A 72,089-nucleotide genomic window follows, 5' to 3' on the forward strand; every position below is an offset into this window, starting at 1 on the left:
ATGATTAGAGACTTGGCATAGGGAGAGGAGAAGGAGTGATGTGTCAAGGCCACCCCTTGAGTCAGCTTTGGGCAAAGCGGACTCTCTTTGGTAGCATCCTACCCAAATATGTTTTCCTTCATATTGCCTGACTTCTTTTCCTTTCTTGTCTTTTCTTTGCTTTTCACCCTAGTTTGTTAATACTGCCAGAGTTCCATTTGGAGTAACAAATAACTTAAAAAAAAAAAAAAAAGCAGATGCATCTTGTACCTGCCTTTCTTCTTCTTTGCTCCACACCCGGATCTTACCTCTCCTTTAAGGCTTAGCTCAAACACCACCTTTTCCCTTCTTAGAAGTAATAGTTCTAGGCACACCTGGGTGGCTCAGTCGGTTAAGCATCTGCCTCCAGCTCAGGTCATGTTCCCAGGTCCTGGGCTCGAGTCCTGCATCGGGCTCCCTGCTCGGCGGAGAGCCTGCTTCTCCCTCTGCCGGCTGCTCCCCTTGCTTGTGCGCTCTCTCTCTCTCTAACAAGTAAATAAAATCTTAAAAAAAAAAAAGTAATAGTTCTAGTTGTGACTCCCCATCACATAGTCTGGCTCACAGCGTTGATCCCTTGTGATCCCTGCTGGCCTGTGAGCCCTTTGACCATACAGATCTTGGCCTATCCATCTTCAAACCCAAGCAAGAGCCCGCACAGTGCCTGGCCCAGAGCAGGCATAAATATGCGCAAACGAGGGAATCAATAATTGGCAGCAACTGCATCTAGGGGCATTGGTTTCAAATCTCAGGAGGAATCCATCAACTCTGCTTTCCTGCTGAAACCCAGACGAGGGCATGGGGGTTGATCTTGGGAACAAAAGGGGCGGTGGGTGATATTAAGAGGCTAAACCCTTTGTAAGAGGTGGAGGAAAAAGCATCCAGGAAGGAAGGTGAGGAGGACCACAGATGAATCAGGACTGTTTGTGTCTTCACCAAGGAAGGAGCAGAACATTTTCTTCCTCATTCATCGCTCTCCTGTGTTGTATGGCCTCTTACTCCCAGGATTCAGAACCCAGGCTGGTATGATTCGAGTTTAAAATTATGAGTTAAATAGGGCTGGGTGATCTAGCTGGACTGCATCCCTGCTAGGGCTTGCTTTGTGGTTCCACACTATTGGTTTAGGCATATTTGGGGAATAAACTCGCTTGGTTAGAAAAATGCCTGTGGATCACCTAGAACTGCCCAAGGAACTATTTGTGATGTTATCTAGAAACTGGTAAAATCTTCTAGGATCAAATGATAACCTGTCTTTTTTTTCCCTTTCAGGAAAATGGCAGACAGTTTTTCAGTAAGTGTTTTATATCTGTTTTCGTACCATAGTATACACTCCATGTGGGTTGGGGGCTTTCTTCTTTACCACCAGACATCCCCTTCTAATTCTCTCACCCTGCGGCTTCCTCTGGCCTTACCTGCCCACTAAGGGCTTATTAGCTGAAGTCCTGTTTCTCCAGCAGTAGGTTCAGGAAGAAAGCCAGGCAGATAGAGGCCTGGGACTCACTAACAGTAACTCCTCCACTGAGGAGCCTGGGACAGAAACAGGTAGATTCTGTGGGCAGGAGCTGAGAAATAATATGAGCAAAGGGAGTGTGGTGCAGTCCGAGTATCCTGATTTCTGCGGTTATTCTTCTCATGTCAGTTAGAGAGGATGTGCTTTTACATAGAGGAAGGCTAGCTCCTGACTTTGGCAGATTATGAAAGGCAGCCCTCCTGATCTGAGATGATGGGAAGCAAGAATAAAGGGAGGCAGGAGATACAGCAACTGTGCAGACACCCCATGAGGCAGAAAGAAGCAGGGAGCTACCCCGGCTTCTCCCTTCCTCCACTCTTTAGTCTCCTGCCAATGCTGCCCCTTAGTCAGACTCATCTGGAAGCCTGGAAACCCCCATCTGCAGGAGTTAGCTCCCCTGTATCAGCACCAGGCAAGGAGAGGGATGGATTTGACCAGTACATTGCCACATTGGCAATATGGCAGGACTGACTCTTTGCTGTCAAACGTGGAACTCATGGAACTATGAGAACTCAGCCCCATCACCCTGACCACCTGCTGTAGGGCGTCTTTTCATCTGAACCATATAGTTGCTTGACTGTGATAAGCCTTGGTCAAAAAAACAGAGGTAAGGCAAGTACAGGCCTATATCAGAAACCACTGTGCGTGGCCATGAACCTGTTGTGGCTGCCAGAGACAGACTTGTGGTTCTGTTAGAGGTCAGAAATGGGACTAGAAGCCCTTTGAGAGCCACTAAGAAGGGGACCACACCTTCCAGAAATCCTCTTCTGGAATGGTCTTGTGAAACCGGGATGGAGACTCTTATTAAGCCATCCTTGTTCTTTGCAAGGAAAAGTCTATGCCATTGGATAGTTGTATTAACTTTACCATGTAGTTAATATATTGACTTTATAGGGCCAAAAAAATATAGCAATCATTATTAGAATAATAATCCATCAATAAAATGCACTCTTTATGGAAAGACAAGTCATGTTGAGAACTGTAAATTGCTTTGCTTTCCATTTTCTATATGGCTCTCTTCCTCTCCATACAGACAGTAATCAATCTGGAATCCCACTTACTTAATGGTATGATCTGGCCTTTTAACACAAATAAACTTTGAAATTTTACAATAGTTTTAGATTTACAGAAAAATTGCAAAGATAATACAAAGAGTTCCCGTATACCCTACGCCCACTTTCTTCTATTATTAATGTCTTACATTAGTATGGTACACTTGTTACCATTAATAAACCAGTACTGATACATTACTACTAAAAAAAAAAAAGAATAAAGTGATGAAGTATATATAATCTCAAAGTCTAATTTTAGTTTTAGGAACTGCGAACTATTTAATAGGTGGAAAAAGTTTTATTGATACGAATTTCATACCCTTACCATAGCCCTCTACTTAGATCACATATTTCTGTTTTCCTGAAAATTCTGTTTTTGTGAGTGTTTTTCATCCCGTAATTGTCGATGTCTTTCTTTCCAGCTTAACGATGCTTTATCTGGGTCTGGAAACCCAAACCCTCAAGGATGGCCTGGTCAATGGGGAAACCAGCCTGCTGGAGCAGGGGGCTACCCAGGGGCATCTTATCCTGGTGCCTACCCTGGACAGGCCCCTCCTGGCGGCTATCCTGGTCAGGCCCCTCCTGGCGGCTATCCTGGTCAGGCACCTCCAGGAGTCTACCCTGGACAGGCCCCTCCTGGCGGCTATCCTGGTCAAGCCCCTCCTGGTGCCTACCCTGGAGCCTACCCTGGCCCGACAGCACCTGCTTATCCTGGACCACCTGCACCAGGAGCCTACCCTGGGCAACCGAGTGGGCCTGGGGCCTACCCGCCTCCTGGGCAGCCAAGTGCTCCTGGAGCCCACCCTGCTGCTGGCCCCTTTGGCATCCCTGCTGGACCACTGGTAAGACGGAATCAGGCGTGATTGTGATCAGGACAAAGCTAATGAGGAACCGACACAGAGATTGTCTGGCGTGTTGGTGCCATTACTCTGCTGTGCTCTGGCTGGGAGCTGGTTCTGAGCGCCAACCTGCAGAGGGCTGCAGAGAGACTGGAAGCTGTAAACTCGCTGCTTAGAGCCACTTTTCAAGGACCAGTCATGGTGTATGTCAGCCCAATAGAAAAAATCATTGTTTGTACTGAGTTTAGTATATGTTCTGTTAGTATAAAGAGAAGCTAGTGTATCTTTTGAAGACATTTGTAAAGCAGCTTTAATATAAATGAAGTTAAGATCACAGTAATGGGGGGACACTTTGGTTAGTATTATTGATAAACACTGACTCACGCCGACAGTGTGCTTTTACATGGATGATTTCATTTAACCCCATATCTGCCCCATAAGATACTGTTATTGTCCCTACTTTACGCACGAGGAAAGGGGACAAGAGAGAGTTATACAGTTTGTCTGGGGTCATGGGGGAACGTGTAGGGAAACCAAGGTAATGTGGTTTTGAAAAACCTTCTAAAGATAATTTTGTGATCTAAGGATTGAATTTTCATTTATATTAAAACCTATTTTAGTAAATAAATTCTAAGGGTAAAACCTAACTCCTGGGGCCTCTAGACACATCTCAGACACAGATCCCTCCCTTCCAGATGTATAGTCTAGTCGGGAGATAATATACAGATGTGGGGAAACTGTTCAGTAGCCGCCTGGAATCAGACCCTTCCAGGAGCGTGTGGACGTTGGCACAAGTAGCGTCTGACCTGCTTTTCGGTCAGCCTAGAGGAGAGTACAGAGAAGGCGCTGGGAGTGTGGGCAGCACTGGGCAGGCATTAGCTGACTACAGTTAGTCATTTGCAGGTAGATGGGGACGTGGAGGCTGTGGCAAGGAAGAGGCAGATGTGGGAGAGGTTGCAGAGGAGGAGCCCCAGGAACGAGTGATTAGGTCTTAGTCCGGGATGATGGAGTTTTCAAGGCTGGATAACTGGAGCACCAGCCACGGGTCAGCCCAGACCGGGAACTCAGGAAGGAGACGGGGCGGGGGTGGGGAGAAGAAGAGACAATTCCAGTTCACACCTGTTGGATTTAAGGCATCTGTAGGAAATTCAGATAGGAGGAGGCATGGGGCCGGAGAGAAAAGACTTGGGTGGTGGTTGAACCCGGGGTGAAGAAATTATTAAGGGAAGAGAGAAGAGGCCAAAGGGAGTTTGGGGAATATTTACAGCACCTTGAACCTAGATCGTTAATACATTTTTGTGGGAGAACTAGGGAATGTATTAAATGAACAGTGTTCATTCCACAAATATTTAGTATCTGCCATGTTCAGAGCCCCCTGTTGATGCCATGTAAGGAGAACTTATGAGAACTCACAAGCCCTCAGGGAGTAAATGACTGTGATGAAGAATGTTGTGTGACCAGGTTCTTAAGAGTGGCACGGGGCGCCTGGGTGGCTCAGTCGTTAGGCGTCTGCCTTCGGCTCAAGGCCTGATCCCAGGGTGCTGGGATCGAGCCCCATATTGGGCTCCCTGCTGGGAGCCTGCTTCTTCCTCTCCGACTCCCCCTGCTTGTGTTCCCCCTCTCACGGGCTATCTCTCTCTCTCTGTCAAATAAGTAAATAAAATCTTAAAAAAAAAAAGAGTGGCACAAAGTTGTATAGCTAAAACCGATACAATTATATCTCAATAAAAATAATTTTAAATAAAGAAGAGTGGCACAAAAATGTTAATGTTGATTGCAAGGTCTAGCTTAAACCTTTCTGAAAAATAGTCCAACTGAATGAATTATAGATTGGGACTGCCTGAGTAATGAGAGATACAGTGCTCCAAAAGGAAATATGTTCTGTCTTTGGCACCAATTAACTGATGATTTTCTTCTTCCTTTTTTTTTTAAGATTTATTTATTTATTTATTTGAGAGAGAGAGAGTGAGAGAGAGAGCACAAGCAGAGGGAGGGGGCAGAGGGAGAGGGAGAAGCAGACTTCTTGCTGAGCAGGGAGCCCAATGTGGGGCTCGATCCCAGGACCCCAAGATCATGACCTGAGCTGAAGGCAGATGCTTAACTGACTGAGCCACCCAGGCGCCCCTTGATGGCTTTATTCTTGATTATTACTTGTGCAGGTAGGAAGCCTTATCCCTTTAGGCCCTGGGCAGGGTGACCCGAGAGTCCGGAAAAATGGATTAAATTAGCGTTATGTGTTAGTCATATTAGCAACATATATTTTTTTCTTTCCCCAAGAAGACATGACTCCTTATTGATATGTGTTATGTTTTTTATTCCCAGACCGTGCCTTATGACCTACCTTTGCCTGGAGGAGTCATGCCTCGCATGCTGATAACAATTCTGGGCACAGTAAAGCCCAAAGCAAACAGGTAAATACAATATTAGCAAATCAAATATATCTGTCTATTTTGAATTTTAATAAAATATTTAAAACTATGCATTGAGAATTCTATACCATCGAATAGGATTATCACATAAATCAATGTGTGTTCCCACCAAGGGGACAAAATATCCCTCACTAAATCTTGTTTTTCTCCCAGAACCACCATGACACAGTTCTACTCTTTTTTTTTTTTTTAAGATTTTATTTATTTATTTGAGAGAGAGAGCATGAGCATGAGTGGGGGGAGAGGCAGAGGGAGAGGGAGAAACAGGCTCCCTACTCAACAGGGAGCCTGATGTGGGACTTGATACCCGGACCCTGGGATCATGACCTGAGCTGAAGGCAGACACTTAACCGACTGAGCCACCCAGGCGCCCTGAAACAGTTCTGCTTTGTGAGGACAAAGAGAAAGAGCAGACAATCCATACAGAAAAACCTAGGTTCTTCCTGGCAGTGAGAACCTAAGAATTTAAGGGAAGGACAGCCTTTGTCATGTAATGCTTGGCCATCCCTCCACCTCTGAGCCATATCTTGTCTAAAAAACCAAGCATGCACTTTATATCTAGGTGCCCATCAAAAATTAGGGTCAGAAACACAAAGATGGTGGTGGGCGTCATTTTGAGTTGATCTGAGAGCTTGCTCATCATACCACTGTCTCCTCATATTTGTACAGATGACCCTGCAGTCGTGCAGGTCACAGTGCCGTCTCAGATCTGGTGAGCTTGACCTCCATTTCCACTTTCCTACTGGGCACATCAGCAGAGTCACAGATTCCCATGGGGTCAGCCAGGTCTACAGATGTTAAGTGGCGGGATGGGGGAACCCCAGTCTTCTGAGTAGACGCTATTTACGTCAAGATTTAAAAAGATCCTACAAGTTAAAGACTTCCTCAAAAGAAGTCAACCTTTGCCATTGGAACTGGTCTGATGGAGGTGAGCTAGGATGGAGTGAGCCTCTGAGCTAATTTAGGGAAATCCATGCTGATCTATGGCTGCCTTGGGGTGGCTGGCCCTTGTTAGTACCACTGGTTATATTTACATGTAACACAAGCAGGTTAAGGATGTCCTGAAAACATCCAGTGTGCCTGTCCCTGAGGTTAGTGGTACCATTAAAGCTCCTGCAGCCATAAATTAATCTGTGTTTCTGGGTTTTATAGACAGTGCACAAAAGGGACAAGTCCAAGCTATGTGCACAGGTTTACAGGAATCCGTAAACAACCTCTGTGAATCTGTCCCCTTGCTCCTGGTGGATCAATGGGAACCCCCTTTTCTATTACAGGAAATGGATTCAGCCTCTGATACAATCCTTTTACATTCAGCTAGCCCATTCACACGTACCTCCAGCCGGCCTTCTCTGGTTCTGTGTGGTAGCCAGTACCCTAACCCCCCCCCTTCTTTCCACACAGCCTATAGAGCTTCTCTAAACGCAGTGCTTACTTGCACAATAAAGCTTGTCTCACAGGCAGTTACCAAATGTATATATCCCCTGCCCTTGTCCTTATCCATCTTTCCTCCCCCAATAACACAGAACCCAGCAGCACAGCTGAGCCTGAGCACCCAGCATTCACGATTTGGGAGTATCTGCTCTCCTCCCTCAGCCACATTCACACAGAACCACGGTGGTGCGTTGGCCTTATTGAGGGTTTTTGCACTAGAAACTTCAGCTCCAGTAACGCTAGAGGTGTAGTCAGAGACTGTGGCAGATTAAAACTCATTTAGGTGGAAATGGTGAAGATGGTAGTAAACTGAAAAAATGGTTGCTTGGTTCTGCAAAATCTATGTGAGGAATTACCTGAAAAAAAGAATGTTTAAGGTGATAGAGATGGCAAGATCTTCCTGTTCACTGCAGGGAAAATACAGCCATTGGATTTTTTGAGTCAAACACAAATGCTGTTGCCATCTGACTATTTTGGTCCTCTCCCTGGGAATTTAATCATTGGAAGATACATTTGTGGTTGTATGTGTCTGTTACTGGGTAAATGAAAATGCTCAAGGAATCATTGTTAATAGGTCTAGAGTGTAGACCTTGCTTTCAAATGAGAGCCCCGGCTGATTCTGATGTTAGTGTTCCAGGGAACACACTTGGAGAAGCTGAGCGATAGGGTTAAGACTTGAACAGTCCGAGGCCTCACGTTTGCATTAACATCCAAGGAGAAGGAACAAGGTCAGAAAGTTAAGCCAGCACTTCCATTAATTCCACGTGACGTCAGGGAATGTTTAACACATTTATTGCCATGACTTTACAACATAGCAACAGGACACTGAACATTATGTTTATCTCATGCCTGTTATTTTAGGACTCGGTTTTTGGTTAACTATAAGAAAGCAAGTTATTTGATAGCTTCCATTTATGTGACTGGCTTGCCTTTAATAGGTATTAAAAGTAACTGGCAGGGCAGGCCCGAGGTAAGCGTTATTATTTGCCATGTAAAGCATAAAGTGCCCTCAAGGCGGCCCTAAGCTTCTATTAGGAGACCTTGAAGAGTTTTCATAGTAGAGGCAGTAAAGAGGGAATGACAGCTGAATGGAATGATGTGACCAAAGACAATGAGGCCAAAAAAAAAAAAAAAAAAAAAAAAGGACCACATAGTGCCTCGCTTACTTTCACAACCTACAAGAACACATTAAATACCAGGCCTGGTATACGTTTCAGTTGAAGCCATGCTCTGGTTTGTCTGCTTCCGTTTCGAAAATGTTCCTGTATTTTATAAAATAATTGGATCTTTAGATAATTACATGTTCTTCACTTGATGCGGATGTACAACTTGAATCATGTTACTAACTCTGGTCTTTGGTTTAAAACAGACTTGCTTTAGATTTCAAGAGAGGGAATGATGTTGCTTTCCACTTTAACCCGCGCTTCAATGAGGACAACAAGAGAGTCATTGTTTGCAATACAAAGCTGGATAACATCTGGGGAAAGGAAGAAAGACAGATGGCTTTCCCGTTCGAAAGTGGTAAACCATTCAAAGTAAGTTATTGCTACTATTATATATTGATAACACATATCATCAATGGGGAATCACTCTACAACCACTAGGCACCTGAAATGAATTTATCAGCTATCCTGGGACACCTAACGGGTACATCCACTCTCCATCCCCGGGGGCCCAGGCGCAACAGGACTGGCACACTCCCCAGCTCCATTCCCGCCCTTCACCATTGTCCCTGTTACCACACCTTTGAGTTTAAGCTTTTCTGGAAATGAGAAAAGTAGCATCTTTAATAAAAAAGGCAGAAGGGGGTGCCTATGCGGCTCAGTCGGTTGTGTCCGACTCTTGATCTCAGGGTCCTGAGTTCAAGTACCATGTTGGGCTCCATGCTGGGCGTGGAGTGCACTTAAAAAAGAAAAAAAAGGGCAGAAGGTCTCAATAGTACAGTTGGGCTGAGACTTAGTGCCTTAATACAGCATAATTGGCATGGCAATCAAAGCTAATTTTTAAAAATTCTACAATTAAGACGTTTTATGAAAAAATTTTTATAGATTTTCAAATTAAAAAGACCTCCATCTTTTCCCCTTTCTCCCAACCTCACAAAGGTTGCAACTTAGTTAATATCTTTCCAGTATTTTCTATGACATACAGCACTATTTTTAAAACTTTTATTTATTAAATAATCTCTACCCCTGAACTGATGACCCCAAGATCAAGAGTCACATGCTCTACCAACTGTCCCAACACACTTTGTTTTTAAGCAGTGGTTAAACAAATACTAGGTCCACAGTATTGGGTTAGGTTGACGGTTGAATGGGCAATGAAACAACTAGACTGTAAGCTCCTCAAGGGCGGGGACTTATAGGGACCATACTCTATATTTGGTGGACATCTTCTCACATTAGAACGTTGTTTTTTTTTTTTTTTAAGATTTTATTTATTTATTTGACAGAGATAGAGACAGCCAGCGAGAGAGGGAACACAAGCAGGGGGAGTGGGAGAGGAAGAAGCAGGCTCATAGCAGAGGAGCCTGATGTGGGGCTCGATCCCAAAATGCCGGGATCACGCCCTGAGCTGAAGGCAGACACTTAACCGCTGTGCCACCCAGGCTCCCCTGAACGTTGTTATTTAATAGCATTTCATGGCTTAGATATGTGCTAAGTCTATGAGTACCCTATGGATGATAATTTGGAGTATGGAAATACTCCAAACAAATAAAACTTTATTTGGTTTATTTATTTCACTTAGATACTGTAATAATGGTCCTTATAAATTTTTGCTTCCTAGAACAAGAATTTTATTCCAAGAATGTACATATTTTAAAAAAGATTTTCTTTGAGACAGAGCGAGAGAGAAAGAGAGAGAAGCACAAGCGGGGAGCAGGGGGAGAGGGAGAAGCAGACTCCCCACTGAGCAAGGAGCCTGAGGTGGAGCTTGATCCCAGGATCCTGGGATCATGACCTGAGCTGAAGGCAGATGCTTAACTGACTGAGCCACCCAGGAGCCCCTCAAGAATGTACATATTTAAAATTTAGATAAGATATTGCGCAAGTACTGCTTCCAAAAGGCCGCAAGGATAAACACGTTCACTAACTGTTGGAAGAATGTTTCCGCTACTCTGGCCCAAACTGGTTATCAATCTTCACAACATTTGTCACCCTAGCAGAGGATTCCTACTTTAGTATTTTTATTTTCATTTATTTATTGAAGTACAGTTGACACAGGATGTTACACTAGTTTCAGGGGTACAACCCAGTGATCATCCCTATGTTACGCTAATGCTTACACCTGTCACTATACAACGCTATTACAGTGCCACCGACTGTATTCCTGTTCTGCACCTTTCATCCCATCACTGGAAGCCTGTACCTCCCACTCCCCTTCACCCATTTTGCCCATCCCCATACCTCCCCTCCCCTCTGGCAACCATCAGTTTGTTCTCTGTATTTATGAGTATATTTCTGCTTTTTGTTCATTTGTTTCTTCCTTTGATTTTTTCGATTCCACATATAAGTGAAATCATGGTATTTCTCTGACTCATTTCATTCTTTCTCTGACTTATTTCGTTTAGCATAACATCCTCTAGGTCAATCCATGTTGTCACAAATGGCAAGATAACATTCTTTTTTATGGCTGAGCAATATTCCATTGCATCTATATAGAAGTCTATATACCATATATCTTTATCCATTCATCTATGGATCCACGCTTGAAGTGCTTCCATATCTTGGCTATTATAAACAGTGCTGCAGTAAACATAGGGGTGCATATATCTTCTCACACTAGTGTTTTCATTTTCTTTGGGTAAATACCCAGTAGTGGAATTACTGGATCATATAGTATTTCTATCTTTAATTTTGTGAGGAACCTCCATACTGTTTCCCACAGCAGCTGCACCAATTCACATTCCCACCAAGGGTACGTGAGTGTTCCTTTTTCTCCACATCTTCGCCAGCACTTGGCGTATTTGTATTTTTACTTTTAGGTGTTAGCCATACAAAAACTTTGTTTTTATGGAGACACATTATTAGTCTTTACCTTTATCGCTTCACCTTATCTTTCCCTCTCTCGTTTTATTTTGCTTGAATCTTTGAATATCAATCTGTGGAGTTTATTTTTGCTGCAGTTTTTTTTTTTTTTTTTTTTTTTTTTTTTTTTTTTTTTTTTGCTTTTTGTTTCGTTGTTTTTATTTGAGAGAGAGAGGGTGAGAGTGTGCAAGTAGGAGGAGTAGGCAGGCAGAGGGAGAAACAGACTCCCTACTGAGCAGGGAGCCCGATGCGGGGCTCGATCCCAGGACCCCATCCCAGGACTCCAGGATCATGACCGGAGCTGAAGGCAGACACTTAACCAAATGAGCCACGCAGGTGCCCCCACAGTTCCTTTTTTGGACTTCAGTCAGTTCCACAGATATTCATAAAGATGAAACGTGGGGCATTCTGAGCTCGGGCCAGACCGGCTTTGAAATTAACGAGCATTTCTAACACTTCTGTGTATGTGCCATTCCAGATACAAGTGCTGGTTGAACCTGACCACTTCAAGGTTGCAGTCAATGATGCTCACTTGTTGCAGTACAATCATCGGATGAGAAATCTCCAGGAAATCCGCAAACTGGGAATTTCTGGGGACATAGATCTCACCAGTGCTTCACACGCTATGATATAATCTTAAAGGGGAGGATTTAAAAAAAAAGAAATTGAATATAAACCCTTACACATTGAAACTTCATGTTTCCTGACTGAAAAATTTTACCTTCATTCATCACTGTCCTTGTAAATCATCCATTTAATAAACATTCTAAGAGTTCCTCATCTTTGTGTATCATTTAATTGGGGCAATTTATTTTTTTTTTTTTAAGATTTTATTTATTTATTCGACAGAGATAGAGACAGCCAGCGAGAGAGGGAACACAAGCAGGGGGAGTGGGAGAGGAAGAAGCAGGCTCATAGCGGAGGAGCCTGATGTGGGGCTCGATCCCATAACGCCGGGATCACGCCCTGAGCCGAAGGCAGACGCTCAACCGCTGTGCCACCCAGGCACCCCTGGGGCAATTTATTCTTGATAACGCACAACGGACTCAGTAGAAAAGGAATATGTGGCAATATCAATACTGCATTTGAGTCTCCCAGGGTTTTCTATACTTACTAAAATATTTTTAAAGAAAATATTGTTTTACTGTCTTTCAGAGTTTCATAAAAACCAGAACATGCTACAAGGAAATCATTCTCCCATTTTTTTACTTAAGGAAGGATATATTCAGGAATGAGAAAAGCACGAAGTGCAGCTGTTGGTGACCCACAGTTACTGTTAGCATTCTGTGTATTTCTTTTCATTCCTTTTAACTACTTTTTCTCTCTAAGCTAAGCTGTTTTCAAATCCATATTTGATAGCAATATGAGACAATCTTGCTGTAGGTTCTTTTGGTTTTTTATGAAATCTCCATATTTGTAGAGGAAAATGAAGCTCTTAATTAGATATATCATCAGCTTGAAAAATTTAATAGTTCTCATTGCCAACATTCTTAACCATGCCTTTCTGCCCCTCCTCATTACCTGAAGGCCCAAAGAGTCATACAAGTTCAAAACTAGGGTGCGGTCATAGCACTTACTTTATAAAAGATATCATCAAAATACTGTTTGGTCTATTTATTGTTTTTTTTTTTTTTTTTTTTTAAAGATTTTATTTATTTATGTGACAGAGAGACAGCCAGCGAGAGAGGGAACACAGCAGGGGGAGTGGGAGAGGAAGAAGCAGGCCCACAGCGGAAGAGCCTGATGTGGGACTCGATCCCAGATCGCCAGGATCACGCCCTGAGCCGAAGGCAGACGCTTTAACGACTGCGCTACCCAGGCGCCCCTATTTATTGTTTTTATAACACCATCTTCTCAGATACTTTTATTTTCACAAGTTGGGTTCCCCAGGAAGCAGAGATGAGAACCCAAAAGGTTTATGGGGGAGAATCTTGCGATCAACAGCTATGGGGACGAGAAGGCACACAATGGGGCAGAGGGAGAAGTTGGGCATCGATGCCTCAGCCCACCCTACAGGGGTTCTGAAGCCCGGATGATCCTTTAGGGCTGTCAAGAGGAGAACAGTCCTTTATATCTTCACATTGACCAGTCAACGAACAAATACAAGCTACCTGAGAAACACTATCATCTTGGGTGAAGCGGCTCTCTTCACCTGAGGTGGTTCTCATGTGGGGATGATATCTGAAAGCCGTCTAATAGCATTTCTAGCAATTAAAGGAAAAAGTCTTTCAGTCCTGAAGAGGAACGTGAGCAGCACATCACAGTGTATTTCAAAAACTATGTTAATTCCTTACTCTTAACATTCTCATCTTGACTGTTCCACATCTACGATTAAGTGGAAAAACATAAGCTATGGAAAAAAGAGGGACTTGGTTTACACAAAATACTTAAATCCTGAGCCTTGGTTCCTTTGTCTATAAAATGGTGGTATAATACACCTTTTGTAGGATTACTGTGATCGTTGAATAAAGTTCACAGTGGAGTTGCCATACAGGAGGCAACAACAGTCTATTTCCACAACAAATAGAAATTTTTTTTTTTTCCATTTTCGGAAAGGCATTTGTTTTACCAAAGCAATATTCTTTCCTTGTATCTTAAGGATTTTTCTAATACCTCATAATTCTAGAGTCCGATAGCCTAAAAACACTGTCTAGTTGTAGGGCACATTGATGGCCGCTTGCCCATCCATTCCCTATTTCCTAATAGTCATGGTTTTATTCAAGTATAATCCTAAATAAGGAATCCTGATTAAAGACAATATCAAATGGATTGTCAAAATATCCCCACTTTCTTCGAGAAACACTATCATATCTAAAACACTTTGATGAACACTGAATATTAAAACATTTATGACACTGTATAAATTGATTGAATAGAAGTGAACACAAACACATACTCTTCAATTTTCAATACCCCAACAATATATGCGACCCCAAACGGACCCAGCCACAGGGAAGCCGACACCAAGGACGACAGAAGGAACTATCAACATAATGTTGGACCTTGATCCCATCGAGCTGTTGATTGTAAAGCGCCTGGAATCACGCTGGCAACTTGTAAAAATAATAAACTTCCCTGTTATTAAGCCAGTTTTTGTTCACTTTATTATTACTAAACAGCCAAAAGTTCTCTGAACAATAGTACATCTTATTAACCCACAAGAAAATCACATTTACTGACATTGTTTCTACTCTCATCTGCTTTATCCTTGAGAGCAAATACTATTTTATTGTTATGTTGCATATTGCTTTATATAGATTCCAAGTCTTTGGGTTACTTTGCACCAACTTCTTTTGCATGCTCATATGCTTGGGCCCTTAAAAAACTGTAACTTTTATATGCGTTTCTTTGTTCTGCATGTTTTGCTTGAATTATTCATTAATGGGCTGTTAAAGTTGCTTTTATCTTTTGGTAAGAATAGGCATTCTGAGAACGTTCTTCTAAGCCAGCAACTCACATAGCCTAACTGCTCATACGGGCTTGATAATAAATACTGTCTTCCCACAAGCCTAACATACCTTTCTCTGACAACAAAAGTGGATGTGTTTTCTTTTCTTTTTGAAAACCCCTAATCTTACAAGTTTATAAAGCTGCTGTTTGTTTGGTGAATGCCTCCAACCCTAACTCATTTAGAGGTAGAAATAACTGGACCAGGTCTGGTTATAAGCTTTAGCTACTACAAGTCTTCTTGGTGCTGTTATGACCCTGTCTTCTACAATCCTATAATTAAGAATTTTATAAAAGAGAAAATATTTCAAACACATTAAGTGATTGATATAATTCTTTTCAAGGGAAGAAGGCATTTGCTTTTAAGGCTGTCAGTTATGTGAGGGGAAAAATGAAAAGAAAAAGGCAAAGATTTAATGGGTCCCTCTAATAGTTTAACTATTTGAAAGTGCAGCATGTAAACGACTTCAGATTCCAGAAAGCTCATTTAAAGAAACTCACTATACTCTGAAAAATGCAATATGCAAAGCTGTTCAACATCAACAAATTTAAGAGCCCAAACTAAGAATAAAGCATAAAAAGATGCAAATATTTCTGTCAAAGTTTAATACTATATTTTGATTAGACTGAAGACGGTTCATAAGCTCTCAGTGAGTACACTTAACTTTAAGCTGATACATTTGAAACAAGAGAGGCGAGGTAAAGTACATGTTTTATTCTGCATAGTTAACGTACAAAACATCCCCACCTCCCTCAAGAAGCACTATCATATCTAACACACTTTGATGAACACTGAATATTAAAACATTTTATGACGCTATATAAACTGACTAGAAGCGAACACAAATACTCTTCAATTTTCCATATGCTAACAATATATCACATTGATAATAGGAAGAAAAATATTTGGATTTATTTTTAAATTCAAAATTCTTCTGGTTGTTCATCACGGAGGGGCCTTACAGGTGAAAAGGTAATCAAGTTACCACCGAAGGAAATGTGTCTGGCATGATCTTGATGTCTCCTCTCCACCTGAGCGAAAGTATTACTCCAGTTCAGGCCTGGCTAAAGAATAAATTCAGAGAAGTCACTAAATCAAGGGTTTCACCAAGTAAGCCTTCAACATTACAAGTTAATAGCAGGTTAATTAATCACATAAATAATATTTTAACATATAGCAATAAAACTATTAATGATTTTGCTACTTACCAGTGGATCTAATTTCAAATATATACTTTTTTTTTAATTGAAAAGGTATATTAGGTACATATACCTTGAAGGTGACTAGTAATATGTAAATGGACTTCAGCAGTATACGTAAGATGAATAAAATTAAGACCATATCTTCAGCCATTTACACAGATTCCACAAATCCTAATCCATGTAACTCACTTAACAGGCTTTTTACTAATGAGATCCTACTGGGATCCTTTTCTTTGTTCTCCCTCAAACCCTATTTCAGGTTCAAGTGATGCTACAAAAGCAAGTAATAATTTGGGTCTAAAATAGGTGGACCTATAAAAAATAAAATAAAAAGTCTAAGTTCTAATAATTTATGAAAGTGGAAAAGAATTCATAGGGAGACTAAATTATAAAGTACTAAGACTTGTCATACGATAATGTATAAGATATCTGAAACATTTTTAATCATAATATTAGTACAAAACAAAACATTATGATATATTAAATTCCAAATTTATTTGTAATATCCTATATTATCAGAACCAAGCATTCAGAGTTCATATCTGAGAACAGGATTAAATCAGGTTTATATCAATTGGCCTTATGCTGAAATCCCTGACTCTAAGATCAAGAAAGCACAGAGTACAGGTCACACTGACACACTTCACTCTGCTCCTGAGACACAGGGCAGCCCAGAAGCCTGAACATAAAAAGAAGGCATCTTTGAAAATAATGAAAGCCAACATATACAGATGTCCTTAAGGAATTAGTGGCTTAAGGAAGCCAAGCATTTGCCAGGGCTTATGAGGTTAACAAAAATTATTGCTTTTACCCTACATTTGTCTTAATGAATTTTTTATATTCTGAGATCAAAAATTAGCAAACCAAGGCCGTTTCCTACCCCATTTTAGCAACTGGCCCTGGAAAATTTCAAGGTAAGGCTATAGCCCGGGATTGTCAACCTGGCTACACATTAGGATCACCTGATAAAGGTCCTACTCCAGACTGCTGACATAAAAATATCTGGGGGTAGGGGCGCCTGGGTGGCTCAGTCGTTAAGCGTCTGCCCTCGACTCAGGGCGTGATCCCGGCATTATGGGATCGAGGCCCACATCAGGCTCCTCCACTGGGAGCCTGCTTCTTCCTCTCCCACTCCCTCTGCTTGTGTTCCCTCTCTCGCTGGCTGTCTCTCTCTCTCTCTCTGTCAAATAAATAAATAAAATCTTTAAAAAAAAAAAAAATATCTGGGGGTAAGGCTGAAAACCACTGCTGTGAACAGTAGGCAAGAGAACGCTATTTCATTCATGGCACTGTGCCAGCAGCCACCAACATGAATCAGACGGCTCGGCCTAAAGAGGAATTTACGGATAATAAGGGAAAGAGATCCCTAAAATTATAATGTGTTTTAGGAATGTAACGTATTCATATTATATTCCTAATAAGAGATGAAGCGTGTGCGTTGTGCACCTGTATCTATATATAAATTAATATGGGAGAGACGAAATCTTTTCCAGGAAGGCTTCACAGAAGGACTAAGGTTTGAACTAGATGTAGAGGCAAGAAGTCACCAAAAGTAGAGCTGGGGAGCCTCCAAATAAAATAGTAGGACATATATACAGTAATCTAAAAGAATCAAAATGAAAATAACCAGCTATGACTGAAGTAGGATAGACATTATCTACCCAACTGCATGTTTCTAAAGGCAGAAACGTTGCCTTATTTTTTCTTACATCACTTAGAGATGCCTAGTATAATCCAAGCCACATTAGATATTTAAGTGTTCAACCAATATGTCATAACAAATTTGATACATAAATTATATAGGGAAATAAATCTTCAGAATTTAGTATTAAAACATGCTATATTTTAAAGTTTATAAACATGGCATTTTTTCCCATTTTGAGAAAACTGAGTAACAAATGGATTTCATAGTAAATGAAACAATAACATGTAAATTTTAAACCAACTTTTTACATAAGCTGAAAAGTAATACCATTTTATAAAACCAATCTAGAATATAAAGCAATTTTTCAAATTAAATTGGAAAACTTACCAAATCAAGATGGAATTCAGTAGTGAGACTTTTAATATCAAATACTGAAAAAACAAAACGAAACAAAAATCCAACTTTTAGCTTTTTTTTTTTAAAGATTTTATTTATTTATTTGACAGAGAGAGAGACAGGCAGCGAGAGAGGGAACACAGCAGGGGGAGTGGGAGAGGAAGAAGCAGGCTCCCAGCAGAGGAGCCTGATGTGGGGCTCGATCCCAGGACCCTGGGATCATGCCCTGAGCTGAAGGCAGACGCTTAATGACTGAGCCACCCAGGCGCCCCCCAACTTTTAGCTTTTTAACAAATATCCTCACAGTCAAGTGTTGTTAGAAATGGACAAAAATGATGAAAACCTCCATATATGAAATGCTAAGACAAAAATATAGGTCATCTTATGCTATAGCATTTTTTTTTAAAGATTTTATTTATTTATTTAACAGAGAGATAGCCAGCGAGAGAGGGAACACAGCAGGGGAGTGGGAGAGGAAGAAGCAGGCTCCCAGCGGAGGAGCCCGATGTGGGACTCGATCCCGGAACGCCGGGAGTTTATAAAAATAAACAAATCTCAAGCTTGCAATATTAAAGGTACCACTGAGCAGCCAGGTTGGCAAACACGTGGAGACGTAGGGAGAGTGGTGCATTTGGAAGGCGTGGAAGCTCTGTACCCTTTCCCCATACCTTGCCCTATGCATCTCTTTCACGTGGTTATTCGTGAGCTACAATCTTTTATAATAAATAGGCAAGATACTAAGGTTGAAAGGGAAAAAAAAAAAAAAAAAAAGAGGTACCCAAAAGATGCTAGGTGAAGAACACAGCTGGACTACATTAGATGTCTGGCCAAGGTTACGTTTATTTTGCCCTAGGCCCCCGCCAGAACAGCATCACTGAGAAGCAGATGAAAATAGCAGGCGAAACTATCACACACTAAACTATAACAAAAGTACAAGAGCCATTTCCTATTGCAGAACAATCACAACAAAGTAGATAAGAAAAGGCATAATGAAAGAAAAATAGGGCATTTTAAAGAAAGGTTTGAGGATGTGTGTTGACAAGGAGGTAAACTGAAAAATTAACTTCGGGGAATTTCTCTGAGTCTTCACAAACAATGAAGAATCCAAATAGGTCTAAGGTAAAATGCTACTTATTTCCAACACGGATCAGCGGCCGTGGTTTTTACTAGGTATACGTCCAGAGGTGCGAGGAGCAGAGTGGGGTACTACGACACGTACTGATTCTCATAAGGTAGTTTTTGTGAATGCCCAAGTTTTCAACCTTTACTCTTAGAAACTGGTACCCCAAAGTATTCACAATAATCTATGTATTAGTCCAAGTTCCTTTAACAAAGCCTCATCTAAATATATTTAAAAGACCTCACCTGACTGAGAAATTTTAATTTTCTCTTCATTTTGACATAAGATGTCATTTTGTGATGGTATATTTTTTTCAGGGCTGCTCATCAAAACATCCTGGGCTGTAAATGAAGAATGCAGTTCCATGCCTTCTACATCTGGAATTTCTTCCTTTTTATTAGTATTATTATCATCTGCCACTTCACTAGCAAGTAGAGGCAAATTCATTCTTTCACTGGATAAACAATCCATCTCAAAGTTCATCTTGTTTGCATCCTGGAAGTAAAAAATTGGAAAAAAGAGAAAAAGTCTCATTGCTATTAAAAATAAAAACAGTAGAATGACATTCTGAACACAGGCGAAAGAACAGCTCACAGCCTGTACCATGCTGCTCAGTCCACCAGCAATCTTTTGAACCTCTCCGAATTCTCCGATCTTGTTTTTTTTTTTTTTTTTTAAAGATTTTATTTATTTATTTGACAGAGACAGCCAGCGAGAGAGGGAACACAAGCAGGGGGAGTGGGAGAGGAAGAAGCAGTCTCCCAGCGGAGGAGCCTGATGTGGGGCTCGATCCCAGATCGCCGGGATCATGCCCTGAGCCGAAGGCAGACGCTTAACGACTGAGCCACCCAGGCGCCCCTCCTATCTTGCTTCTTGAACAATTAGTTCAAGGAATATTACAGCAATGGTATGATTGAAGGAAAGCTTCTCAGCAACTGTCTGTGGTATTCCAGTTCAGTGACTGGCAAACATTCTTTTGTGAAGGGCTAGATGCTAATATTTTGGGCTTTGTGAACTGCAGAATCTCTGCCACAACTACTCAGCTCTGCCACTGTATTGCAAAAGCAGCCAAATACAATACAGGAGTATGGCTGTGTTATAATAAAACTTTATTTTAAAAAATAATCTTGATGTGAGTTAAAGAACACAAAATGGGACTATGGTTTCAAACAAGACAAAGGCCTTTAAGACAAGAAGTATCATTTTAATGACTGGTTTAGACTTCCAATGGAAATTCTGGGAGTTGTTTATGGAGTTACTATATATAACGACATAAATTGCTATCTACTATACTGGAGTAGGACTTACATAATTTACATCAATTAAATCTTGTAATCCAGGACACTGAGCATCTTCTATGCTGTTCCTAAAAGAGAAAAAAGTAGATAATCAGAAAATTAAACACACTGCTATCCTTTTACTTGTATTTTGATATTCTTCTTCACGGGTCAAAGATGGGACCTGGTCCAAAGAGGTTAGTTTTGGACCACAGCTATAGCAGGATGGCCATGCCAACTGGGTACACTCTCCCCCAGAAAGCTCGCAGCCTGTTACCATGCTGCTCAGTCCACCAGCAATCTTTTGAACCTTGCCAAATCCAGAGCTACACACATACTAGGGAAAGGTTAGAATAAAGCCGCCTCCTGGGGGTCAAAGCAACAACTGTTATTGTATAGCTGATGTTGGCTACGTTTACTTGTTACGTATAGCTTAATATATTCCAATCTCGAAGTTCGTAACTAGTATTTCATTAGAAATATGTATCAACCTCTTGCAAGTCATTTAAAAAAAAAATTTTCCTATTTCTCTAGTTTTCAACTCCACTTCGCCTTCACTGCACAAAGTTGTTTATGTGTAAGATGTTCTTTCAGGACTATTTTTGGGAATTAAGTAAAAAAATTTTTAAAGAATACTTGTAATATCTTTTAAATACAATTATGCATCTTCTTAGCACAAGATAATAAACTAGAAGATATAAATAAAGTAAAGCAACTTGCACTTAAGAAAGGACAATAAATTGATATTTTATAATCCACAGATTCCTAGGACATCTAAAATATTTAGTCCCCACAAAGGCTAAACATATCTTGGTTTGTACTAAAAATTCAAAATTTTAAAATTTGTTCCATGAAATATTTAAGAGCAGAAACTTTCATTTGTTTCCTCTATTCCAATTCACAAGGTTTTCTTTTTTTTGACAACCTTCTTTGCTATAATGACTGAGTATTCAATGCAATCCCATCTCCAGATTAATAATAAAAGGAATAGTCCTCTCTTGGCTCCAGACTACAATTTTATTTTCTACTTACCTTTAAGTATCTTTTTCCTATCAGGTTTCTGGTACATTTATGTTTCATGAACAAGGACTATATAATTTTGATGCATTTGTACAGAGGCCATACTCTGCAGCAGAAAGAATAGAGGCAGCATCCAGTTTTGCCAATTATAAGCTGAATTTGGGTAAGCTACTAACTTTTCAAGTCTTCTCACTAGAAAAATGGGGATCTAGTACGTCACAGGGTTGTTTTGAAGATGAAATGTGATAATACATGTTAATAACCTAGAACCATGTCTAGCGCATAATTCTTCAGTGCACATTAGCGCTCCCTTTACGCAAGATAGCAATCACAAGGCACTTTTTCGATAGAGGCTGGTACAAAAGTGCCCTACCTCTCAAGGACCCTGTAGGGAGGTATTGGCACTGCTGTTCCGTGAATGATGAAACTGAAGCTAAGTGAGTTAAAGTTGTTCCAAAGTTTCAAGGCTGGTATGCCATGGAACTGGTTTTGAGCTCAGACCTGCCAAGCACCAAAGTTGCATTGTGTTTAGCACCAAACAACACTGTATTGCTTCTTTTCTTCTTAGTTCTGCAGAATTTACGTTGTACACCTAAATATAACTAATTATCTATCTGAAATTGTAAGCCTTACTTCCCTCATTTAGAAAATAGAAGTCTTTCTTACACGTTACAGGGTCATTGTGAAATCTAATTAAAAATAGAGGTCTCGCATATTTTACTGGGCTAATCTCAAATGGTATTTAATGTCAGCATCTGTTATATTTCTTTTCTAAAGACTTATTTTTAGAGAGAGAGAGAGAGAGCACACGCTCATATGTGCCCATGTATGAGTGGGGGGAGGGGCAGAGGGAGAGAATCCTTAAGCCGAGTCCCTGCTGAGCACAGAACCTGAAGCAGGGCTCGAGCCCACTACCCATGGAGTCATGACATGAGCCTAAACCAAGAGCTGGACACTTAGCAGACTGAGCCACGGAGGCACCCCAGCATCTGTTACACACTTAATAATAACACATGAAAGAAATACCTGTTTTTAGGAATAGTCGAAAGCAAATTCTTATCAACATGCTCACTTTTGGTACTTTGAGGACGAGGATTCTGTGGTGACACAGTTTGTTGTAGATGGTCCATCTCAGCCCTGCTCTCAGACACAGCTTTGCTGACAGACTTAGGTGTCCTAAGTCTTTGAGAAAGACGTTCAGAAGAGATAGAAAGTCCTAGAAGATGAGAGAAATCATTTCAATATCAAAAAGTTCTTTCATTCACTTTTCATTATATCCAGGAAGACAGTGCAAGTTCTTCCTATTACCTGACCAACTAGCCTCTTCCGTAGTATGTTTTTTAAAGACAAATGCCTGGGACTTTCAGTTAAAGATAGTATTGAACACACACATTAGATTCTGTTTCCTCCTGACATCCCACTACTATAAGCAGTAACAGAGATCATCTTAAAAGGCAGAGTGTTACAAAGACAAAGGATGACCCCTGCCTTTTTTTACTCAGCAGCTTTTTATTTTTTTAAAAGATTTTATTTATTTATTTATTTATTTATTTATTTGAGAGAGAGCATGTGTGCACTAGCCGGGGGCGGTGGCAGAGGAAGAAGCAGACTCCTCCCTGAGCAGGGAGCCTGATGTGAGGCTCAATCCCAGGACCCCGAGATCATGACCTGAGCCGAAGGCAGATGCTTAACTGAGCCACCCGGGGACTCCTACTCAGCTTTTTAAATTTGAAATACAATTTCAAGGACAAAGGGAACTAAAAAAAGAGACAACAATAACCAGAAAATTTTGGAAGTTGTAATGTAGATGAGTGAGTGGGATATTATTTAGTAGACCCAAGAAAATAAATTCTAAGCTACCAGTCACCAATCAGGAAAGAGAATTAACCCAATTTATACCACAGCATCCCTCAGAAGAATTGGTGGCCTCAAGTATGTCTGGAAGCAGAGATGAAAAGGGAGCTAAAAACAGGAAGATCGGTTCAAAGTCAGTTTAAACAACGAATGGAGCCCTTTCCTCATTTTGCACAGGTAGGCAATTGTCAACATGTTCCCTCCCCCACCCAAACCAGAAAACTAGAGAGGCTTATTTCCTGGAAGAGGTGAAGGAAAAGGTCTCTGGCTTAGGGGATACCAGGCAAGGTTAAGAGATTGGTACTATATGGAAAAAAGGGGACCACAAACACACTGTTGAGATGCTCAATTTTTTCCCTCCCACCTGGCTCCTGAAAGGCTGACAGCCAGAATTACACCCTCTAGGCAGCAGACTGGAAGAATCCTTTCTGGGGAATCCTACCAGCCCACGAGAAAAGAACTAAATAGAGTGATGTGTACGTTCCTAGCACTATGGCACGGCTAAATCACCCCACACTAAAGCCCCCATTACCCATGTGCTGCCGGGCAGAGACCTGCTCTTAACCACAAGCAGGGAGTGAATGATCACCAGACAGCCAAGGGAAGCCTCCAATACAAGAGATGAAAATCAAAAGCAAACAAATGAAAATTTCTTGGAACAAATATTGACTGTACAAGGGAAAGAAAACATAAAAGCTATCATTAACATCCTCAGAAAGGTAAGACAGTGCAGTTACCAAACAAGTACAGAATGTTATAAAATGGAACATTCCAAGAATGAGAAAGAGCTCTTGGGAATTTAAACCATGAGAGCGAAACCAAAAACCAAAAAACAACAACTATAAGAGCCAACATGAAAGTTGAGGAAATAAGGAAGTAAAAAAGCAAGTACAGGAAAAATTATAAAAATAGTTCATTTACCAAGAAAAAAAAAAAGATTTTTTTTTTTTTAAAGATTTTATTTATTTATTTGACAGAGATAGAGACAGCCAGTGAGAGAGGGAACACAAGCAGGGGGAGTGGGAGAGGAAGAAGCAGGCTCCTAGCGGAGGAGCCTGATGTGGGGCTCGATCCCATAACACTGGGATCACGCCCTGAGCCGAAGGCAGACGCCCAACGACTGAGCCACCCAGGCGCCCCAAAAAAGATGTTTCTAAAAAGAAAGATCAGAGAGGACTAAAGGAGAGTAAATCCAAGGAACAATTCACACACACACAAAAGCTACACAATTCGAGAAAAAAGTCTACACAGTCAAACAACTCAGGACTCCAAGAGTCCTTTAAGAACTAAAAGTGGTTGGGACGCCTGGGTGGCTCAGTCGGTTAAGCGTCTGCCTTCCACTCAGTTCATGATCCCAGGGTCTGGGGTGAGCCCTGCATTGGGCTCTCTGCTCAGCATGGAGCCTGCTTCTCCCTCTGCCTGCCCCTCCCTCCTGCTTGTGTACGCGCTCTCTCTCTCCCTGACAAATAAATAAATAAAATCTTAAGAAAAAAAAAAAAAGAACTAAAAGTGGTTGCCTCTAGGGAGTGACAAATGGGGTGAGAGGGGTTTCTTGGGGGACTTCTGCTCTGTAAGAAGCCTCATACAAACCATGTGCTCTGCAACTAAAACTCAGTCTTAACAAAATAGATTTGGGCCATAAACCTTAATCTCCCCAGTTGTAAATGCCAAGTTGGGTACAAGAAAGACTAGACGGTGACGAGTTCCTTGGGAAGTTAGCGGCTAGTATCTGTGTTATTAGGAGGAGGCAATTTCTGGATTCCTAGGAAATGTAGCTGCTTAGAATAAAAGACACAAATCAGACCACACCAGATATAATAGCTAAATTGACAAGAAGGTTATAACATACTTGAGGTGATAAATTTACATTTTATTTTTTATTTATTTATTTTTTAAAGATTTTATTTATTCGACAGACAGCCAGCGAGAGGGAACACAAGCAGGGGGAGTGGGAGAGGAAGAAGCAGGCTCCTAGCGGAAGAGCCCGATGTGGGGCTCGATCCCATAACGCCGGGATCACGCCCTGAGCCGAAGGCAGACGCTTAACGACTGCGCCACCCAGGCGCCCCAAATTTACATTTTAATGTAAATATTAGATAGCAGCTCAAGATTATGTTCAGAAAATTTCCCCCTGGACACAGTTAAGTAATAGAGAAAAAATATCCCTTCAGCCGATTGGTACCGAACAGGACTTGGCCCCTTTCTCCTTGAAAACAAACATATAGCACTTAAAGCCCTGATAGAAGTGTCCGAGATTTACGGAAGAGATTACTTTAGCTATGACCTCTCATCACATGGCTTATAAATAATTTCCATCTAGATATATAAATTCAACCTAATAAACATAGCTTATGAAAAATAGCTATTGAAAAATCATAAGAAAGAAAAATCATAAGAAGACCAGAGTTAGAAATCAGTTAGAAAATCATAAGAAGTGGGGCGCCTGGGTAGCGCAGTCGTTAAGCGTCTGCCTTCGGCTCAGGGCGTGATCCCGGCGTTCTGGGATCGAGCCCCACATCGCGCTCCTCCGCTATGAGCCTGCTTCTTCCTCTCCCACTCCCCCCGCTTGTGTTCCCTCTCTCCTGGCTGTCTCTCTGTCACATAACTAAATAAAATCTTTAAAAAAAAAAAAAAAAGAAAATCATAAGAAGAATGGTTTCCTGAAGTATTAAAAGCTGGTTTCACTGGAATATTTTTAAATTAGGAAATCAGGACATTTACTGTGTCTCGTAAAATCCGAGAAGTTTTAAATACAAATGAAAATTAAACCAAACGCCACTTTCCGTAAGCTTCATTTTAAAGCACAACAAAAGAAAGGTGAGGCTTTGGTGCCTGAGATGCTTTGCATCTTAAATTCTAATCCAACTCACGAACCAGAAGAAAATCACCTAACTTCTCATGCTTCCGTCATGCCCCTTACCTCCTGGGGTCCTGTGACCTACCTCACAGGATTGTGCGATTAAGGGGTAATAACAGATGTGAAACCACTTAGAAAACATAAAAGCCATTTTAGAGGATACAGCACACTTAAAGTAATCTAGTCATACAATCCAAACCTGCCTTGCATGTGTGAGTGAGCATGCCGTCTATTTCCCAGACTCAGAGTTCGTAGGCCTTCCTACGAAAACTATTTTTGACCTCTTAGACAAACTCCCTTCCAACCCAAATATTTCTCTCGAGGAGTCTTAGCAGAAAAACTAACCTGAGAAGGATTTAACAGGACTTTCGATTCTGAAGAATCCAGCATCAAACACTATTTTATCAACTTCCTTTGGCATTACAGATGCCGCTGCCTCGGCAGTTTCTTCCTGCTTCATCCTCTCCCTCATGGCATTTTTTATGGCAGCCAGGCGATTTCTAGCTGCAATTCTTCCACCATCATCCTGTTTGGGTTTACTTGCTACCCCTGAGACAACTTTCTTCTGCAAAGAGAAATTATGAAATGTATTAAACCTTCTCTTTATCATCTTATAAGAAAAATAATTAAAACATACATAAAATATATAACACATTCATCATATACTAATCAGCTTCCTCGTATGTACTTAAAAACACTGGGGGCCAAAGGTAAAGGACAAAGCGCCTGCCCTCGAGGCATTCACAGCTTAAGGAAGGGCTAGATATAGACACTAAGAATAATAAATGTCATGATACAGACAAAATCAGACGGCTATAAGACAACACAAGGCTATCGCCTAAATCAGTCCTCAGAGTCATCGAGAAAGGCCGACAGGAAGTAGCCCCGGAGCTGGAATCACAGTTAGCCAGGCTACGAGATGGAGTGAGGAAAGGACTGGGTGCAGAGAACAGTATGTTTGCAAAGCCGGAAGTGAAAGAAAGCGCAGAAGAACTGGGAGGAGGTAACCAACAGTTAGATTATAACATCCCTTGCAGTAACCATTTTAAGAAGCTACATTTATATAGAGAACAAAGGCATAGAGCTTATCGATGATTTTTAATTAGGAGATTAACATCACTGGCTTTGTGATTCAGAAAGGTCATTCTGTCTACAGCCCAGAGAAGGGACTGGAGGGTTACGAGCCAGTTAGGAAGGAGACTACTGCACTGATACTGGGAAAGATGACAGTAGTTAGATTAAGGAGGAAAAATGGAAAAACATGAATGGCTTCAAGAGATATTTAAGGGGGTGAATTGAGAGGACTAGCAATCTACTGGATGTGTGTGGGGTGGAGATGGAAACAGGGAAAGGAGTAAAGAAGATAGCCAGGTTTCTACCTTGTTCCACCAGTAGGACACCTACTGAGATGCCAATACCAACCTCTGAGATGCAGAAACAGTGACATGTGTTCAGATGACTTCAGTTTGGGGCATACGGATTTTAAAATACATGGAGTCAGGATATATAGAGCTAAAGCTTAGCAGTAAGCATGGTTTGAAATATAGATTCGGGATTCATCACAGGATGGGTAACACTGTACAGGGAGAATGTGGAAGGAAAAAATAGAGTTGAGGTAGGAATGTGAATATCACAAACATAGAAGGGATAAATGGAAAAAAAAATTGCAAACATGACTGAAGGATGGGCACAGAGGCTGGAGGAAAATCAGAATATAATTTCAAGGAAAGAATCAACAATATTAAATCCTGCAGAGGGACTGGATTTTATCAGTAAGTATCTAATAATTAAGCAACTAGAGAATCAATACCCTTGGTGATAACCATTCTAATGCAGAGAGAGGGGTGAAGCTGAATTGCAGTGAGTTGGAGAGATAAGTGAGAACCAAAATAGTAGCAACAGAGTATAGACAACTTTTTCCGGAAGCTTGTCTGTGATTGGGAGCTGGGAACATCACATGTTGTTTTTGTCTTTAATGGAAACAAAGATAAGAACCTTGACACGTCTAGAAACTGATGGAAAAGAGAGGGGAAGAGAGAAAACAAGGCTAACTGATGGAATGAGAGATCAATGAATAAGAGGTGAGAGGGAAGGGTGTCAAAGTATAATAGTTTTAGTTTCTTTGTTCCAAGATCTTAACAGTAGCCTGTAGAATAAAGTCAGAGGAGAGAGAGACACCTGGTGATATGGGATGGAATTACAAAGCTCTGAGAGAATGCCATACTGACATAGCCATTATCTGCAGCACTAATGATATTAATGTTTCCAGGACCAGGTACTCAATAAGAAATACCCACAGCGGCTTCAAAATGTTCCCGCATTCTTCACTGCTTAATAGATCTGAAATCCATTCATTTAATTTAGTCACGTGTCATGAGACTTCATTAGTAAAATGACACTGTAATAGGTTCTTTTAATACTCTACCATCTTAAACTCCTACCATAGGATTTAAAACAGAGATTTTATTTGGATTACATAATAATAAAGTGCTAATGTAGAAATCTGATTCTACAACCAAAGGTATTCTTCTAAAATATAAAGAAAAACTGGCGACACTGTAAGGTGGTTTGAGAAGCATCCACCTGACCAAAAACTTTTGAGTTCAAAACATTACTAGAAACAAAGAAACAAGAATGGAATCTATCAATCATGTTAACAACGCAAATTTTACAGAGGAAATAAGAAAATTTACACGATAAAGCATAGGGAAGAAGAGAGATGTTCTGAAGAGCCATTGTTCCTCTCTGTTTAAGAATTCTTTCATTTTGAAATAAATCACTCAAAAGAGAATATAAAACAAAGAGGTGGCCTAGTGTACTGATTAAGAACAGATTCTGGAATGAGAAAGTCTGGCCTTGAAACTCAGCTCCACCTTTGGCGAGTGATTTCTGGACATCAGGTTCCTCAACTGTAAAATGGGGAGAACGAACCCACCCCACAGGATTGTTGTGATGATTAAATGAGCTTATACGAGTAAAATACACGGAACAACACTTGGCACAGACTACGCATAATATTATTATGTAGTAGCACTATTATCAGAACGGAGATGTACAGTTTGAAGTATAACACGAACGTGCAAAGTCCCCGTTTAGTGACTCAGAAGCCCTCTAGATGTCCCAATTCAATTATAGCCCCTCCCTCCCTCCTTACTACCCTCAGAAAGAACACTGAATTTAGTAGTGTTGACCACTTCCTTATTCTTTCTTCAGAGGCAATCAGGACACTGTAAGTAATATATGGAACTTTATTTGTAAAAAGATGAAAAATCTGAAACTAAATATTTTTAAAGCTTAAAAATAAAAACCACATACTTACCCGACATAAAACCACAAACTTACCCGAAAGACTTTTTTGTTTGTATTATTGTTGTTCTGCCACCCAGATTCCTCAAGTTTGGTCAAATTGTTGAATTTTTGGTTTACATCTTCTATCTGTTAAAAAAATCAAGCATAAGTTTGTCAGATTAAAGATAACCATATTAAAATTAAAAACTAATGAACAGAAGCTTCAAAAAAAATTGAGAGTGGTGACTTGGACTGGTGGCATATAAATTAGACTAAGTCATTCTCAATTTATATTCAAATCAAGAATTCTCTTTTTTTTTTAAAGGATTTTATTTATTTATTTGACACAGAGACAGAGAAAGAAGGCAGAGGGAGAAGCAGGCTCCCCGCTGAGCGAGGAGCCGGATGCGGGACTCGATCCCAGGACCCTGAGATCATGTCCTGAGCTGAAGGCAGTCATTTAACTGTCTGAGCCACCCAGGCATCCCCCCCAAAAAAGAATTCTTACGGTAAAATTGCTCACTGTTATTTTTGGTTTTACAAGCTTCCAAAATCTACATAAAGAGGGTCAAATATAAAGAACCGTCCGAATTTATTTTTGACCATTAAATGTAGGACATACTCTAGATGTTTTTGTTTCCTTAATTATACAATGTGAACACAGAGCACAATGTTTTTTTTTTTTTTTTTTAACACAATGTCTTTTGCAAATACTTTCAGTCTGTGGCTTGCCTTCTCATTCTCTTGACACAATGTCACTTTAAAAGATTCAAGTAATAGATCCACTAGCAGGATGAGAAGTATGATCCTTATCCTTCTGGTGTGATCCTCATCTCTACTAGTTATCTAAAGTGGTGCCCTCTGTGCTCCACTTTAGGGAAGATCAAAACAAGCCTTCCCACATTCTGGTCAGGGCTGACATTAACCTCCACTGGGCCTAGAACACACAGCCCCGAGAGAGAGGTCACTGTGCAGGCATAAACAAGACGGAGGGCCAAAGATGGAGTCAGTGACGTCAGTGTATGGTCCTCATCCATCTGGTATTTCCAATCTCCTCCACAGAAGTAACCACGGTCAATAGTTTAGCAAACATGCTTCGTATCCCCCTACTATGCATTTATACACATATGTACTTTCAATTTCTCTCCTGAAAAAATGTAAATTCCAAAAAAGACTCAAGATTACTCTTATGACCAACTGATGTTCAACAAATGTGTCAATGCAATTCAGTGGTGCTGGGAAAACTGTATATCCACAAGAAAAAAGATGAATTTATACTCTTATCTATACCATACACAAAAATGAACTCCAAATGAATTGGATACCTGACTGTAGAACTAAAACTACAATACTTTTAGAAAAAAAAATAGGAAAATCTTTGTGAGCTGACATTAGACAGAAAGAGTTCTTAGACATGATGCCAAAAATCACAATACAGAAGAAAAAAATTGATAAATTGAACACCATCAAAATTAAAAACATTTACACTTCAAAAGACAGCATTAAAAAAATTAAGACAAGCCACAGACTGGGAAAAAATATTTGCAAATAATATTTCTGATAAAAGACTTGTATCCAGAATAAAGAACACTTACAACTCAATAAAAAAAAGACAAACCCAATTTAAAAATGGCCAAAAGATTTAAGTAGAAATTTCACCAAAGAAGACATACAAATGGCTAATAAACACATGAAAGATCATTAACATTATTACTCATTAAAGAAACGCAAATCAAAACTACAACAAATACTTTGTACCTAAATGGTTCTACGAGACAGACAATAACAAATACTGGTGAGGATGTGGAGTCCTAGGAAAACTCATACCTTGTTGATGGGAAAGTAAAATGTTAGAATCACTTTGGAAAATAGCTTGGCAGTTTCTTGAAAAGTTAAATGTAAATTTACTATATGTTCCAGCAATATCTAGATATTTACCCCAAGAGAAATGAAAACAAATGTCTACCCCCTAAGATTTGTACGTGAATATTCATAGCAGATTATTCATCATCATCTAAGTGTTCCTCAACTGGTGACTAGAGTGATGTATTTAGACAATGAAACATTACTCAGCAACAAAGAGCAACAAAGTAGAGATACACACTGCAACATGGAGGAACCTCGAAAACATCATGCTAAGTGAAAGAAGCTACATACGAAAGACTCTATATTGTATTATTCTATTTAATATGAAACGTCCAGAAAAGGCAAATCCACAAAGAGTCCGTTGCTTGGGGCTGGGAATGGGAATGGGGATTGACTTGCACATAGGCAAGAAGCTCTTTTTAGGCGGAAAACACTGTACATTTGGATTGTGGCACTGGTTGCGCACAACTCTGCCAATTTACTGAAAATCACTGAATTGTGCATTTGGAACTGGTAAATTTTATGGTATTAGATTAAACCTCAAAACAGCTCTTGAAAAAAAAAAAAAAAAAAAAGAGGTCCCGGGAGCCAACTGGAAGAGGCTCCCAACAGCCAAAGTTGGGAAATGATGATCGATAGATGATAAATGTCAACAATACAAACACATCAAAAACCTTCAAATCTACCTATTAATAACACTAGAAAACTCAAAATTAATTGGTCACTATTGAAGGACGGTAGTGAATCAACTCATTATTATGAAAACTGGTAAATACATAAAAACTGGTCATACAGCAACACGTCATCATGACCTACACACGATTTATATCTGGGCTCTACAGCAAGGGACATTATGTTTCCTTCACTTTTTCTCTACTGAATCATTGGTTTTGCTTATTTGCTTAGTTTTTATGTATCTATCATCAATTCACTTCTAAAGTCTGTATAAACCGCCTAACACAATTTAAAAAGCAAACAAATCAGTATTATTTGGTTCAGCTTCACAGAGAGCAATCTCACAGAGCCCTGTCGCCCTCCTGCTCGAACCTCAACTACTGCTTCCTAACTGCACACCTCAACTCACCTCAGCCCCCATCTGGGGATCAGTCCCACCTCCTCCCGCTTCTTGGTTTAGTCCCTCACTCATTTTTGTGAGATACATTCTCATTTGGTTTCCTAAGAAAGGGAACATGGAGGTAAAATTTGAGACTTTGGGTGTCTAAAAACTGCCTTTCACCCTCTCATGTGATTGGCTGGATACAAAACTCCAGGTTGGAAGTTATTTCCCCTCAGAAGTTTGACGGCATTTTTCGCTCAGCTTTCAGTGTTTCAGTGCTGCTGTTGAGAAATCCAAGGCTATTTTGATTCTTGACCCTTTGTATAAAATTTGTTTTTTTCTCCCTGGCAGCCTCTAGATTTTTCTCTTCATCCCCGAAGTTGTACAATCACATTTAATAATGTGCACTGGTGTGGGTCTACTCTGATTCATGGTGCTAGGCACTCAATAGGCTCCTTCAATCTGGAATTCAGGTCCTCCAGTTCTGGGGAAAATTTTAAACTATTTCATTGATCATTTCCTTTCTGCTATTTTTTCTATTCTCTTTTTCTGGAATTCCTATTATTAGGATATTATACTTTCCAGACTGGTCCACTTAATCTTCTTATCTATTTCTTATCTTATTCAGTCTCTCCTATTTTACATCTCTCCCATTTTATGGGAGATCTTAACTTCATATTCCATCTTTCTATTGAACCTTACATTTCGGCTCTCATAGCTTTTAACTTCAAAGAGTAATTTTTGTTGTTCTTGGAATGTTCTTTTTTTAATACCTGTTCTTACTTGACAGATGAAATGTCTGGTCTCTTTGAGAATATTAACACTTGCATTTAAAAGTTCTTTTCTCCTTTATTATCTTCATTTCCTCCATCCAAAAAGCTTTCTTCCTGGGGTGCTTTGACTTCTTTTATTTCCCCTCCAGGTTTGAGGCTTTCCTCAAATGTCTAATGATTATTGGCTACCAGTTCCTGGAATACTATTTTATATGTTCATTTCTTTAAGATTTTATTTACTTGACAGAGAGAGACACAGCAAGAGGGAACAAAAGCAGGGGGAGTGGGAGAGGGAGAAGCAGGCTTCCCGCTGAGCAGGGAGCCTGATGTGGGGCTCGATCCCAAAACCCTGGGATCACACCCTGAGCCGAAGGCAGACGCTTAACGACTGAGCCACCCAGGTGCCCCATATGTTCATTTCTAAAATAAGGTAAAAAACCTAGGAAGTGTCATCTCCTCGCATACCTCTCCTGATCTTCCTAGTGATTCCCTCTATCATAGCACTTTGTACATCAGAGTGAAATTGTATGTTGTGTCTGACTCTAATAAGCTACAAACTTCTCTGCGACAGAGAATGAGCCTTGTTTTTCAACTCCTGGTACAATGCCTGCCACACAGTAAGAACTCAATAATTGCTAGATGATCTGAACTAGTAAACACTAACTTTGCTCATTTTTCTCAAATGTAGAGTCATTATAGTGTATGTTATAGCTGAATATAATCTCAATTTTCAAACCATATAAAAATCATCCTGACAACATGGGGAAGAAATGGACATTAGTTATAAAATTTAGACAGTGCTGGGGCACCTGGATGGCTCAGTCAGTTAAGCGTCCATTTCTCGGTTTTGGCTCAGGTTATGATCTCAGGGTTGTGAAACTGAGCCCCGTGATAGGCTCTATGCTCAGCAGGTAGTCTGCTTGAGATTCTCTCTCCTTCTACCCCTCCTGCCGCTCTCTCTCTCTCTTTCTCTCTAAAATAAATAAATAAATCTTTAAAATTTAGACAGTGCTTTATAGTTTATAAAGATATCGTCTAATATCTCATTTAATATTACAGGTACCTAAAAGGCCGTTCCCATTACCCCCATTTTATTTTGCTAACCTCATTTTCAAAAAGACCGACTCAGAGTTAACACCCTGGAAATGCTTGACCACATACCTGAAAACTGACCATATCCCAAAATCCATCCAGATCTGTGCAGGTCGTCTCCTTTTCACCTCGTTTATATTCACAATTGTCAACCAGCCCTTCAAACTGCTTGAACCTTTCTTTCATAAGGAGTCTTGTTTGCCCAACTGCTGTGCGAATAAGATCTTTAGCTAAAGGAAATATGAGGTTTTTAAAAGTTAAAGGACAAAACTGGACCTTTATTGCCAGCCCACCAGCTGATAAGAAGACCTCACCGTAAATACCTTACGGCTTATGGAATCAAATTCTTACCTTAATGCAAAACAAAAAATATCACTACGTAACTTTGTTTTACAAATACTGAGCATTCACTATCTGCTTCAATTCCTGCTAAAAATTAGCAATATTCATTCTCATACATAATGCTGCACCATCAACAGCACTATACCTCTCCTTGTGTTTAATAAGAATTCAACCACGAACAACTCATCACACATCAGTATCTATGCAAGACTTCATACTGACAGAACACAGATGATTTTTTTCCAAACAACTTCCCCGAATAAGTAAGATTAAGGAAATTTTCTGAAAATCTGTTCCATACTGATTTAGGTAATTTTCATTCAGAAAAATATTTTTGTTTCAATAGACAATACCAGTTACAGATGTCACTCATAGTTATATCAATCTAATAATAGGCAAATTGTCTAATTATCAGGAATAACAATCAATATTCTAATTACTTACATCTTTTAAGTAGAGATATTAGCAAACATGTTGAGATATGAAAAATTCTTGCTGCTTTGAATAAGAATGTAACCATTAAGTTGGACAGCCCTAGATCTTTATGTTTGGGATAAATAAAACCATATTTAAAAAAAACAAAACTAAAACACAAAAATATAAATGCTCCCTCACCATCATCTGGAATGTCCAATTCAAGCTTCCTGTCCCACTCAAGGCAGTGCGAAGTTAATTTCTCAGTTTCTGACTGAAGAATATTTCTAAAATTATGACATACATTTCAGTTTTACAAATGTTTCTCATACTAATATCTAAGTATTAGCATTATGACACATGTAACATTAGGAAGATATAAAAGATAGTCACAATGGTAATTTTTCAGAGTTGATACCGATTTTATGAAATGTGATATATTAAAATGCAAAAATACAAGTTGATACCCTATGTCCCTCTCTCTTCACCCAAAACTTAAGCAAATGCTAATGCTAAGAGCCCACTTTTCATGCTAATATTTCCAATTTCTTCCATTCTTATTTTTTAGAGACTTTACAGAATCAGATGTTCCTTACTTCTCTGTTACTAGTTCTCTGTTACTGCTCATGGAACTAAGACCAACCCATCTCTCAAGAGTAAGCTGAAGCTAAAAACTGCAAGTATGAAATTACAGTGATAGAGCCTTACAGATTCTCTTGAATTATTAGGCTTTGCTTGCCACTCCAAACGCAGTGGTTCTCAACAGGGGTCAGTTTTGCCCCTAGGACACATTCAACAATGTCTAGAGTCATTTCTGCATCATGAACTGGAGGAGCGCTACTGGCCAAGGATGTTACCAAACAACCTACAATGCGGAAGATGGTCCCCACAATTATCTTGCCTAAGATGTCAAGAGTGCCACGGTTAAGAAACACTGGCCTAAGGTAAACGTAATCTGTTTCTTTATAAAAAGCATCCTCGCAGGAGAAACTGAGGATAGTGTTTGTTTCTTAGAAGAAAGCTTAAGCTGTTCATATCTAATGGCATGACAGAGGATGACTTAATTTATGAGAAAGGAGACCTGGCTCAGATCTGACATTATTTAGTTGGGTAAATTGCTTATTATCTTAATATCTCATAGTTGAAAACGCAATGGATTAGCTAATGCTAAAATCCTTCACAATTCTAAAGTTTCATGCTCTAAAAATAATTGAAGTGCCTTTCAAATATACAAAAATATTCATTCATAATAGAATAACTATTAAGACTACAGGCAAGATAATATTTCTTATCTACTTTATTGGCAAAGCTCAAAAAACTGTTAACATTGTATTGGAAAAGGTATGAGAATGTTCTTGCTACATTCATTCAAGAATAATAGAATGGGGGCGTCTGGGTGGCTCAGACAGTTAAGCATCCGACTCTTGATTTCAGCTCAGGTCATGATCTTGGGGTTGTGAGATGAGCCCAGCATCAGGCTCCACACTAAGTATGGAGCCTGCTTAAGATTCTCTCTCTCCCTCTTCCTTTGCCTCGGCCCCTTGCTCGCACACACACACGCTTGCTCTCTCTCAAAAAAAAAAAAAGAACATGCACATAAACATATATGTGTCCATGCCTGCACGTGAACTATAATTTGGAAAATCTGAATACTGACTGGATATTTTATGACATTAAGTAATTATTATGATTATGTTAACCACAATAAGCATTATGGTTATGTTAATAGGAGTCTTTAACTTCGAAAAATACCTACAGAAATATTTATGGATGAAGTGATATGATTATCTGGGATTTTCTTTAAATATCTTGAGTCCGAAGTATATGGGAATAAATATGAAACAAGATTGACCATGAGCGATGGGGGTCCAGTGTACAAGTCCCTGTACTTTCATATATGTTTAAAATTTTCCACAATAAAAAGCTTAAAAAAAAAAAAGCAGCATGTAATAATTTCCTGTGTAATGTGGAATGTTGGGGCCTTTCTCCAAATGCAGTCCTCTGATTTATTTCCAAGGCCTGTAGGTGACATGGTTGAGGTTTCCCAAACATGATGTTAATTTTCACTCTTCATAGTTGGAGAAAAGTAATCCTATCTCATGATTTAGCAGGCCAAAGAGCTTCCTACCATCTCCCACTATCCTTCTTTTGTAAAATAAAGATTAACTTGGTTTGTGGGGGGAAAATGTATGAGAAAATAGGAACTCCCCATACCTCGTGGAAGGGAATGTAAATTGAGGTCATTACATATTTTCGCATGAGAGAATTGGAAAGTATACAAGGTTGTTCTTTGCAGTGTATTAGTAAAAGACTGAACTCAATGTAAATAACCAGCAACAGCAATTTACTACTAAGTAAATTGTGGTACATCCACATAACTGGGTACTATATGGTCACCAAACACACACATATCCACACAAAGAAAACAACAACAACATGAAAAAGCTCTTTAAGTATTAAAATGGAATGTCTCCCACAATAAACATTAAATGAAAACAGAATAGTAAGCTATTGTTTGTATAAAAAAAGGAAAAAAATATATATGCTTGTCTCTGTCTCTCTCTCTATGTTATCTATCTCTCTGAAAGTTTTCACAAAGCGTGAATAACACTTGCCTCCTTGGAAGGTTTGAACTGTGGAGTTAGGAGACAGTTGCTAAAGGGCTTCTCACTTGTACCTTTTTCTACCTTTCAAATTAGAAACCACACGAGTGAAAATACTAGCTACTGAAAAAATAATTAAATTTTAAAAAATAAATGAAATCACCCAGAGTCTAATTCATCTATTATATTAAGGTTAATACAGTTTAATTTCGGTTTTAAATATCTACACATTAATACAAATTCTTACACTAGGAACAAATGGACGAACCTGAAATATGGCACATCATGGTGGGCCTGAGATATCCGATCTTCATTTATTTCAAGCGACGGGACTTCTTTTATTGTAAGGCCGTTTGAATTTTTAGTAGTCTCATCTTTATTTAAGACATGTTCTACAAAGAGAACACCACATATAAATTTCAAAGCAGCAATTTTTTAAATGATATCCCCACAAAAGACAAATTTTAAAAATCCTTCCATTCTTTTGTTGTTGAATTTTAACATTTTATTTCTGCTCCAATGATCTCATTTACCACATCTCCTCTAAAATGGCTCGATAATTTCATCTCTTTAAATTTACATTATTTCCCGAACCCTTTTGTCAGGCCTCATTCCAACTCTCTGTCCAGATGTCTTTCCGCATGTTTCCCATCTCTTCTGATCCTGTGGGACTCTAAACAAATCTCTGATAAATCACAATCCAGAAGGCAAATAAAAATTTAATTAAAATACCATACCTTTATTCCAAACTGTTAGAGAACCCAAAGGACATTGTAGTTTATCTGAATCCTGATGTACTATCTTTGCAGAGTAAGTTTTACATTTCTGAGCCAAAATTTCTTTTGTCACTTCTTGAGTCTTATCGCTAAAAACAATAATAAAAGTACACTTCATGAAGCATGAATCCTATACATCTAATTGAAGAATTTCAAAATTACATTGCTTTTTAAAAACCAGGGATAAAAATAGAAATGTTTACTTTTTTTTAAAGTTTGTTTATTTAACCTCTACACCCAACGTGGGGCTTGAACTCAAGACCCCCAGATCAAGAGTTGCATGCTCTTCTGACTGAACCAGCCAGGTGCTCTAGAAATATGTTCATTTTAAAAATAATATATCTATTCCAGAGCCAAAAAATTTAAACACCCATATAGTGGGGATGTCCATCTTTACTAACTGTAATGAGATCTAAAGATTTTGAAAATCTCTTAATGAAACAAACACTTAATAGTCTTGCTGCTGCTGAGCAATTTCTAATAAGTTTGTCAACAGCTAGTCTGCAAAACAATCTTGCCTTTTAAAGAGTCCAAATGATCGCCCCCTGCCCCCCCCGCCCCCACTTTGCAAGTTAATCATTTTTACCTTTAGAGGTTATTTTTCTAAAGTAATACTCAGGAAAAAAACACAAACAAACAAACAAAAACCCATGTCTGAATTACAGTATTACAGCAATAACTTCTTGCTAAAAATTTATTTCTAAGTGCTATAATAAAGTCACTTATTAAAAGCAATAACAAATTGTACTGTGAAAATGTTAATAACAGTACATAGGAAATATCAAAACTGTCAAACAGATTATTGTAGGCTTCTGACGAATCTTTTTAAAAACCAAATTTTCATTATTTATCATTAAATTAACTACATAAGAACTTTTGAGAAGCACAGGCTAAATCTAAGAAAGGCATTTGTTACCCGTCTTTGCAAGGAATTCATGATTAACATTACGTTCTTACGCTTCTGTTTTTAAAGGTGTCCAGGTATAACTGGGTGTCAAGAAAGCACTGGCACTTCTGGGAGTCATAGGTGTTATTTGATAGGTCTTCAGACCATCCAGTGGCTGAAACATAAAATCCTGAGGTGCGAAGGAATTCTTCCCTTTCATTTGTGCAGTATTTGTCTTAGGCAAGGTCTCCATTTTTGGTAAGACTCCATCTGGATCCATTCCATCTGTCGCACTGGTTTGCGAATCCCAAGGATTTTCTTCACTATCGACTTTAAAAGAAACGACCTAGTTGTGAGTAAACAGAATAGAGTGAGAATTTCTGCTCTGGGGATATATTTGACCAATTTTTACAGGGCTGAAAATGTGGAAGCTGAGAAATATGTCCCACAAACATAATTTAAAGAGACAAAAACAAATACAATGAAATGTATACAAGGTATCAGAAGACCAGCTACACTAAACCATTGCTACGATCCAGAAAGAGAGAACCAATCCTCATTATGGGAATAAATAATGGGTTTTAGGTGTTACAACAAATTAAAATATATGAAAACTAAGGTGGAAAATTTACTCACCTAACAAATACAGACCTGTTTTTACTTAGATTATGCTGATAATTACAATAGTTTCAGAATCCAATGTTTATTAGATAACTACTATTGTCAAGTACCAAATCCTTTTTGTAAATAATCTTGATTATAAATAACCTTGTCATATGAGCAAAATTATTTTTCAGTGTTACACAATAAGATGAACCATATAAAATGTGAAGCATATTTTCTTTTTCAAGTCAATTTAATTACTTGGTTTTTTTCACCTGAGATATAATTAACATATAACATTATATTAAAATACAAAACATGATTCAATATTTGTATATATTGTGAAATGATCACCAATAAGTCTAGTTAACAACCGTACATAGCTATAGAATTTTTTTTCTTGTGATGAGAACCTTTAAGGTCTACTCTCTTAGCACCTTTCAAATATGCAATATAGAATTATTAACTACAGTCACTATGTGATATATTACATCCCCAGGACTGACTTATTTTGTAACTGGAAGTTTGTACCTTTTGACCCCCCTCACCCATTTCATGCACTCATTTAAACACACTTTTTAGAAGTTTCTACGTTTCTGATTTTCAACAAGATATAAACAGAAACCAGAGTATTTCAACCTGGACAAGAATTTAAGGGTGACACTGTCCCTGAGGCCAACATGGCAGTGAAAGTAAAAACCTAGGTTAATCCTTAAGGAGGAAATCAATCTTAAGGGAAGAACTATGCGATCCAGCTACTTGCTTGTGAAGAGTCATCCTATACTGCCCACATTGGAGGAACTAGGTTTGATTCTTATATGAATCTAGCCAGATTTCTTAGACTTTGGCAAAACTTTTATTTTTAAGGTGAAGGAACTGTAACATGGATCATAAGCCAAGAAACTGGGCCCTTAAATTGGTGGCTCCTTTTTGAAGACTCTACTAGGCTCTATGCTAGATGCGCTATCAGAAAGTTAGGTTATTTCATGGGGCACCTGGGTGGCTCAGTCTGTTAAGCATCTGCCTTCGGCTCAGGTCATGATCCCAGGGTCCTGGGATCAAGTCCCACATTGGACTCCTTGCTCAGCGGGGAGCCTGCTTCTCCCTCTGCCTGTTGTTTCCCCTGCTTGTGCTCACACGCGTACGCTCGTTCTCTGACAAATAAATAAATAAAATCTTTAAAAAAAGAGAAAGAAATTTAGGTTATTTCATATTATTTTTTAAGGATTTTATTTATTTATTTGAGAGAGAGAGAGACAGCATGAGCAGGAGGGGCAGAGGGAGAGAAAGAACCTCAAGCAGATTCCATGCTGAGCGTGGAGTCCCATGCGGGGCTCAATCCCAGGACCCTGATCATGACCTGAGCTGAAACCAAGAGTTGAATGCTCAACCGACTGTGCCACCCAGGTGCCCCTAGGTTATTACATTCTTAAAACTTTATGTAAGTATTGCATGTTAAAGATGGGAAAACAAACTCATAACTTGCCCAAAGTTATCTAGCTAATTGGAAGCAGAGACAATATGCAAACTCATGCCTAAATGAATCCAAAGTCAATACATTTCACCCTACTCCATCTTATCTCTTAGTGAATTTCCATGTGAAGGTTTCTGTCAGCTGTGTTATTGTATTTCTCTATCTCCCATTAATCAAGTTATGCTGTCTCTAGGTATAAAGCTCTGAGGACGTAATACCTGAAAGACAACAACAATAAATCCTTTTGATGCTTCTTTATGGCTCAAGACGTTTTAACACACAAGTAGCTTAACCCTCTTGAAGCAGCTCTGTATGTTTAATTTCAACTTTATGAAAGTAGCAGTGAGATTTTCAGAGTATCTGGAAATAAACAGATGTTTATACTCTACCTTGTCAGGTTTTGTTTCTATCTTTTTGGCAGGTCTTCCTTGATTTGGTGCTTTTCTTTCTGTTTCATTATCTAAAATAAAAGTGAAATAAGACAACCATTTTTACTAGATAGAAAATGCCACTTTTAAAGTACTAGGTAATTTGGAAAAGGAAAAAAGGCAACAAAAGGAATGTATATCTTAAAGGATTTTTTGATTAAGAGTCATATTATAAAATGAGATTAAAAAAGATGAAATTTCCTGCCAAGTACAGGCCATCTGTTTTCAAAACAAAACCAAGGTGTTGAGGTATTTTACCTTTTGCCTCTATCAAATACATATTTGTTACAGAAAATTAGGGAAAAAAAGAAAAGCACAAAACCCACAAAATTTTAAAAAATAACCCAAGATCACATTACTCACTAACAATCACTGTTGACACTTTAGCGTATGATTTTCCGGTTTTATCCTAGGCTCACATATTCACATACATATTTTAGGGTTGTGTTCATACTGTTCAGAATTTGATGTTAATCTTAGCCCACTTAATATATCATGTTCTTTCACAACACTGTTCTTCAATGTTTACATTGTATTTTGCCAAATGGATGGGCTATAATTATTGGGGGGCCATTAATTTCTCTCTTTGAAGTGCTGCTAACACCAATTCAGGTACTTCCACCTTCGAGCCCCCACTGTGTGTAATGGGATGCTGAGGCATGGAACCTCCCTTAGGAACTGGAGTCTCCTATTTCCTCATCTCTTATTCAGAGTCGAACATGATAATTTTTAAAACGGAAGACAAAAACCTCAAACCAAAACATTCTAGATCAGTCACTGGTCAGAAATAGTTCTCACCATGAGTAGCTCTTGTGATGGGCTTTTCTGTCGTAGTAGACGAGACTGTTCTGGCAATCTGCTTTGCTGCTTGAGTGGCTGATCGAGTCATTCTCACCGATGTGGTCATTACAGGCTGTACAACTGTGGGAAAAAAATAATCACATCAAATGCTTTTTGTAATTATTACTGTTGTGCCAACATCAGAGCTTATAATAAAATATATAATATAATATAATATAATATAATCTGCTAAATTCCTACCTTTTTTCTCTTTGTCCAACACTTTTCTTTCAGAAGTTTGTCTTTGACTGGTTCGGACTGCTCGAACATCACTCCCATTATTCATCTATTTAAAAGATTAGGTGCTATTTAACTGCATTATGAATCAAATTGCCACTTTTTGGAGGGGGGTTAGTTTTCAAGTCATTTTATTAACTCAACAGTTCAAAGACCTCCACCACCATATCTCTGCTACCCCCACTTTCTTCCGAAGTGTAGTGGACTGAGAGAGAGAGAAGGATTGAGCAGACCCCATCCCCCAGGAGCCACTTATAAAAGGCGGTGGGGGGAGACATCACAAAAACAGCAACGGATAAATGAGGGGCAACGGAACCGCAAATACAACACAAAGCTGGGGCAGTGGTAGGGAGGGCGGTGGGGGGCGGGGTATGGAACACTTCATGAATCTGCGTGTCATTCTTGTGCAGAGGCCATGCTAAACTTCTTCTGCATCATTCCAATTTTAGCAGATGTGTTACCGAAGCAAGCACGCAAATTGCCACATATTCATCTGTAAACTAGCCCCTCATCTGAAATCTGACTATTGTAAACGACCCAACAAAAATACTTCCCCAAATAAAATGAGATGAAGAAAAAAGTTTTCCATTATATAAACTTCCTCACAGCTTCTTTAGAATTCCAGACTTCAGAAAATGCTAATAACCTAAGCTATTAAAAATAGCTGACTATAATCTGAGAATCCTTAAACATACCAGGCATGTTTTCACTCCAAGACCTTTGAATTACATCTAGAAACTTTTTCTGGATCGAAAGCTCTTCCCCATGGTTCACCCTTCCACTCTTTAAAGACTTCACTCAAGATGCCACCATCTCAGTGAGGCCCTGCTTGACCACCCCAATCAAAATTCCACCAGACACCTACTCTAGTACTCCCCTTCTCCCTTCAGTCTTTTTTCTACCTCCTCTATAATACTTACGACCATCTGACATACTGTATACTTATTTTTTTTAATTGCCTATCTCACATGTAAGCTCAATGAAAACAAGGAATTTTGTTTATTTTGTTCACTACTATACCCTACAGAGAAACATGGTAGTGACTCAAACTTTATTGAATACATGAAGTTCAGCTTCCTCACCTGATGAAGAGGCATACTATTTTCGTCCTTGCCCACATCCCTTTATTTTAGTAATCTTCCTAATAACTTTAATCATATGGTGTTTTGAAGACCCATAAGTTTTTAACACCCACCCTATGTGCTTTATATCCCTATATACATTTTATGTTGACATGGAATGCATAATAGAAGCAAACAAAAGAGTGTGACACAAGGTTTAGCATACATCTCACAAGGGATGTCAGGCAAAGATATTTTAAGTGAGTACTTCCTTAGTAGCCAAGATGGTTTTAGGTCACCGTACCAATAATACTGATTTTGTACTATTAACTCTAGCAAATTAATCACCACACTTAAAACTGGTATTAGATTAAAAACAAATTAACTCTGAGAAAAAAAGTACAATTTGTCATCTTAGTAACAATTATCTACTAAGTGTCAACTATACCTTAGTCTGCTCCATTTGGTCTTTGGCCTTTGACCTTGTAATCTGTATAGAAGATGGAACAGCCTTAGAACAAAGAAAATAAAGTTAAAAAAAGGAAGTGGCAAAAGTTTAATTCCATGTCTCTTTATGAAATAAAGTTCCTATTTTAAAGTTAAATTTTATCCTTGATCATTTATGGCAAAAAGATACTTGCTGTCAACTTGAATACTTATTTTTTCTAGTTCTATCTTGACTTAAATTACATTTAAATTAATAGCTTCAAAACTTATTTCTCAGTGAGCTGAAAGAAATCTCAAGCCATATTTTCCTGGTGTTTGAATCCTTGTTAATATGATTAGCTGGACATATGTAGAAGGGGTTAGATGAACAGACTAGAGTATTAAGATCTTTTGTTTTCTGTTTAATGAAAAGATACTGTACAGCTTACTCTCCCAGCTTTGACAGTTTGCCTTCAAGTCTCATGATTATGCATTTCACCACTGTCAATTAGAAAATGGAGACTTGATCACAAAATGTGGAAAAAATCTAGCATGAGAAAGACTAAGAAGTGTTAACATATTTATCAACTTTGTAAAATTTCTTAGACAAAATCAGATTTCTCCCCTAGATAAGGAGAAATCCAAATCTCAGGGAAAATCTAGTGCTAAAGAAGGTAGGCTTTTCTCTAGATTGCAGGGTCATAAGAATTCAACAATGGCTATCTAAATAAAATAAAAAACAATTATAGGTGAATCTTATTACTTAACACCATGATGGGTTTCTTGTTCCCCCATACATACTATAACATTATATTTCTTTAAGTCTTTTATTTTATTTCTAGCATAGTTAACAAACGGTGTTACATTAGTTTCAGGTACATAATATAGTGATTCAACAATTTCACACATCATCTCGTGCTCATCATGACAAGTGCACTCCTTAATCCTCATCACCTCTTTCACCCTCGCCCCCACCTCTCCTCTGGTGACCATCAGTTTATTCTCTAGAGGTAAGAGTCTATTTCTCGGTTTGTCTTTCTCTCTCTCTCTCTCTTTTTTCCTTTGTCCATTTGTTTCCCCCTACATATATTTTTAACATATTTTTAAATAGTTATCTATAGTTTAGACCAATGATTGCTATCTTATTTCAAAAAGCCAGCTTAAACAGACACATGAAAAAATGTTCAAAATCATTAGTCATAGGGAAATTCAAATCAAAACCACATTGAGATACCACCTTACGCCAGTTAGAATGGCAAAAATGGACAAGGCAGGAAACAACAAATGTTGGAGAGGATGTGGAGAAAGGGGATCCCTCTTACATTGTTGGTGGGAATGCAAGTTGGTACAGCCACTTTGGAAAACAGTGTGGAGGGTCCCTTAAAAAGTTAAAAATTGAGCTACCCTATGATCCAGCAATTGCACTACTGGGTATTTACCCCAAAGATATAGACGTAGTGAAGAGAAGGGCCATATGCACCCCAATGTTGAGAGCAGTATTGTCCACAATAGCTAAATTGTGCAAGGAGCCGAGATGCCCTTCAACACTGGATTAAGAAGCTGTGGTCCATATATACAATGGAATATTACCCAGCCATCAAAAAGAATGATTTCTCAACATTTGCAGCAACATGGACGGTACTGGAGGAGATAATGCTAAGCGAAATAAGCCAAGCAGAAAAAGACAATTATCATATGGTTTCACTCATTTATGGAACATAAGAAATAGGAAGATCGGTAGGAGAAGAAAGGGAAGAAGAAAGGGGGGAGTAAACAGAAGGGGGAATGAACCATAAGAGACTATGGACTCTGGGAAACAAACTGAGGGCTTCAGAGGGGAGGGGGGTGGGGGAATGGGATAGGCTGGTGATGGGTATTAAGGAGGGCACGTATTGCATGGTGCACTGGGTGTTATATGCAAGTAATGAATCATGGAACTTTACATCAAAAACTAGGGATGTACTGTATGGTGACTAACATATTATAATAAAAAAATATTATCAATAAAAAAAATAAAAATAAAAAAACAAAACAAAACAAAAAACAAAAAGCCAGCTTAAATCTAACCCCTTCTAAGAGGTCTTCTTTGACATTCTTCCAAACATAAATAATCTCTCCCTCCTCTAATATACAGAATATATTTATCTATATCATTCCACCTGAGCACTATTGTATTAATTTTGGGTCCCTTCCACCTTATCCTAAGGTCATACACAGATAATAATCAAATAATCAAAGATCATTTAAATAAATCAATGAGATGCATGAAGCCCAGAAAAACAGGCAGTATTCAATATGCCTTTATATTATTCAATTCATATTTAAATTAAGAATGAGTATACAGTCTAAGATCTTTTATACATATCTTTAAAAGAGCAAATCACCAGTGACTAAGTTACAAATCCCACTGCCCGGTTCAAACTTCAGCATTCTTGACTCACTGACCGTTTCGTTTAAATCACCCCTCCTTCTATGCTGGGTTTCAGCACTCCAGACACTCAGACCAGTCCTCCTCAGTCAGTCACTGGAACCTGACTTCTGCCCACTGTTTTCCTATCTCAAGAACCTATAAACTACATCAAGAGACCCGATTTTCAACTTCTGAGTTACTAATATGTCATTCCCATCTCCTACGAACAAGTTAAATGAATAAAGAGAGTTAGGGGAAGTAGTTATTTTAGTTATTTAATCTCTTAAAGAAAATTCCAGTTAAAAGAACTATTCCTCTATATCAAAATAGGATAGTAAATTTACCTTTTTTGGCTCAGCTTTCATAGTAGTCTGGTTTGATAACAGAAAACAAGGCATATCAGGTCTATAAAGACCCACTTTAAATACTCCTCGTTTAGCTTTCTCTCTTTGCTCTTTCAATTTCTGAAGCTGCTTTTCTTCTTTGTATTTTTGGAGCATTTGCTTTCGTTGATCAACTAGAACAGTTTTCATTGACCCTAGGCAGAAAAAACCCAGAGTATATATTTCAGAAAAAAAGTTAGGCAAATGTCTAACTTCTAACTTCAACTGCTGTTAAGAAATGCTTTCAGTAACTTTTGTTAATTCCTTAGCACTCTAACCACAAGTTATTTCAAGCCCTATTCTTTTAAAATTTATATTTATTTTGCTTTTGTCTTTTCAAATATTTATTAACTGCTTGCTACACACTAACCATGTATTACTTCACTTTTGAATTAATGAACTTGTATGATAGCCAACCTCTAAGCTGACCCCAATGATTCTCACCTCCTGGCAATGGTGCCCATGTGTCATCCCTTCTCACACTCAATAGGGCTGACCTGGATAACCAACAAAGCACTGTGAATTGATGGAGGGTGACTCCCAAGATTAGGTCATTAAAGACACTAAAGTGTTTGCCTTGCCCCCTTCTTGGATCACTCTCTGTGGAAGAAGCCAGTGGCCTTGTAGAATCTTAAGGGGACTTGATTGGCCCTATGGAGGTGTCTACATGACAAAGGTCTAAGGCCTCCTGCCAAAAGCCAGCATCAACTTGCCAGTCATGTGAGTGAGTCATCTTGGAAGCAGATCATTCAGTCTGAGTCAAGTCCGCAGATGCGTCCCCGGATGACATCTTGACTGTAACCTCTAGAACCACCCACTTAAGCTGCACCCAAATTCCTGACCCACAACGATTGTGTGAAATAATAAATGTTTATTGTTTCAAGCCACTAAGTTTTAGGTTAACAGATACCCCAATATTAGGGCTACTAGTCAGTTTCTTTAGTTCAACTTAGGTTTCCACCTACATACTGTTTTAACTGGCTTGGGAAGTATAAGGGGCTATGTGCAAGACATGCTTAGACAGCATGAATAATAAGAGAACTTCTGCCCTTGAAGGGCTCACAGCATCCTGGAGAAATGAACAGTTTCAGTCTGGTTTAGTATGAAACAAATAGGAGAATGCACACAATAGAAATCAGAATAAACCTCCATGTGGGAAGATCAGGAAAGGCTCCTCAGAAAAGAGAATACCTGAAAAAGGTTCTGAAGAATGAGTCTACGTTTGCCTGCTGGGTAAGGGTTAAAAATAATTCATGAAGATAACGGCCCAACTACGTAAATTTGCTAAAAAAAAGAAATATGTACTTAAAATGGGTAGATTTTTTATGCCATGTAAATTACACCTCACTAAAGTTGTTAAAAAGAAAAAAAAAGCCAGAGAACAGAACATGCAAAAGCTCAGATGCTGAAATGGTTAACCGATAAAACCTCTGTATCCTCAACTTCTTCTCTAAATGTTGCCTTCATCTCTCTAACAGAAACCTGGCTCTCTCTGAAGACAGTCTCCCCAGCTGTCCTCTCACACAGTTGACTGTTTTTTGTTCTCACAATGGTGCTATCACTAGACCTAAAGAGGGGAGGTGTTCTCATCGCTGCTTCCCAGTGATTTCCTCCTTGTCACTAAAAGATCCCATCTTTATATTTCATGTCATCAGATCACACTATCCAGTACCCTGGTTTGTTGTCTATAGGCCCTCTAGGTTTCCTCTCATCCCTTGAAGGCTTTAGCTGCTAGCTCACTGTCACTGTCTCCATCACTATCATTGTACAAATCCTGATGACCCCTCCAATATGCAGGCTTCTCCATTCTTAGGCTTTCTTTCCTCCAATGATCACCTGATGGTCACATCCATGCCAGTATTTCAATCTTTCTCATGTTGTGACACATGTAAAAGATAACATTTAGACACCACACTGGACCAAACAGATCTGCTTATGACCAAACACAACCAACCAGAGAGAGATCTCTGACCAACCCAGGTCCTTACAGAAACATCAATATTTTGTCACACCTGTATTCATTTGTAACACAATTGGCACCCTACTTCTCATGCTATGGTCCTATTGAAGAAAGCTAGTCAGTTGTCCTACGGAATGTCCTGCACTGTATATTTGTTTATCTGCTTTCTCAAGTTTTTTACTCATTCCTCTAGCATTCATGTTTCCTATAAACTGGAAATTATATCTAAGGTTTTGATTAGACTCAAGTTCAACTTTTGGGGCAAGACTATGTCCTGAGTGGCGCTGCCAAAAACCTTGGAGTCATCCTGACTTTTCTTATCAACCCTACATCTAATCCATTAGGAAATCCTATTGGTCCAAGCTTCTAAGTATATCCAGAATGCAACCATCTATATTTAATGCTACCACTTTGATCAGCCATCATCAACTAAATTATTTCAAGAGTCTCCTACTTGGGTTTTCCTGAGACCATGCTTGCCACCCTACAATCTATTCACAACAGAGCAGCCAAAGTGATGCTTCTAATACACTAATCAAATTTATATAAACATCTATTAATCCCTTCATGACTTTTCATTTCACTCAGAGGCTCCAAAGGGATGGGAGCTACCCCTTATTCATTCTTCTCTAGCCATGCTTGTCTACTTGCTTTCTCTGGAACACACCAGGTTCACTCCCACTTCTAGTCCTTCGATTTGAGATTTTGGTCAAGGAATAGAGCATTTGAGGCAGCAAGAGAAGAGGCAAGGAGATGACTTAGGAGTCATAACATCACTGCTTCCCAGACAAAAAATGTCTAGTTCCTCCTTGAGAAGCCATCCGCTATCATTCTATGACCCCATTTTCATTTCCTCTCAACTCCTAAGAGATGTTGTTCTTTACTTTCACCCCTTCAACTACCAGCCCATTTCCTCTGACCTTCAAACATGCATGGATCACTTCATCTCAAAAACAAAAACAAAATCCTATAACATTTTTATCCAATTCTTTTCTCTCACTTTCCTTTAGAATCACAAACATGATAAATCCAGAAGAAATCATTTAGCCCAACACCCTCATTTACAGAATTAAGGTTGAATATGTAGGGTGTCTTGTAAGTGCCACATATTACAGTGGTCCTGGAAATAATAAAATTGAAGTAGTGGATAGTTAACTTAGCACCCCATTTCATTCTCTATTAAACTTCTAAAAAAGACTATCTCTGTCATTTATTCAGCATTTATCCCTGCTTTATTTCACTGCAATCCAGCTCCTAATGCCTGCTATATAAATGCAACTAAATAGGAATCCAGTTACTCCTTTTGGCAAAATTTGAAAGTAATTTCCCACTTCTGTTCCTTCTTGTCTGTAGCATCCCTTGCTTTCTAAGACATTCTACTTTTATTATTTTTATCTTTTGCTGAGATCATTCCTTTCTTCTTTAATTGGTTTTTTCCTTCCTAGTGACTCCAAGTCTAATTTTTAGCAAATTGCAAGGGTGAATTCTTTGCTCTTTTGAGAAACATTCCCATTGATAAGGTATCCTTATTCAATGGATTCTTCAATCAGTTCTCTTTTTAATGCCCCTTATCAATTTCTCTTGGCAACAGTTATCTTACCAATCTCCAAAAGTAAGAACTTTAGGATTCCTATTAGGCAATATAGATAATACAGTGTTATAATACTTCATAGGTGAAGGGCTTTAGCCTAGCCAGGGACTTGCACAGCCTTTACCTGAAACAGCATTTAGTTGTAGAAAATAGCAAGTTACCTAGAATGAAGTTTCAAAACTCCATGCTTCTGTTTAGGGTTTTCTTAACCTCGGGTATTAAACCAAATTTTATTCACTCTTCAAAGCATTTAAAGTTACAATAGACCTTTACTTACTTGTCTTGACACTGGCCTTTTCTGGTACAATCTTCTGACATGTCTCATCTAATTCAAGAAGAATTCTACTTTCCAAGGTTGGAATGTTGACGTCTTTCAAACCAAAGTGTCTATTTTGTTCATATTCCTTATGTCTGTTTTCTTTTTGAGACAGTGATTTCCTATGAGCAATTCTGGTTCTAATCATGTCGACACTTAAATCCCTTCTGTGTCGACTGGCAAAATATGATGAAGACATCCTATTGGAGGAAAAAAGAGACCAACTTCCATGGATTTTTATTATTTAAAAAATTAAGATTTCAATTCAATTCCTGTCCTATCTCAGAGTCTTTGAAAATAAAAATATTAAAATACAAAAAAAAAAAAGGAATATGTAACACTAAAGAGAGGGAAGGAGATTATCAAAAGATGAAACACATTTTTCATTTAGTTCTAAATAGGAACTTGCTTGAGAGATAAAATGAAGCCCAAGAAGCTATGGTCCAGAATATAAACAAAAGGCATTAGGAAGTTTATCATAAGCGCCCTACATTCTTCAACAAGAATAACTAAGAAATCTGCCAGAAAACAGATAAAAGAAAAATCTGCATAAGAAATGCAACAAAGTAAAATGGTACATGATTTAAAGCAATCAACAGAGTCTAAAAATGAGAATGCATATGACCTGGATTCCAGTAAGATTCTTCTTCAAGAGCCATGGGGAAGTGACAAAGGACTGTGTTTTGTTTTCTTTTTTTAAGTAAACCTTACACCCAACCTGGGCCTTGAACTGGCTACCCGGAGATCAAGAATCCCACATTCTACCGACTGGGCCAGCAGGCACCCAAGGACTGTGCTTTTCAAGAATCCTCCTCTACTATTTGATTTGTCACCTCCTGCCAAGTATTAATTTGCTAAATATTAAAGAAAAAATAAAACTTACAACTAGTTATTTTAAAATACAGCATAGCATTATACACGGGAGAGAAAGGAAGGAGAAAGAGAACACTAACAGGGTATTTAGTAATCACTTAAACCCTAAAAGATGGTATTCGCGCCTTACACAGATGAGGTAAATTAACTGCTCCCGTTAGCACGGCTAAAGGGTGGTGGAGCTGGCTTCCCAAGTCAGGCAGCCTGGCTTTTCACATACATCTAAGCTCGTTCTCTGACTTACTGGAGTTTCTTCCAGCTTGAAAATCTAGAAATGCCTTAGTCTTGCTTGCCTAGAAGTTCTCAACCGGGGTGTTTTCAGTTTTCACGGGATCTGAGAAGAGCTACTGGAATTTAATGTTGGGGCCAACAATCTTAGCAGTACCTACTAAATACTGGTCCCGCCCCAAAGGCTAATTATGCCCCGGTGGCAAAACGCTGACTATTACACAGGTCAGGGTAACAAACAAATTTACTCTCCTGGAAGACTGCGTCATCAGTTACAGGAAGGACTTGTAACACGGTCCTAAAGGAGACTCCCCTGAGCTGCGTCCCGCCCACCGCCTCCGTCCTTCGACCCTTCTAGACCTTCTACAAAGCAGGCCAGCTCCCTCCCGCCAGCTCCCCAGCACCCGCCTACCTGAGGCAGCTTCTGGAGTAATACCTCAACAGAACTAAAAGTCAAGGAACCCTCGGGTCTGAAGAACCACTGCCGCCTCCGAAGCAAGAACCCCTACAACCAAGAGCTCCGCAAAATTCAAACTTCCCGCACGGAGCCTCTGATTGGAGGGGTTTTAACCAACGCTTCCGGGGAAATGCCCGCCTCTTCCCTTCGAAGAAGCTTGCGATTGGTTTGTTCTTTGCGATATTTGAATTGATTGAAAGGTGAACGGACGGTTTAAAGGACTGGTGTGAGTGGAATGAACGGGCAGGTCTGCAATTGATGAGGGGCGGAGCAGTGGGATTTCCGGGCTTTGGCCAGTGTAAGCGGCCCAGGAGTGACCCGTGCCCCCAGGGCTTCCGGTATCTGAGAAAGCGCCTAGGCTTTGGGAAGAGAAGGAGCCTAGAGCTTCCAGGGATTTTTAATGTCCCTGTTTAGTCACAAAAATCAGAGTTTATTGGACTGTTTTCCTCAACGTTTCGAAGGAAGGACTTAGCACATCAAATTTCTTCTTTCATTGTTTAGTGTCAGCTTTTCAAGGGTGCCAGTTTTTGTGTTTTGTTTTGTTTTGTTTTGTTTTGTTTTGTTTTGTTTTGAAGTAGGCTCCATTCCCAAGGGTAGCCCAACTTAGAGCTTGAACTCAGGACCCTGAGACCAAGACTTGTGCTGAGATCAAGAACTGGATGCTTAACCACTGAGGCACCCAGGCACCCTGCCAGTCTTTTTTTTCCCCGCCGTTTTTTTTTTTTTTAATGGAAGTAAAATTTAAATACAGAGAAAAGCAGTTTCTTTCAGTGTAGATTTGATGAGTTTTACTAAATGTAAAGAGCTGTGTAACCATCACCCAAGAGTTCCTTCAAGCCCCTTTCCAATCTCCCACCTTTTAGACAACCACTCCTCTGAAGTTTTATCATAAAAATAAAGGTGGTAGGTATTCTTTCACATCTGCCTTCTTTCTCTCCTGTTTTCAAGATCCATCCCTACTGTGAAGTGAATTAACATTTAGTTGTTTTTATTGTCAAAAAGAATGCCATTGTATATAATTGACCCTTTAACAACGTGGGTCCATTTATATGTGGTTGTCGTTGTTGTTGTTTATAAATACAGTACTATAAATGTATTGTCTCTTCTTTATAATTTTCTTAACATTTTCTCCAGCTTACTTTCTTGTAAGAAAACAGGATGTAATACCTGTACAAAGTATATTAATCAACTGTTTATGTTATTGGTAAGGCTTCCTATCAACAATAGGCAATTTGTAAAGCTTTGAGAAAGTCAAAAGTTACACTCAGATTTCCTGCTGTGAGGGGGTTTGGAACCCCTAACCCCCTGTAGTTTAAAGATCAACCATACTTTGCTTACCCATTCACCTACTGATGGACATTTAGATTGTTCCAGTTTTTGGTTATACAAGTCTTTTTGTGGGCGTTTTTTATTTCTCTTGGGGTGAAATTTCTGGGTCATTGTAGGTAAGCTTAATTTTATAAGAAATTGACAAGCAGCTTTCCAAAATGGTAGGACCATTTTACACTCCCACTTGTGATGTATAAAAGCCCCAGTTGTTCCACATGCTTGCGAACATTTGGAGTCATCACTCTAATTTTAACCCCTCAAATGGAGAATAGTGTAAGAAAGGCAGGCAGGGACGGAGCACACCCCAAAGAGGAAACTACCCTCAAAAGGATTTTAAGGCACACTGGAAGGAGCCCTCCACCTTTTCCCACTCGAGCAACTACCTGATAGATGAGCGTGTGGACAAAAACCTGATTGCGTGACAGGAGCATGGAGGGTTAATCAGATTAAAACAGCCCCCCAACATTCTCATAAAACCTCTAGACTTAAAACTCTGGTGGCAACCCTTTTGGGTCCCCTCCTTCTTGGGGAGCTTTGTACTATCACTCGATAAATTTTGCTTTGCTGCCCAGCACTCTTCATCTTGTCTGCCTGTTTATGCTTCGAAGTGGCGTGACCAAGAACTGTGGGCACTGAAGGAAAAGAAATCCTGAAACACCTCTAGTGGGTATTTAGTTTTAATTTTGTAGTTCCCCCAATGTCTAATGAGGATGAGCATCTTTTCATGTACTTAGTGACTATTTTTATATCTTTCGAAATATTTCAAGTCTTTTGCCTGTTTTTAAAATTGGGGGTTATCTTCTTAAATTTGGTTGTCTTTAAAGTATTCATTTGTAGTAGTTCTATCTCTTCTGGGTACAAGTCCTTTGATATATATATATATATATATTTTGAATATATATATATGTATTTTGAATATATATATATGTATTTTGAATATATATATATGTATTTTGAATATATATATATGTATTTTGAATATATATATATGTATTTTGAATATATATATATGTATTTTGAATATATATATATATGTATTTTGAATATATATATATGTATGTATTTTGAATATATTCTTCCAGGCTATTGGTTGACTTTTTTAAAATAATAAACTTTTAGGATGATTTCAGATTAACAAAATTACAAAAATAATAGAGTTCTTATAAGCCCCACATCCATTTCCCCCATTACAGTTTCTTAGATCTTTCCTTGTTTTTGGTAAACTTCACAATTTTGAGGAGTATTGATCAGATATTCTGTAGAATGCCCCTCAGTGGGAATTTGTCTGCTGTTTTCTCCGTGATTAGACCAGGGTTATGGGTTTTTGGGAGGAAGACCATAGAGGTGAAGCATCATTCCCATTTTATCACATCAAGTATGTAATATCAACATGTCTTATCACTGTTAATGTTAAGCTTGACCACTTGGTTGAGGTAGTGTTTATCAGGATTCTTTACTGTAAAATTACGAATTTTCCCCCTTTCCAGACTGTTCCCTTTGGAAGGAAATAACTATGGACAGCCTACACTTAAGGAACAAGAGGTTATGTCCCATCTTAAGGACAAACACAATGAACGTGAGTTATTTTGAATGGTTTGCATGGGAGATTTGTCTCCTCTCTATTATTTATTTATTTAATCATTTATATCAGGACTCATAGATATCTATTTTAAAGATTTATTTATTTATTTTAGAGAGAGCATGAGTGGGAGGGGCAGAGGGAGAGGGAGCGAGAATCTTAAGCAGGCTCCATACCCAGCACAGAACCCAACACGGGCCTTGATCTCACAACCCTGCGATCATGACCTGAGCTGAAAACAAGAGTCAAATGCCTAACCGATTGTGCCACCAGGTGCCCCATGGATATTTATTTTATACTTTGGGTCATACTCTAATACTACTTTATTCTGTTGCTCAAATTGTTCTAACTTTGTCCATTGGTAGCTTTTTCAGTTTGTTCCTCTGTCATTTTAATATATCTTCATGACTGAGGGATTTTTTTTTGTTGCTGTTTTTTGTTTGTTTTTGTTTGTTTATTTTAGTACTTCCTTACTTTGTGGCTCTACAAAATGCTCTGGGCATGTCTTGTATACTCACTGCCCACTACCAGGACCAGCCATTTCTCCAAGGAGACTTGATTCCTTTTACGAAGAATGGTACTAGAAACCAAGATCTGGTTATTAGGTGTGCTCCTTGGTACTGGGGAGTCTCTCAGCTGACAGACCAAAGATATATAGCTCTTTCTTTCTTTCTTTCTTTCTTTCTTTCTTTCTTTCTTTCTTTCTTTCTTTTTAAAGATTTATTTATTTATTTATTTGACAGAGAGACAGCCAGCGAGAGAGGGAACACAAGCAGGGGGAGTGTAAGAGGGAGAAGCAGGCTCCCAGCAGAAGAGCCCGATGCGGGGCTCAATCCCAGGACTCCAGGATCACACCCTGAGCCGAAGGCAGATGCTCAACGACTGAGCCACCCAGGAGCCCCATATATATAGCTGTTTCTATACTAAGGTATGCATATACATATCTATAAATATTTCTGTACATAACCACCTGTATCTATGTTAAATTAATCATGAATTCATGCTGATGTCTCCAATTGTAATCTACTACCGCATAGATCATTCTAGTTTCCTCCCTTTGCTTATCTGTAACCTTCCACTCAAAGAACAGAAAACTTGGAAAACGAACTCTGTTGGTTTCCTTTTCATTTTATTCATAGCATCATTGGTAGGTAAAACATTTTAAGTTTGATGGAGTCTAATTTATCAAATTTTTCTTTTATCTTTTGTGCTTTGTTTCTTTAAGAAATACTGGCCTACCACAAGGTCATGAAGTCATTCTATGTTTTCTTCTAGAAATTTGGTAGTTTTAGTTCATATGTTTAGGCCTGTGACCCATCTCAAATTAATTTGTGTGTGGTATCTCCAATCTTTTCTCACTTGTCTCACTGGTCCAGCACCACATATAAATGAAATGGCCATTCAGGTGATTTTCTGAGTTAACTAAAAGTATAGTACTTTAGTGCATTAAGAAATATTTTAAAAAGCATGATATATGGGAAGGACACAACATTGCATATTCAATCCATTTAGCAACAAGGATGAGACTGGCAACTTTGGTGAGAATAATTGTAGTTGAGCAATGGTGGCAGAAACCATACTGGAATGAATTAAAGCTTCACTGGGAATTAGTGGAACACAAGCTGAGAGTGTAAGTAAGAAATAAGTTTTTAGTGATGGAAAGGACTTTGAAGATTAATGACTTACATTAGATCCCACAGGTAATTAAGTAGCAGAGCCAGACTCAAACCTAGGTGTTTTCGTCTTCCTGGCTGAAAATATGGCTTGTTTCAATATTGTTTTGAGAATGGAAAAGCACATGGTCTTTGAAGTCAAATAGATGGGGTTTAAAATTGCAGCTTTATGGGCACCTGGATGGTGCAGTCGGTTAAGTGTCTGACTCTTGGTTTCAGCTCAGGTTGTGATCTCAGGGTCTTGAGATCGAGCCTTGTGTCAGACTCTGGGCTCAGCATGGAGTCTGCTTAAGACTCTCTCTCCCTCTCCCTCTGCCCCTCCCCCATCCCACCTCCACTGGCTTGCACAGGCACTCTCTCTCTTTCTCAAATAAATATATATTTTTAAATTGCAACTGCACGTTGTGCAAGTTCTCAGACCCTCCGTTTCCTTATCTACCTCTTAGGAATGTTGGGAAGATTAAATAAAATAATGAGTTCCAGTTCTGTTTCCCACCAAGATGCTGACAAAGTAAAATTGCTGGCGCCCTCTTCCAAGATCAACCTCAAAGGAGCTACAGAGTGAGGGGAAATGCCAGGTTACCTAGGAAACACCCAAATACCAAGGAAAGAGAAAATTCTGGGGCAATGTGGCTGTTCTGAACTGGTGTTTATGGGAAGATAGATACAGCTTGGGGCAGGAGACAGTGGAGAATAAAATAGGAAATTGTGAAAGTTTGCCTTTTGCGTCTCTGCTACCATTCTCTCAGGACACACTGTGCCTGCTCCTACATAGCAGCAGCTAAGATCTCCAGGAAATACAGAGAGAAATATGAAAATAGATTTTTGAAAGTGAACAAATACATTAGTAGTATTTGTTGCTGTTTAAAAACTGCTAAGATCAAAAGAAAGAGAAGATACATTCATAATAACCTAGAAAGTCTCTAGATAATATCAAGATGTGGAAGGTCAGAATAAAGAGAAAACAAGGGATAAGAGGATGTACTAAAAGTCTCATCTAATAAGGGGCTTTCACATATAGTACTTTTTTAAAAGTAGGAAATAGAAAATGTGGGATAAACTGAAATTACAGATTAAGATGATAGAAAAATTTATAAATATATCAATAATTACAGTAAGTATAAATGGAATAAACTGACTAGTCAGAAGATATCTTGGACTTTTAAAATCCAGATATATGCTGTTTATAAGACATATGCCCAAAGCACAGACATGAAGTGAAAAATAAAGGAATGTTATATATTACGTCAGGCAAATACTAACCAAAAAGAAATCCAATACATTGTTAGGGATGGAGAGAGTCACAGTGTCATGATGAAAGATTCTATTCGCCAAGGTAGAGTAATTTGAAACATGTAAACATCTGATAAAATAGATTCACAATGGATGAAGCAAAAATTTATAGAATTACAGGGAAAAAAACTGATAAATCCACTTTATTGTGAGGGATTCATCACACCTCTCTCATTATTGATAGGCCAAACAGACAATATATTAGCAAGGATATATGGAAGATCTGATCAAAACAATTCACAGAGTTGACCAAAGGGACAAGGAGCAATCAGAGAATCCATCTTTCTCAAGCACACATGGAACAGTTACAAATGATCACACAGTAGACCATGAGGAAAACTTCAACAAACTTCAGTGAATAAATATCCAACAGAGTTAGACATTAAGAGCAAAGAGGTAAGTTAAGAAATTCTTGTTAAATAACTCTTGGATTAAGAAGAACTTATATGGGAAATTTTGAAATGCCTAAAACTAAATGGTAATCAAAAAATGCTATCAAAACTTGTGGGAGAAAGCAAAATAGATGCTTTGGGAGAAATTTTGAGCCCTAAATGCTTAAGTTAGGAAAGAAGAAAATATCAATATGAATAAGCTATGTGTTCCTCTTAAGAAATTAGAAAGAAAACAACAAAGCCAAAGAAAATGGAAAGAAATAGGGGCACCTGGCTGGCTCAGTCGGAAGAGCATGCAACTCTTGATCTTAGGGTTGTGAGTTTGAGGGCCATATTGGGTGTGGAGATTACTAAAAAAATAAAGTTAAAAAGAAAGAAAATAGAAATAATGAAAGAAAAAAAGAAAGCAATGAAATAGAAAGTAAAGATACATTAAGAAAATCAACACTGCTGGGGCGCCTGGGTGGCGCAGTCGTTAAGCGTCTGCCTTCGGCTCAGGTGGTGATCCCGGCGTTCTGGGATCGAGCCCCACATCAGGCTCCTCTGCTAGGAGTCTGCTTCTTCCTCTCCCACTCCCCCTACTTGTGTTCCCTCTCTCACTGGCTGTCTCTCTCTGTCAAATAAATAAATAAAATCGTTTTAAAAAAAAGAAAAAAATCAACACTGCTAAAAAAAAATCAACACAGTTAAAACTTGATTCTTTACAAAAATTAAAATAGATAAAATGCTAGTAGGATGGGTCCAAAAAGCATATACAAATAATATCATGAATGCAAATATTTAAAGGGAATTATACCAGTTATCTACTGCTGCATAACAAATTATCCTAATGTTTGTAGCATCAAACAGTATCCATTTTACTTGCTCTTGATTCAACGGTTCAGGAATTTGGGCAGATATTAGTGGGACAGTTCACCTCTGCTTCATGTCTGTGGTCTCGGCTGTATTTCTTAAATGTTTTCCATTGCCAAGATCTAAGGGTAGAGAAGTGTTGGTGGTATCTCCAGTGGTCTGAGGCAGCAGCCCAGAGTGGTCCATCACATTCTAAAGTTAGTGAAAGTCTCATCTTTTTCCTTAAAAATCACTGATGCATTTTTCTCTGTAAAATGTGAATTCTATATGGAATTTATTGTAATATTAAAGTGGTATGTTATTCCCGAAATTTTCAGCAAATGTAGATGCCCCGGGAGGATGCCCCATAATTTCCTGTGATTAGGTGTATGAGATGTTTGTTTTTGGACAAATGATACCTGACCCTTTGTGGTTCTGAACCTTTGTTTTCCCAGATACAAACTATGGGATTGATAATGTCTGCCTACATACACACTTGATAGAGTTGTGTTGAAGATAAAATGGAAATAATACATGTGAAAATGTTTTGAAAACTGTAAAGCTCTGTATAGATAATGCCTGCTGTTGTTGGGCACCTGGGTGGTTCAGATGGTTGGGTGTCTGCCTTTGGGTTGGGTCGAGATCCCAGGGTCCTGGGATCGCCGAGCCTCGTGTCGGGCTCCCTGCTCAGTGGGGAGCCTCCTTCTCCCTGTGCCTCTGCCTCTCTCTCTCAGTCCCTCATGAATAAATAAATAAAATCTTTTTAAAAACCCTGCTGTTGTTGTTAAGGTATTTTTAACTGGCAAAAGCAAGCAAGCAAGCAAGCAAGAAAATGTTTATAAATAACATAGTCTATCTATACTATTTCCCCAAAATAACTAGTTCTGAGATAGGATCTTTGGGAGATATATGTTTTCTTTTTTTTTTTTTTTTAAGATTTATTTATTTATTTTGAGAGAGAGAGTGTGGGGGTGGGGAGGGGTGGAAAGAGAGGGGAGAGAATCTTGAGCAGACTCCCTGCTGAGCATGCAGCCCAATATGGGGCTCAATCTCATGACCTTCAGAGCATGACCTGAGCTGAAATCAAGAGTCAGTAATTGCTTAACCGACTGAGCTACTCAGGAGTCCCAGGAGATACATGTTTTCTAAGAGTGATTGTCTGGGAGTTATTGTTCCTTTTAACAAATTCATAAACATGCTAGTAGTTTCAACAAATGAGATAGGGATAGAAGGAAATAGAATATCTGGAACAAAAGGAGTTGTTGAATTTCTATGACATTTTATTTATCTGTGTTATATGTAAGCATTTCTAGATGAAACTACATAATGAAATTGGTGAAGATAGCACAGTTCTTTTAGTTGAGATTTTTATCATCAGAGGGACACCATCTTCTCAGTTAAAGAAATATTTTTAAGTTAATAAGTCTGCAAAATTATTGTCCTTTCTATAAACTTTAACTGTGCAACATTCACGATACATTCTAACTTAAAATAATGATGACCTAAAATCAGAATGATATCTCAGTATTAAAAATTAATGAATCAGCAGTTCTTGTAGTTGTAGAAACCCTGAAAAAACTGTCAAGAAAAAGGCTGTGGAGCCAAGGAAACAGTCAGAAAAACTAAGAGGCAGCCCACAGAATGGGAGAATATATTTGCAAATGACACTACAGATAAAGGACTGGTATCCAAGATCTACAAAGAACTTCTCAAACTCAATACACGAGAAACAAATAAACAAATCAAAAAATGGGCAGAAGATATGAACAGACACTTTTCCAATGAAGATATACAAATGGCTAACAGACACCTGAAAAAATGTTCAAAATCATCAGCCATCAAGGAAATTCAAATCAAAACCACACTGAGATACCACCTTACGCCAGTTAGAATGGCAAAAATAGACAAGGCAAGAAACAACAATTGTTGGAGAGGATGTGGAGAAAGGGGATCCCTCCTACATTGTTGGTGGGAATGCAAGTTGGTACAGTCACTCTGGAAAACAGTGTGGAGGTCCCTTAAAAAGTTAAAAATTGAGATACTCTATGATCCAGCCATTGCACTACTGGGTGTTTACCCCAAAGATACAGACGTAGTGAAGAGAAGGGCCATATGCACCCCAATGTTCATAGCAGCATTGTCCACAATAGCTAAATCGTGGAAGGAGCCGAGATGCCCTTCAACAGATGACTGGATTAAGAAGTTGTGGTCCAGGGGCGCCTGGGTGGCACAGCGGTTAAAGCGTCTGCCTTCGGCTCAGGGCGTGATCCCGGTGTTCCGGGATCGAGCCCCACATCAGGCTCCTCCGCTATGAGCCTGCTTCTTCCTCTCCCACTCCCCCTGCTTGTGTTCCCTCTCTCGCTGGCTGTCTCTATCTCTGTCAAATAAATAAATAAAATCTTTAAAAAAAAATTTTGTCGTCCATATATACAATGGAATATTATTCAGCTATCAGAAAGAACAAGTTCTCAACATTTGCTACAACATGGACGGCACTGGAGGAGATAATGCTAAGTGAAATAAGTCAAGCAGAGAAAGACAATTATCATATGATTTCTCTCATCTATGGAACATAAGAACTAGGATGATCGGTAGGGGAAGAAAGGGATAAAGAAAGGGGGGGGTAATCAGAAGGGGGAATGAAACATGAGAGACTATGGACTATGAGAAACAAACTGAGGGCCTCAGAGGGGAGGGGGGTGGGGGAATGGGATAGGCCAGTGATGGGTAGTAAGGAGGGCACGTATTGCATGGTGCACTGGGTGTTATACACAACTAATGAATCGTTGAGCCTTACATCGGAAACCGGGGATGTACTGTATGGTGACTAACATAATATAATAAAAAATCATTATTAAAAAAAAAAAAGAAAAGAAAAAGGCTGTGGAAAAGAGGTCACTGTGTCACCTAAAAATACATCAAAATTCATGATTATGTATTTTAGGGTAAATGAATACACATATGTAGAAGAAAGAATGCTGTGATTGGTGATGTTTCTATGTGGCAGGGAAATTATACCAAAATCATATTTATAACAATGAATTCAGGTGTGTAGATGGTGAATTATTTTTACATAGCTGATGACACTGTAAATTAATATAATCCTTTTGGAAAGCACTTGGGCAGTATGTGCTAGAGCCATAAAAACTTCAGAGCCTTTTGACCCCAAAATGCCACGCCTGGTGATCTGTCATAAAATCATATGCTTAAAGATGTTCACCGGTATCCAGACAATGGAAAACGGGAAGCAATTTAACTGTCAGTGCTGGGGAATGGTTTGGTAAACAATCTAATGTGTTTGATGGCATACTGTGCAATCACTAAAAACATAACCGTGAAAGCCAAGTAACAGCATAGAAAAATGTATATAATATAATGTTAGTGTGAAATGAAATAGACAATGCTTGTTCATTGTTGAAAAAGTGAACAGGAATATAGCAAAATTATAATAGCCATGTTACAGAGGAGCTAGAGAAGACTTTTTCCTTTCCTCTTTTCTTCGAAATGTCTAATCGCAAGGCACCGTTACTTTACAATTACAAATGTGTTAGATTATCCTCACAATGTCAATCTTAAGAAAGATCACAGAGACTATAAATTTTAGACATGTTCAGTGGTTGTTTGGAGACTTGAGGATGATCAGATTTCAATGTGTTGATATAGTTTGGGAAGTGGGACACTTGCTCCTCTACTCCAGTTGCATAGCCATTTTTAATACTCTGAAAGGGTATTAAGCCAGTGGTAAAGAGTGGAGGTGTCCGGGTGCTGACAGCACGGACTCCGTTTTTGGCCCTCCGTCTTGCTCATGCCCTGAAATGACCTCCCTCAGGGCTATCTGTTCCAGGCCCCCAGAGGTTAACGCCAGCCCGGACTGCAACGCCGGAAGCCTTGTTCTGATCTTCCCTAAACTGGTGCACCAACGGCGCACTTGAGATAAGTATTAGGCATGACTGGTGCGCAGAAGGCACTGCTTTAGATAACGAGCGGAGAGCCTCTGGTGCGCACATGATGCCACTTGAGATAACTACCCTGTGACCTCACCGCCACGCCTCTCGCTCTATAAAGCCTGGGCATTACGGTCAGGACTGGGCAGAGAACAGGGCAGAGGACAGCTGAGTGGCGCTTGGATCATTTGTCCACTGGATTTCCCGTCTGTAAGTTACCCTGGATGAAGCTTTCTAAACTGTATGGAACGGCTTGCATCATTTTTCTGTCTCAAAGTACCTTCTCAGTTTGGAGAATCCTCCACCTTCTAACGGGGAGGATGGCGGGGAGGAGCTCAATAACCCACGATGAGCCAAATTGTAGTATTAATCTGTGTCTATTTACCTTTAAAATACCAGTTATAGAAGTCACCAAATTTAGATAACTGGTTATCTAACTTTTAAGGCTTTTTGTAGAACTTAGTTCAACATTCATTGAGCCCTAAGAACTAAGTACTATAATTAAGCATTGGGGACAACATAAATGAGAAAGATACAGTTCTTGCCCTCAAATTATTCTTCCAATGGTGAGCTTGTAAACAAACACCTTGTATCAAATCCAGAGGAGCTATGGAGATCCCATTCAGCACTAATCAACTTTTTTAGCTAAGCAATCACTTACTCAGCTAACCCAGCTGCCGCTTAGTGAAGGCCGGCTATTAATGACTAAACTAAAATTAGTGAGATTTTAATGTACACTAGTAACCTCCGAACATTGCACTATTTTCAGTCTTTTAATTCATAGTAGTTCTTTTATATTATATTATTTTTTATTTAAGTAGGCTTCACGCCCAGCACAGAGCCTAATGTGAGGCCTGAACTCATGACCCTGAGATCATGACCTGAGCTGAGATCAAGAGTCAGACGCTCAACTGACTGAGCCACCCAAGGGCCCCTCGTAGTTCTTTTATATTTTATAATAAACATTTTTTTAAAGATTTTATTTATTTATTCGACAGGATAGAGACAGCCAGTGAGAGAGGGAACACAAGCAGAGGGAGTGGGAGAGGAAGAAGCAGGCTCATAGCGGAGGAGCCTGATGTGGGGCTCGATCCCATAACGCTGGGATCACGCCCTGAGCCGAAGGCAGACGCTTAACCGCTGTGCCACCCAGGCGCCCCTATAATAAACATTTTTTTTTAAATGAGTACTGTCTCAATTAGATAGTGGTGAGCTGTCCTCCATAAAAATCTCAAAACCTTTTTTCCAAGAAGAGAATTCTGCTGCTACATGGAGCAATAGCTTTATCAATGAGGACTTAAAAAAAAAAAAAAAAAGATGAGAAAGTACTGTCAGAGTAATAAAAAGTTTTTTTAAAAGGCAGAATCCAAAACTATATAGTTTTAATCCAGTTTTGGAAAGTAAAATATCTAACTTTAATTATAATAATTGCTAATAGTTAATAAGCTCTTGCTATGCGGCAGGCACTGTTTTGAAAGTGCTTTACCCATTTAATCCTCACAAGAACCTTATGAGGTAGCTAGGGTTAGGAAACTGAGATACAGACAAGGAACCTGCCCCAGGTCACACAGAGAAAGTGGACAAAGGAAAAAGGAAATGTCAGAATTCCAATAATTCTTAGATCTAGAGAGAGTAAAAACAGGTAATTTTCATTTTCTGTTTTGGTTCCATATTTTCCTAATTTTTCTGCAATGAACCTAAATTGTTTTGTAATCATAAAACTGTTTAAAAATATTCAAGTTTTACTGTCATTAAAATTATTCAGTAAAATAGCAAATGGAGTGCTGTAAGCCAATACATTTCAATAAGCATACAAAGAGCTTTTTTTTTTTTTTTTTTAGAGAGAGAGCAGGCGTGAGAGTGGGGACACGTGGTGGGGGAGGGGCAGTGGGAGAGGGAGAGAGAATCTTAAGCAGGTTCCCAGCCCAGTGCAGAGCCTAATTCAGGCTCCATCTCATGACCCTGAGACCATGACCTGAGCCAAAACCAAGAGTCGGTCACTTACCTGTTGGAGCCACCCAGGCGCCCTGCAAGGAGTATTTGTATTGACTATTTGATGACATTTTCTTATAGTTTAAATGGGGACATGAAATGATGTCAGAATGTTCCTTCAGTGACTGTAAAAACCCTTAGGCTTGCATTTTGAGCCTATTGCCAGTTGCACACATACTGTATAGAATGTAACTTTACACAAAACTTCTTCAGGATAAATCTAATACATATTAATCTAATTCTGACCCAAAGAAACAGAGCATTGCAGACTCAGCAAGACTGCTACTAGCTGGGTTTTGATTCCAAGTCCCCACTTTAAAGCCACACGGCTGGCCCATCTTAAAGGGATAGCACTTCTTCATGCCTTGACTACTTGACTACAGGTTTGAATCCACACCTCTGACTTCAGTGTTTGTGCTTTTTCTAGAATACCATGCTGCCTCTCAAAATGATCATACCAGTGTTTCTCTTTGGCTTCTTGTATTCTGAAAACTAAAGCTGTTCATGCAATATTGAAGCAAATATCAGGGTACACCCCGGAAAACATGCTGATTTAAATGATTTACTGATAATTCATAATTAACCAAAGACAGAACTGAAACGTGAACGTGGGTATACTTCCGCCATTGAGACCTCATGGGTTACACACATGCCTGTTCTCTGAGGCCTTATCCTAACAGACTGCAGTAGCGAGGAAGGCTGCCCCCAGGCTGGCAAAACTCTTCAATGCTGACTCAGGGTACTTGTAATGATTTCTGCCCCAAAGAACCTAAAGTGTATTTTACTTGTAACGGCATCTAATGTCAGGGAAGAGCTTTGAAAAACTTCATAATTCTTTATGCTCTCAGGGTTGCACTTGGAAGAAGTGAAAGATAATGCTCCTAGCTCACAATGATGAGGGAATCTCTGCGACGAAGGGGAGAAAACAGGGCTGAGAAAGCAGCCCTGAGCTTCAATTTAAGGTGACTGAGCCTGCCCTGCAGCTGAAGAGAAAAACTGGAATCCAAGAAAATTGAGTTCATTTAGTGTGGTAGAGAATTTGTGGTTATAAAAAGAAGGGAATAAAAAAAAAATAAAAAAAAATAATAAAAGAAGGGAATAGTGTGGGGTCTCCTGATTGGATGGGGGCCGCCAAGTGTGGGGTGACATGATGGAGCGGACCCAGCAGCACGGGAGAAGAAAGGAGATAGAAGTTCGCTGAACACACCTCAAGGAAACAGCGCGCAGGACAGCAAAGTGGACACTGTCTGTCAAGGGGTGGTAGTTGGGGGAAGGTGAGGAGGTATGGGGACCTATGGAATTTTCCTTTTTTGGTACCTGTGTGTGGTGTAAGTAGCTCATTGGTCAGCTAGGGCTTAACAGATATTTTGAGGTGCATCACCTAATGGGCCCGTTTATATTCAGCCCAGTGGTCACTGTGGGCCCTTCTACCCCATTCAGGTCTCCATTGTTCAACGTGTTTGCCTGAAAGAGGACTCTACAAATAGGAGAAAAAAAGAAGTAAGGGTAATTGTGAACCTGTAAAATCTGCTTTTGTTAGTTACTGTCAAGGGTTTGGTCATGAGAAAACGTATGCTCTAAAATCCTACACCCAAGCTGTCCGAAGTGGTTGCCACCAGCCACATGTGGCTATTAAGCACCTGAAATGGAACTAGAGTGACTAAGGACTAAATTTTTAATTTTACTTCATCTCAAGTAGTTTAAATTTGATTCAGTTATTGGGAAGCGTTTAGGTATGTTTGTAACAACTTGGGTATGGGGATATACTTTACAACTCTAAATTTTATGACGTCTAAATACAGATCAAGCTTTCCAATAAAGATCTAAAGTCCAAACTGAGATCTCCTATAGCAGATTTGGGAGCCATGGTACAAAAAATATATATATATATTTCTTTATATTCTGTGTTGAAATATTTTGGACAAATTATGGATACATTGAGTTAAAACCTATTACTAAAATAAATTTCACCTGTTTCTTTTTTAATGTGGCTATTAGAAAATTTTAAATTGCGTGTGTGGCTTGCATTATCTTTCTATTGGGAAAAGCTGTCATATTTATGAGAAACATTGCTATTTGAAATATCAGTGAAAATGGAATGTCTCATTCCTGTTCAGAAGATCTGAGCCCTATGGGTTACTTTAACACAAGGAAACAGCCTCAATTTCTAACCAAGAGCTTCAGATAAGAGGTTTTTAAATACCTGTTTCCTTGGAAACTACAAATCAGAGTAGAATATTCCTAGGAGAACTTCTAAAATGTTTCCAAGGGAAGGCCAAAGCCATGTAAACAATGTTTCTCCTCTGGTGATACCGACCCTGTCCTTTGGAGTGATTACTCTTTTTTTTCTTTTAATCAGTGATATCCGTTGTTGTGCTTTGTTCCTGTTGCCTTCAGAACTAAAGTTGCAGAGAAACCTCAGTTGCTAAACTGCTCCTGCTTCATGACATCACCAGTTCAGAGCCGATCCCCACTTCTCCCGGTCCCTCTTCAGAGCCCTTCAGCACGCGCTCCAACCCTGAGGTAAGCCCCTCCCAAGCCTCTGCTGCCCAGACAGCCCAGGATCCAGGAGAGGCCGTGCAGCACAGGTGAGTAAACCCAACTTGAACTACAAGTGTGTTCCTGGTGGTCTTCCTCTGAGGAACTTTATCTGTGGACATCTTGAAATGGAGTCTTGAAATCTTGAAATGGAATTACCAAAAAGGAGCAAGATGAATTAGTCATTGATTCCAGAAAAATTTGTAATGTAAAGCGTGGAAAGCAGTTTTAGAGTCTAATCAACCTGGGCTGTAAGCCTGGAGTTACTCGATTTCTGTTCTCAAACTTCATTAATGTGAATAATATCGAAACCTCTATCTCATAAGGTGGTAAGGATTTAATGAAACGCCCTATTTAAAGAGCTTGGCATAGCAGCTGGCATACAGCCAGCACTTTAAAATGGTATTTACTGTTAGCTGACCGCAAAGGGGAAAGTTAGTGTGAGGACCAACTCCTGTCTGGACCAACTCTGTTTCTGGCAAGGCAGGAAGTGGGGGCAGGGTGGTGAACGGAACCTAATTCATTAATCAACTTGCCTGATCAGTTAAAGTTAAAGGAAGGCAAAAGGGGCTCTAAATTTTCCTTTGGAATCAGAAGATGAAGGAATTGCAGATAAAGGATTCTCCTTTTTAGAAATTTGTTCTGCTTTTGCATGTTTTATTTTTTAAAGATATATTTATTTGAAAGAGAGAAAGAGTGAGTAAGCGAGGGAAGGGGTAGAGGTAGAGGGAGAGAGAATCCTCAAGCAGACTCCCTGCTGAGCACAGAGCCGGATGTGGGGCTCAATCGCAGGACCCTGAGATCATGACCTGAGCTGAAATCAAAAGTTGGATGCTTAACCAACTGAGCCAGCCAGGTGCTCCTGCTTTTCCATGTTTTAAAGATGCCCTTACTTTATATGCCTAATAAACTTTTAATGTTTGGTGGCTCCAGAGTCCCTGTAAACCAAGCCTTGGATTAGCAGGCTATCGGGATGAGAATAGGGTAGTACTGAAAAGAGTGTGGGCTTTGACCCCATAAAGACATGGCTTTAAATTCCAATCCTGCCACTTTTTAAATCCGTAGGTTAAAGGCTACATATGGTCTTGGTCAAGAGACTTACTTCTTCCTGAGCCCCCTTTGATAACGATACTTTCCTCGTGGAATTTTAAGACAAAGTACCTGACAAATAATAGATTTTCATTAAATGGTACTTTAAAATATTAACAATGTCAATAATAACAATATCCTTGGACCTGCCAATAGGAACTATGTGCATATCTGATGAAAATATCAAGAAATGAAGAGCAAAGAAGTATTGCTATCAGAAGTTAGTAAAAATGGCGAAATTTAGTGTTAGTTGGTCACCACTATAAACTGGTAGAGTCTTTCCAGAAAACAAGCACTGAAGATGTTTCCCTAGCAGTCTCACTCGTGGTAAAGGATGGGCAGGATTTTCCTTAATGCACAGCTCTGTAAGCCATTGCTTCAGAGCAACATTTCCCCCCACCCATGTCCATTTTGAAATTTAAGGAAAGTCAAACTCCTTCAGACTTCTTTTCTCCACTTATTGCTGCTTTCTGTCACCAGTCATGAAAAGGTGTTGATTCTTCCCTCAGAGCTGGTCTTAGAAAACATAGCAGAAATGCAAAAAAATGTTGATTGACATTTTTATTATGTAGATGTTCTATATAAAGTGACAGGAGTTCATTTTTTTTATGCTGCTGTGAACTCGGTTCAAAGTGACTGAAAACACTATTCAAATTTTCTGTAAAATTTAAGCACACACCTGCAAAATTATCTGTGAAAATATATAAATACAGAGTTGACAGATTGCCATTATTTAAACGTTACACATATTGACAAATCCCGGACAGAACTGTGTGATGTGGCAAGATCGCGTGGAGCTTTCTTGTATTGTAATTTCTGCAAGTATTGTGATAACAGTTTTTGTACAATAAATAGTAGCTTAAAGATTCCTGCAAATAGTTCAATCTAACCATATGCCCCTAAAGATCTAATTAAATGTTAAAATCTTCAGTTATCAAAAAAACACACCTAAAAAACCCACATCTTTCTTTAAAAGAAAGTGCTGAGTAATTTATTATATTTTATATATGTTATATTACAAATTAATCATTCTTTTATTAGCTAGTTAAGCTATTTTTAATTTCCCTATTATATGTAATCCTTTAACAACTTTTAAAATGTCAGGTGTTGTTCCAGCTTTTCTTTTATATCTCAACATTTTTTTTTTTTTTATTTCCCTGGTCTTTACAATGGGAGAAAGAGTGACAGATTTTTTTTAAAACTATTTTTAAAAAAGGAAAGAAGTAAAAATACCTGTGAAGGCAAAATGTTTACATTTACATCACCACTAGTCATTCCCCACTAGTGCCACCTCCTTTTTTTTTTTTTTAAGGTTTTATTTATTTATTTTGGGGGGGAGGGGCAGAGGGACAGAATCTCAAGCAGACTCCTTGCTGAACATGGACCCTGATACAGGGCTCAGCCCAGGGCTCAACTTGGGGCTCAATCTCACAACCCTGAGATCATGGCCTGAGCTAAAACCATGAGTCAGAGGCTTAACCAACTGAACCACCCCTGTGCGCCCCACTGCCACCTACTTCTGAGTGTGATCCCTTTCAGTGTGAAAGGGATCTTTTTTTAAAAAAGATTGATTGATTGGTTTTGAGAAAGTGAGAGAGAGCACAGAGTGGGGGGAGGGACAGAGGGAGATAAAGAGAGAGAATCTCAAGCAGACTCCCTGCTGAGCACAGAGCCCTACGTGGGGTGAGATTCTGAACCTGAGATCATGACCCCAGCTGAAATCAAGAGTTGGACACGCTTAACTGACTGAGCCACCTAGGCGCCACAATTTCTGACTATTTTATTAGGAGAGAATCCCAGATGGGGAGATTACTGAGTAACAAGGGCTCCAATAATTTAGAAATTACAGAAACATTAAAGGGAATTATGAGTGACAAGGTGGAAAAATTCAGATACCGTCCGTGTAAAGTGAGAAACATTTGCACGGAAGAGGACAAAGCTAAAAGGAAAAGCAGTGGAGCGGCAGAATGTTTGCAATTAATATGTCAGAGGGAAGCTTGGGATCTAAAAGGGAACTGATAATAAATTTCTCTGGATAATAACTAGCAACCAGTGGGTAAGTAACTGTTAAAAAAAAGAAAATGAGAGCTAGGAATAAAGGAATTTGCCCAGTTCCTGAAGGAATTTTTAGTCTGATGGATGTGCTAAGTCCATGTTCTCACTACAATAGATACTTGCTCACATTCAGGACCAGTGTGTATGTGTTACAGGAAGTTGAGATTTCATGACTATATAATGTGGTTTATATTGATTGTATAGATGGGAATTGTGATTTTATTTAACAGCTGGAATAGATTATTAAAAGGGGTTTTACTGGATGATCTTTTTGTGACTCTGATAATGAAATGTTTGGATGATTTCTTCTTTTGAGAGACTGCATACTCGTTAACACTGCTTTGTTACTCTTGTTAATTTTTGTTAGTGTTTCCTCCTAGTTGTTTCCCAAGTGTTTCTTTTTGGGTAAATTATTGTGCATCTGCATAAAAGTAAGGAGATTTGTTTTACAATGTGGATTTTTTTTTTTAGCAGGTCTATAATATGAGAAGGAATTATTGAATTTTTAAAATACAGACTTAGTGCCCATAGGCAAATTTTAATGTGAGTTCTTTATTAAATGTATCATAAATATTAATGAGACAGTGTGTTTAAAATAGCTTCATGTCTTTATTTTTAATTAATCTAGGGGGTTTTTTTGTTAGAAAAGAATTGCATGCACATAATAAAAAAATTAGAATAAAAAAGCTTAAAATGAGAAAAAAGTCCCCCTCTTCTCCCCAACTCTATCCTCTCCTTTCCAGTCCCTAATTCTTTTCCTGGAATCACTCTTGTTAATAGCTTCTGCTTTTAGTTTATCATATTTCAAGTCTTATCAAGTTTACATAGGATCTATTGCTATTCTGTTATGAAAGATGAATTTATCATGAA

The 72,089-nt window shown here is 39.0% G+C and overlaps 2 protein-coding genes and 1 non-coding gene across 4 annotated transcripts in view; 1 reads left to right on the forward strand and 2 right to left on the reverse strand.

The window, feature by feature from the left end:
- The window catches only part of LGALS3 (galectin 3), a 17,869-nt gene extending 5,788 nt beyond the window's left edge, over positions 1 to 12,081 (forward strand). The window contains exons 2-6 of the mRNA XM_040641858.1: positions 1,285 to 1,306; positions 3,000 to 3,419; positions 5,739 to 5,827; positions 8,646 to 8,811; positions 11,780 to 12,081. Of these exons, the coding sequence (XP_040497792.1) occupies positions 1,289 to 1,306; positions 3,000 to 3,419; positions 5,739 to 5,827; positions 8,646 to 8,811; positions 11,780 to 11,935 (849 nt within the window). The 5' untranslated portion in view covers positions 1,285 to 1,288 and the 3' untranslated portion in view covers positions 11,936 to 12,081. The remainder of the gene's footprint in view (positions 1 to 1,284; positions 1,307 to 2,999; positions 3,420 to 5,738; positions 5,828 to 8,645; positions 8,812 to 11,779) is intronic.
- Positions 12,082 to 15,447: 3,366 nt separating this feature from the next.
- On the reverse strand, positions 15,448 to 52,589 carry DLGAP5 (DLG associated protein 5). Of its 2 annotated transcripts, XM_008701848.2 has the most exons (19): positions 52,460 to 52,589; positions 50,908 to 51,146; positions 47,041 to 47,234; positions 44,309 to 44,371; positions 42,764 to 42,848; positions 42,521 to 42,643; positions 41,684 to 41,754; positions 39,289 to 39,563; positions 38,293 to 38,420; positions 37,824 to 37,947; positions 35,154 to 35,239; positions 34,266 to 34,426; positions 29,463 to 29,555; positions 26,466 to 26,685; positions 22,436 to 22,625; positions 20,421 to 20,478; positions 19,358 to 19,607; positions 17,984 to 18,027; positions 15,448 to 15,813 (listed from the first exon to the last, which is right to left on the reverse strand). In XM_008701848.2, exons 2-19 carry the CDS (start codon positions 51,143 to 51,145, stop codon positions 15,673 to 15,675), a joined length of 2,544 nt encoding a protein of 847 aa, XP_008700070.1. In that variant the 5' UTR covers position 51,146; positions 52,460 to 52,589; the 3' UTR covers positions 15,448 to 15,672. The 2 variants fall into 2 exon arrangements, with proteins under 2 accessions (XP_008700070.1, XP_008700076.1); XM_008701854.2 differs by lacking the exon at positions 17,984 to 18,027 and having other exon boundaries at positions 15,712 to 15,813.
- Positions 43,165 to 43,272, reverse strand: LOC121105295. Its single transcript, XR_005837764.1, has one exon. It is a non-coding gene; the product is annotated as a U6 spliceosomal RNA (small nuclear RNA).
- Positions 52,590 to 72,089: the final 19,500 nt, after the last annotated feature.

Source organism: Ursus maritimus, unplaced genomic scaffold, assembly GCF_017311325.1.
Source record: "Ursus maritimus isolate PB19 unplaced genomic scaffold, ASM1731132v1 scaffold_25, whole genome shotgun sequence".
Classification (NCBI taxonomy): domain Eukaryota; kingdom Metazoa; phylum Chordata; class Mammalia; order Carnivora; family Ursidae; genus Ursus; species Ursus maritimus.

Coding starts and splice junctions, on each gene's coding strand:
- DLGAP5 (XM_008701848.2), bottom strand. CDS start 51,145: ATGTCTTCATCATATTTTGCCAGTCGACACAGAAGGGATTTAAGTGTC. Junction 39,564..41,683: donor TAGAAACAAAACCTGACAAG/GTAGAGTATAAA, acceptor ACTCACAACTAG/GTCGTTTCTTTTAAAGTCGA. Junction 15,814..17,983: donor CTGAATTCCATCTTGATTTG/GTAAGTTTTCCA, acceptor TTTATTCTTTAG/CCAGGCCTGAACTGGAGTAA.